We start from the raw sequence: 60948 nt of genomic DNA, 5'->3' as shown, positions 1-60948 counted from the left end.
AGGTTGTGATCGTTGATTTAAACTTGTAACCCCAGAATCATGAATAGGTTGTTTAGAAGTTACTCTTCCACCAGCAGTAGATGTTCCCAACCCACATCCATTCCAGATATCCCAGCAGACGTAGGAGTACTTAATTCAGAGTCTTTCGAGCTATCCGATCTAGACCTAGGCATAGGAGATTGGAATAAAAGGGTAAAACATGTGGGATTGAGCTGTTTTCCTTTTGGTAAACGATGCGAACTTCTTCTTCTTCTATTTATTTTTTAATATCTGAAAATGTCTTTTTCTATTTCATTGCAAGAAAACTAGTTTGAAAAAATATTGGTTATGTCTAGACACTGCCACAAGGTTACGGCATTCTTTGTTTATTTGGTTTTTAATATGGCACGTATCTTGCTCAAGTGTGATGTCGATTATATGTCATCCGGTTGGAATATGGCATGTATATGATGTCAATCCAATTATTCAATTAGGGTAACGTATTAGAGAGCTCTCAAGCCTACTAATTAAAAAAAACTGACCAGGCTTCTATATAATTAAAATAATTAGTTTTGAGTAACGTGTTAATGAAAGTTTATCTCCGCCCGCAAAAGTGAGAATTTTGTATATCAGAGACGTTATTTTTTAAGTCCTAAAAAGCTCTATAAAAGCCAACCTTCGATCCAAACATAAATACTGTCATACAACTCAATCCAATGGCTATTTTTTATTACATTGAGATATTTCTGCCGTCTCTTTGCTTTCTCTTTCTTTTCCATTGGAGTTGGAAGAGAGTATCAGCCATCACAAACTGGCCTATTGTTGGAATGTTGCCGGGGCTTCTTTGCAAGGCACCAAATATCCATGAGTATGCAACCCAAGTTCTAAAACAAAGTGGTGGCACATTTGAGTTCAAAGGACCATGGTTTGCAAATATGGATTTTTTGGTGACTTGTGATCCCATGAACGTGCGCTACATATCAAGTAAAAACTTCGCCAACTACCCAAAGGGGCCCGAATATAAAAAGCTTTTTGAGCCTTTTGGAGATGGGGTTCTCACTTCTGATTCAGCTTCATGGAAATCATTCAGGAAATTGATTCAGTCGCTGATTAAACACAGGAAGTTCCAGCTATTCCAAGAGAGATCTATGAGGCACAAAGTATCACAAGGTCTCTTCCCTGTTCTTGAGCATGTGTCGAGACTAGGAACTGAGTTGGACTTGCAAGATGTTTTTCAGAGGTTTACCTTTGATAATACATGCTTGCTGGTTCTAGCCTTTGATCCAAACTGCCTTTCTGTTGATTTACCAGAACTCGCGTATAGAATGGCATTCGATGAAGTTGAGGAGGCTGTGTTTTACCGGCATATAGTGCCGGAAATCCTTTGGAAGTTACAGAAATGGCTTGATATAGGAGAAGAGAAAAAGCTAAGCAGAGCCATGGAGATAATAGATCGTTTCTTGTACCAGTGCATATCATTGAAGCAAGAAGAATTTCGCACGCAGAGAACCCAAATAGAGCAAGTTGACCAGAAGAAGGATGAAGACTTTGAATTATTAACAGCTTGCATGGCACAAAAAGAAGAAGCAGAAATGGAAATGGAAGATAATGAAAAGATGGATGCTTATATAAAATCTGACAGATATCTGAGAGACATTGCATTCAATTTCATAGCAGCTGGGAAAGACACTGTGAGCGCAGCTCTCACATGGCTTTTCTGGCTTATCATCACACACCCTTCGGTTGAAAAAAGAATTCTAGAAGAGATCAAAGTGAATTTTCAAGCCAGAGAAGATGGAAATTGGAGATTTTTCGAGGTAGAAGAGCTAGGTAAATTAGTTTATCTCCATGCAGCGATTTGTGAGACCCTTCGGTTGTACCCGTCAGTACCTTTCAATCATAGAGTTTCTATTCAACCAGACACTCTTCCAAGCGGCCACCATATTGATGCAAATACGAAGGTAATGGTATCTCTGTATTCAATGGGAAGTATGGAAGAGGTTTGGGGCCATGATTGCTTAGAGTTCAAGCCTGAGAGATGGATCAGTGAACAAGGAGGAATCATTCATGTACCATCTCACAAGTTTATTGCGTTTAATACAGGACCTAGGAGTTGCTTGGGCCAAGACTTGACTTTCTTTCAAATGAAGACAATTGTGACAGCCATACTTTGGAATTATCATGTTCAAGTGGTTGAAGGTAATCCTATTTTTCCATGTCTTTCTGTTATGCTGCATATGAAACATGGTTTGAAGGTTAGGGTTTCCAAGAGAAGTGGTGTTTGAGAAGGAGTATTCAGTAAGGTAGGTTATTAGTAATAATAAAATTAAAGTATTGCTCTCTTTTGAGCAGTTCTTAACTTTCTAATGTATATTTGTGTGACATGCACATTAACAATATAGTTGAATGATGAATGATTAGTTCTACATAAGTGATACTTATTTTATAAGATTTTATATCTGTTATACTATTAGTAATAAGAGAGAGATCAACGAAAGAAAGTAATAAGAAAGAGAGAGAAAGAAAGGAATAAAAATAAATAGTAGCAACTTGCTACAGTTTCCGCGTTTAATAGTAGATTACTTAGCAAGTTGCTAAATTTTTTTTAACTTTGGCAGCACTAATAAAGGGAGTTTTGGGTATTTGAGGCTATTTTAACACCTTCAATTTGAATGCTCTAACAAGGTACTTCAGTTGTCTTTATAGCTAATTGTGTGTGTGTTTTTTTTTAATTATAAATTTTTCCCCTCTTTGTTTGAATTCTTAAGTGCTTTTTGAACAACAAATCATATTAATTATAATCTTCATTATCATAACAAAGTCTATACTAAGTCTTCATCCCACTTAGGCAGGATCTTAACACAATATATATAAAAGATAGGTTCAAGTTACACATTTTCTAAACCATTGGATTTAAGTAGATCCAACGGTAAAAAAAAAAACACTCATTAATACTAATATTCTGATTAAGATCTCATTAATTATCTCTTATTTATTGCATTTCATACCTATCTCTAAACCTAAAAACACACAAAAAAGTATACATCTCTCTATAATTTTTTTCCACCGTTTCTCAAAAAGTAAAATAAAATAAACTTCCCAAATTGAAGACTACTCATAATTTTTTTTTTGGGGCAGAAAAGCCAGCACTCAGCTGTAATTTCAATCACCAAGTGAATTTGTTTTTTTTTTTCTTTAAAATACATAACATGGTGAATTTTGAAAAATACTTGTATAATACCAGCATTGAACAACCACATTTCAATGGGAATTATTCATTAAATAACATTTTCTTCTGTGAAGTGTGTTTGATGAAAATGTGACATAGTGTTTAAGGAAAGAAGAAAAATGGATACTTCGGCAGGGGACTGTTTGGGCTTCGCAGAGTTCCATATAAACACAATATTAAATTCATGGTAGAACTATTACAGTTGAACAAAGCGTGTGGTTCCCAACTTTTAAAGGATTGTATAATGAATTATTGCAGCACCAAGGTGGCCTTTTTCTGCATCCTGCATGTGCCAATGGACTATTAACATAATTATTATTTTGGTATTCTATATATATATTTGGACTTTTTTTTTTTTTTTTTTTGAGAAACGGTGGAAAAAAAGTTATAGTGACGTATACTTTTTTATGTTTTTTTAAATTTAGAGATAGGTATGGAATGTAATAAATAATAGATAATTAATGAAATTTTAATCAGAATCTTAACATTAATGAGTATCTTTTTTGACCTTTTTTTTTATTTTTAAAATGATCTTTTTTACCGTTGGATCTACTTAAATCCAATAATTTAAAAATTGTGTAAATTGATAAAAAGTCCAAACAATTCAAAATTAATCAGAAGTCTTCAAAGGTGTATTCAAAAATTTTCTTTCTAGAAGAAATTTTTTAATACTAAGAGTTTTGTAAAATAATGGTATTGCTTATTCTCTTTTGCGAAAAAAACCAAGGTTTAAATCATTCATTCCAAGTATTATAGCTATTAAATTATAATAAAAAAGAAGAAAGAAATGTTCCAATTTGAAAACCAAGAATAACAACTAAATCGGGAAAATCAATATAACCAACGCCAAAAAAAAAAAAAAAAAAAAACGGGTGTGTTACCAATATTTTTCCATAAAAGTAAAAAATTCTCTCAAAATTGATCTTATTAATTAAATTGAAAGCATTCAATATACATAGATATTTTAACGTGCATGCATAGCCCATGACCCAACAGGTAGTCCAACAACTCACACTTTTTCTCTTTTAATGCTAGGCAAGGAAGCCGTGAATGCTACATTAATTACTCAGAAAATTTTTAAAATAATAATAATAATAAATGAAGTTTCAATCAATTAGGATTCTATTTTCAAAATACAATTTTTTTTTCTTGACTGAAGGTAGAAAATACAGTTATGTTTTACAAAAGAATAAATGGTAAAAATATTGAATACATCTTTATTTTCCTATAATAAAATAACAAAGAGTCACACACACCGTGTAAACCTTATCTACAAAAATAAAAAAATCAATAATCATTTATAAAATGAAAAAAAAAAATCTATCTCAATTATAATCCTATGCACTGAGTAATCCTGTAAATGGATTTAGATCTTCTAGATTTCTTAGGGTATTCTATCAATAGATTTTTTTAAATTCTAACCATTCTTTTATGATTTAAGAGTCTAAATTCTATCATATTAGCATTCTTTAGTGAAATGCTGACATGATAAAATCTAAATCATTAAATTATTAAAAAATTATTAGAATTTAAGAGAATTTATTTAGCAAAGCACCCTGAAAAATTTAGAAATTCTAAATCCCCTGTAAATTCCAGGAAAGTTACATATAACCATATAACGCGTAGTAGACTCTATCACAGAAATTACTAAGAAGCTACAGTGAAGCTTCTTAGCTTACACTATATAAACAAAGAAAATTGTCACACATAGTACATATTCACCATAAGCTCTTAGCATTGGCTCTCTCTTTGGAACCCTTTTATTATCCCAAGCTCTATTTGTATTTTCATTAAAAAAAAAAAAAAAAATCCTTTTTTGTTATTTTTGGACTACGATTACACAGTAACAAACTCACCCTCTAATCTCTATTAGGTTTCATTGATATGTCTACTTTGAGGTTTCGAAAGCCTAGCGACATAGGTCATGAGGGAGAAGAAGACTTGTGGTCAGTCTCCAAGACCCACAAACGGAGATGGAGGATGGCTTTCACGGCCATATCTTTCACCAGGCTCCTTTTTTCTTTGTCCAAGAAAGTCCTTGACAAGGATGGCTCTCTCTTGCGCACCCTTTCCTACGTTGCCATTGACGTGCAGCGTATCAACGAGGACTCTCCACGTGACAACAAACCCGTTTCTTTGCTTACTGTTGATCCAAAGAAGCTTCGTGATACGGTAAGGGACAAAAACTTTGAGTCTTTGAGTGAGTTTGGAGGGGTTAAAGAACTTGCTTTAATTCTTGAAACTGATGTAAAAAACGGTATCAATGGCTGTGAGGCTGATCTTATTCATAGACAGAATGTTTTTGGTGCCAACAAATACCAAAAACCACCACCAAAAAGGTTTCTAAGATTTGTGTTTGATGCATTTAAAGATACGACTATTTTAATATTATTGGCATGTGCTGTACTCTCTCTTGGTTTTGGTATCAAGCAACATGGTTGGGAAGATGGGTGGTATGATGGTGGGAGCATTATTCTTGCTGTCTTTTTGGTGGTTGCTGTGTCTGCATTGAGTGACTTTAAACAATCAAAGCAATTTCAGAAGCTTTCAACAAAGAGTAGTGATATAAGAGTGGAAGTTGTGAGAGGTGGGAGGCGCCAACCTATATCAATATTTGATATTGTTGTCGGTGATATTGTGTGCTTGAAGATTGGTGATCAAGTTCCCTCTGATGGGTTATTCTTGGAAGGGCATTCTTTGAAGGTGGATGAGTCTAGCATGACTGGTGAAAGTGACCACATCGAGATCAATCAAGGGAATCCCTTTATGTTATCAGGCACAAAGGTCACGGATGGCTATGGTTTCATGCTCGTCACTTCTGTGGGCATGAACACTGCATGGGGTGAGATGATGAGTTCTATAAATCGTGACTTGAATGAGGAGACGCCATTGCAAGCACGCCTCAACAAGCTAACTTCTTATATAGGGAAGATTGGTCTGTTGGTGGCTGCACTTGTTCTTGTTGTTATGTTGATTCGGTACTTCACAGGGAACACTAGAGATGACAAAGGAAACAAGGAATTCATTGGCAGCAAGACAAAGTTTAATGATGTGATGAATGTAGTAGTGAGTATTGTCTCTGCTGCTGTTACTATCATTGTGGTGGCTATTCCAGAAGGCCTACCTCTGGCTGTTACTCTAACTCTGGCTTATTCAATGAAATGCATGATGGCTGATAATGCCATGGTCAGAAAACTATCTTCTTGCGAGACAATGGGCTCGGCTACAATAATCTGCACAGACAAAACAGGCACTCTTACACTAAATGAAATGAAAGTTACAGAGTTTTGGCTTGGAAAGGAAGCAGTGAAAGATGACACTTCCTTGGGTTTGGCAAGTAATATTCTCAAACTACTACAAGAAGCAGTTAGCTTAAACACAACTGGTACAGTTTACAAACCACATTCTACATCAGTTCCTGAAATTTCTGGTAGTCCAACTGAGAAAGCAATTCTTTCTTGGGCTGTGTTTAATTTGGATACAAGTATTGAAGCAGTAAAGCAGAATTATAACATAATCCAGGTGGAGGCCTTCAATTCAGAGAAAAAGAGAAGTGGGGTTTTGGTGAAGAGGAACAATGAGAAGACCATTCATACTCATTGGAAGGGAGCTGCTGAAATGACACTAGCCATGTGTTCTACTTATTATGATAGAGAAGGGGTGCTGAAAGTAATGGATGAGGAAGAAAGGTTGCAGCTTGAGACTATTATTAAGAATATGGCACAAAAAAGCCTGAGATGCATTGCATTTGCCTACAAAGAAATTGAAGAAGAAAGCGGACAAGTACTTGAGAAGCTTGAAGAAAATGGGCTGACATTATTAGGGTTACTTGGCTTGAAGGATCCATGTCGGCCAGGAGTCAGTGCAGCTGTGGAGTCTTGCAAGGCTGCTGGAGTGAATATCAAAATGATCACTGGTGATAATGTGCATACAGCAAGGGCTATTGCCCTTGAATGCAAGATTCTCAATCCTCATGAGGATTTGGATGATGAAGCTGTAGTTGAAGGGGTGCAATTTAGAAATTACTCACCTGAAGAGAGAATGGAAAAAGTTGATAAAATCCTTGTAATGGCCAGGTCATCTCCTTTTGACAAGCTTCTTATGGTACAATGCTTGAAGCATAAAGGTCATGTGGTTGCAGTCACAGGTGATGGAACTAATGATGCACCTGCACTAAAGGAGGCAGACATTGGGCTTTCAATGGGGATCCAGGGAACTGAAGTGGCAAAAGAGAGCTCAGATATAGTTATCTTGGATGACAATTTTACCACTGTGGTGACAGTATTGAGGTGGGGAAGGTGTGTATACACTAATATTCAAAAATTTCTTCAGTTTCAGCTCACAGTGAATGTTGCTGCCCTTGTTATCAACTTTGTTGCAGCTGTTTTTTCTGGTAAGGTCCCTTTGACTGCAGTCCAACTATTATGGGTGAATCTGATAATGGATACATTGGGAGCTTTAGCCTTGGCTACTGAGAAACCCACTAATGATCTTATGGCAAAGCCACCTGTTGGTCGATCGGAGCCACTTATAACCAGAATCATGTGGAGGAATCTCATAGCACAGGCTGTGTATCAAGTAACCATCTTATTGGTTTTACAATTTAAGGGAAAATTCATCTTTGGTGTAAAGGAGAGCATTAATAGCACCCTCATTTTCAATACTTTTGTCCTCTGCCAAGTATTCAATGAATTTAACGCAAGGAAATTGGAGAAGAAGAATATATTCAAAGGGATACTTACAAACAAGCTGTTTATGGCAATTGTTGGGATCACCATAGTTCTTCAGCTGGTGATGGTGGAGTTTCTGAAGAGGTTTGCCAATACTGAGAGACTGGATTGGGGGCAATGGGGTGTTTGCATTGGACTTGCAGCTTTGTCATGGCCAATTAGTTGGCTTGTAAAGTGCATCCCAGTTTCAGGCAAACAGTTGGGACACCAAAGTGCTTCTGTATCCTGAAAGACCAGCCAATATCAGCCCTTAACCTATGACAGGAATGTTTTAAGTACTTAGCTTTCATTTGTTTTTCAAATCAAGTTTATGTAAATATTCAATTTGATTTCTAGCTATTTGCCTCATTGTGTCATGAATGAATTTTCTTGAATAGAAGATAAAAGATATTCATTCAATATGCCTATGGAGATTTGCTATTATTTTCAGTTTAGAATTCATACTTCTCTCAAGTTGATATATAAAGTAACTGCTTAAGATGCAACCAGTAAACTACCTTATGGATGAAGATTGACAAAAGTCATTTTCCAAGGTTGCGATATATATCATATAAGTAAATAACTAGTTCCCTTTTTGCACTAACAGAATTCTGTATAAGGTTTCTCAAACTAGGGTACACTTTGATGCAACCTATTTTCCCATATAAAAGTAATTAATAAACAGCTCCAGTATGTGGCCAACTAGGTAGGTATACAGGAGAGGGGGGAAATAAGGAAAAGATTCCAGAGGAATGTATTCACACATGTTATTTCTAAGAGTTACAGTTGAAGAAAGAAAGAAATTTTAGCAGTAACACAGGTCATTTAATAAAAAAAATAAAATAAAAAATGCAAGCACGTGCGCACACACACATATATGTAAGAAAACATTTGTAATAATATGGACCCAATGCCTTGCATGAAATTATGGGCACTTTAACCTCATGATAGATTTGCTCTTTGACATGTTTTGAGTAAACCTACATAATAAAGAACAAGTACTGGGTTTGCTTATTGAGGTGTGGTAAAAGAAATTTTAAGTCAATTTATTGTATTTATGCATTATGTGTATACAAAAGCATTTGCAAAGTTTCATAGGTGTAGCATTGCAAGCCAATAGAAAAGAGTCTCCCTAGATTTGGCAAAAGCAAAAAAGCTCCTAACTTAATTCTAATGGGGGCTTAACTGGATTTAAAATTTTAAATCGGTGCAATAGCCAATAACAAGGGCTATTGCACTGTGGAATAGCACTTAAACGTGAGAGAGAAGCTAAAAAGTTAAAAGATTAAAAAAAATTTGTGATCTAAGTATTGAGATTAAAAGTGAACTTTTTATTTTTTAATCCTAATCCAGGGCTAACCTGACTTGAGAAGGGTGGTAACAAACAAAGCTGTTTATAAACAACTCAAGCTTGACTTCAAAAAAGGCTAGTTTATGTTCGTTTGTTTAGCAAACATCCTAAGGTCAAGCCCAAGTATAAACTTGACTATTAAACAAGCCAATCTGAATCATAATAATGTGTTCTTGAACAAGCCCATGGACATGAGACTCAATTTAACTATATCTTTTACTTAAAAAAAAATTAACTATATCTAATATCATATTTTTATATGTATGTTTGTGTAAAAATATACCACTTGAAATTAGATTGTATAAATTTGTAAATAAGTTCATATGACATCAAAGTATTATTTGTAGTTTATTTGATTATAAAAGCGGTCCATTTGTAGTAAAAATTCATAAGTTTGTGAAAGAATAAAAAAAAATTTAGTCATTGTTTTACTATATATGAAAAAAAAAAAGTTAATCAAGTAACTCATAAAAAACCTTAAACTTGTTCAACAAGAAAATAAATCAAGGTTGAACATATAATCTTGTTTGGTAACAAGCTTAAGCTTGACTTGTGTTCAAAATAAAATAAAATTAACAAGTCTGAATTTTTTAATTTTGGCTTGACTCGGCTTGTTTACAGCCATACTACTGAGCCCACTCTGGCCTCATGGACCCCGTGGTAGTGTGTGCATGTCAATGTGTATACATACCTTTAAATTTTTATTTTGTTATTTTTTTGGTCTTTGGCTGAAATTCCAAAATAGGAAAACTAAGACAAAATACACTTGCAATTTTTTTTTTTTTATAAGTAATAAAGATATATATTCAAGAACACTACCTTATATAGAAAACATAAGGCAGAGAGAAAATATACACTTGCAATTTTACCTAAGGCATTCATCCAATCATACAAAAATCATAACAAAAACTGCTTGATAATGTGAAATGGGACCTCAACACCATCAAAAGTGGTTACTCACCTTGTGTATTCCAATATTTAGTCCTTCTTTTTAACTTTTAATAAATTATTTTATTGGCAATAATCATTCAGACTAAATATTGAAGCTCCACATAGATGTGACCTATGATATGGCCTTAAGATTCTCTGTATACTTGCCTAGAGATTTGAAAGGGCCTATTTTATTTAAGCCTTCTTAACCTTTGAATTATTTTATGGTCATAATAGGATAGTGGCTTCCTCATCAAAATTCCAGATTTCTGGGAAAACCGTCAAACATACTGAACTAGCTTTTGGGAAAGATCCATGATGCCATCCTCTTTTGCTTGGTTGTGTCAGCAATTTCCCATTATCATGTGAATTTATTATGTACGTTGTATATATTAAAAACTAAAATAATTATGTCAACATATGTCAATATATATTTGAAATTATGGGAAAAAAAATACATCAACATATACATACCATGCAATGCCTATTTCCTACAAAAGCTGTCCTTCCAGCTTAACTATAAAGACTGACAATGAGCAATGCCAAGCTGATAAAAATCTGCAATTCAATGGGTTTTTGAACCTCCAAGAACAACAAAAACAACAAGGATAATAATACGGTTTCAAGTGCCAGTATTAAAAAGGAACAGAATTCAAAACCTGGAAATCTTCATATGGTTGTATCTTATATGACAAATTTAAAGAGCCAATCTTCACCTTCTTTTACCTTATACTTTACACAGAGGATCAAATGACAACTATGTGGAGCTTCAAAAGGGAGGTTGAATGAACTCTGTGAGGAAAAGAGCAGAGTCATGATTACCTTGAAGAACATCATGTCTAATATGAATTTAGATGCTGAAGCAGAAATGGGCATTTTAAATTCAGAAATTGCTTGCCTGAAGAGCAGAGCAAAGACATTAATTCCTTGCCTTGACTTTGTACATGATATTAGAGAAAAATATGACTTCTATTCTTCCTTTTTGGCAAGCTTCTTCAGCAAGCACAATTTATTTGCTGACTTCTCAGCAGCTTGTCCAACAAGTTCATTTAATGAGCTAAGCAAAAGAGTGGGCTGGACCCACATGGTGTAATGCACCCAACAAAATCAAGGATCTAGAGTGGCAAAGGAGAGTTCATTTACAGTACTTAAATGACAAACCTACGTATGTCTTAAGATTTTGAAGATGTGTGTACAGTGTACTATGCCAGCAAAAAAAAACATTCAAAAGTTGTCCATTTTCATCTCATAGTCAATGTCCAATTTATTTTGATGAAGGCCAACCTAGCTAGAGCAGTTGAGAGAGACACTCATAATGGATTTCTTTGTAATGCTACATTGCTACTCAGGAACCTTCCAAACATGGCTAAAGTCAGAAGATATTTTGTATCTAATGTTAATTTTTCAAACATATATCATTGCAAGAAAATTTTCATTTACCCCAAGAGGTAGCATAACGTGTTATGGACCACCAGTGTTGATAAAAGAATCATGTGCAATTAAGTGCATATGCCTCTTGGATCTTAGACAAAAAGCACAAGAGCACACCCAATTGAAGTAAAACACACATTTTTCAAATATTATATAAATAACCTCTAATCAAGATATTAATAGCAATAATATATACCTATAAAAAAAATAGCAATAATATATAAAATTAAAAAACCAAAAATAGTATATATTTTCCTATGAGCTAATTTAGATAGTACGATTGTACAAAGTTTGTAAGTTCAAATTTTACATAAACTAGTTATAGAAAGTTTATATGTAACATTTTATATAATGGTCTGGTGCTTATGAAGACCAACTATGATAGCAATGATTAAAGGAAGTATATGGTTCAATTAAAAATTCCAAAAGGTGAAGGCCAAAAGGCACAAGAATAGTAAATTATTCTTCATATCTTTTTATATATAGACTTGTGTGTGTGTTCGTGCGTGTGTGAGTAATACAGTACCTTAAGAATAGTATTTTTCTAACAAGTCAATGGTCCATGACTCCATGTTATTTCCTTTTCTGAGAAATTAATTTAGTGGTTCATATATTTTTTTAGAATAATAATAATTAAATATCATGCCTTCATGCTTCTTTAAAAAGCATTAGAAAAGTTTGCCTGAGGTATGCTTTATTAAATGACTTTTCTTAGACCAAATGAAGCACTTAGACCTTGGGGCTTAGAACTTTGAGCTCTAAATAAGCACACATTTTTAACAACACTAGGGACTACTCCTCATGAAGCAAAGGGTTAATAGTTCGAATTTCTTCTTCCCATTCTCCATGAGATCATAATGCACTTATCATTAAATTCTAGGGGCCAAGAATTAAATATATTCCTTTAAAAAAGTAGTTTAAATTGGTTCCTCCAGTTATAAGTCTTGTCAATGGGTTCCTTCAAACTAATTCTCATGACTACCTACATGTCCATGCAAAGCTGCTTTTTCGTCATTGTCATGTTGACAAACCCCATTGACAAGGCTTATATCTGGTGACCATTTCATCAACCCCAAAGTTTAGAGGAGGTTTTGTTTTCGACATACAAGAATGTTAAGAATACCACTATTATCAATAGCTTTGACCATCACAAGTTTTCGTTAGCTTAATTGAAAAAAGAAAGCCAGAAAAAGGTAACATATATAAAGGAATATTAAGAAACATACCTCTGCCAATACTGAGTTGCTGAAGCAGGGCAAATGGAAGGCTTGTATTGCTATTGATGCTTTGTGTAAAGAATTTTCTTATTTGGAGCATTGCATTCCCTGCTAGCAGTTATGAATATTTCTTAAGCATAGTTAATTACAAAATAGGACCAGAATAAAATGTTCAGTTTTTTTTTTTACCATTTCATCCTTCAATTCTGTTAATATTTAATAATTTCATGATGAGTTCTCTGATTTTAGGTTCTTTTGAGAATAGCTAAGACATAAATCTTAGGTTCTTGAATTGAAGTATATGTCTTGATTCTTTTCATGTGTTTCAAAATAGGTGGGTGTTCACTATGTGGATGTGTAACGAAACTATTAGACACTGTGACTAAGAGAATGCAAGTCTAGACTGCTAGGAACCATTCTAGCTATATTAGAATCCACTCTTCTTAAAGGGTCACAACAAACGCTAACTCAAAGAAGTATTGATGTTTTTGTAAAGAAAATGAAACATATTATAGCCAAACTCCAATATTTTATATTCAGCAGATGTATTGTTCTAAGAATAAAAAGAAAATTGTACTGAACTACATATCATGAGAGCTCAATGCATCATTTTCCATATTTCACTTAGAAATCTGCTTTCCTAGAAACAATTTGTGACAGATGATCTTGATTTGCTGAGGACTAGTCTGGGACAGGACAATTCAAACAACTTTCTGTAGCCTTCCATGCATATTAATCTAAAAGGTCACGCATCAATCTGAGCCACAATCCAAGTAAAAAATCAAGTGAAAAGACCTTAAAGTACTAAAAAGTAATATGGCTTAGATCATTATTATGATGGTAAGCAGTTAAAACACAGAACTTGCACACATAATCTAGAAATATATATAATAAAAGCCTTTAAAAAAATTAAATCTTTTAGGAATGGAATACCCCAACAACGTAGACATAAGAATAATAGCATTCGTCAAAGAGAAAGATTCTCCTAAACAAACAATAGAGAAAATTGTGATGATTACACTTTCTTCCAAATAAACTCATGAGATGGAAAAATAAAAGAATTTGCACACGGGGCAGCCTCTAACATTATTATTATTATTATTATTTTTTTTTTGAGTAAAAGCCTCTTAACAACTTAGGTACCAACAGACCACAATGCAACAAGCTGCATAAGGAATGTAGCAACAAATGGAGAACTGGCTGCCCATCCTTGGCCTTAAAGCACTTATGATGCAGAGATCCAACAATCATCTTCAAACCAATCCTGCAATCAAACCATTGTCTTACATGGACTTAGGCAAACAAGTTTTTAGTAACTAGTACTGTCAATTTGTTAGTTTTTTTTTCCCCAGAATTTCAAGAAGAATAGATGTTCAACAATACTTTTTTGTCCCTTTGTCCCTTTTTCTTTTGGGATCAAGGTTTACAGAAGTACACAATTAGTTTGATAAGTAGCTGAATGACTCAAGGACAAGAAAAGAATACTATTGAAATTGTTGTGAAGCCAAAATTCTGATATGAAGAAGGGCCCAGACTAAGAGTTTATTGACACTACCTACATTGTAGCACTTTTTTCATTCTTTCTTTGCATTTTCTGAATAAAAGATGAGTAACATTACTTCATAGCCTATTTTCATAGAGGATCAAGGTATAAAAGCAGCTGGATGACTCGAGAACAAGGGAAAAAAGAAAAGCATACATAATGTTTGCTAAGTTTATTTGCTTAAATGTGAGACAAAATGTGAATTTAAGCAAATAAGTTATCTTTTCTTAATAAGTCAACTTATTTGCTTAAAGTTACTTTTTGTGTGAAAGCAAATAAGCTAACCAAATACACATTGGATCGAATAAAGGCCCGTACAAAGCGTTTTGCATTACTCATTCCTGGCAATACATCACAATAAATAAGTAACCAGCAAAGCACAAAGCAAACTTATGGTAGGTTCCACATCCCTTGCTTCATAAACATAATTCAACCATCACATTGTTCATAAAATTAACTATATCTCTACTAAAGCTCTCTTGTCAGAGAATTAGCCCATGACACTGATTAGTTATATATCTCACTTTGTTTTGATAGGTAAATACAAATCACATACCCACATAGGATTAAAGCTACATCTTCACCGTATATCCCTTGTTTATGGGAGGCAGGAAATGCTAAGTGGCTCACAAACCAATGACCATGTTGATTATTAATTTCAACAGACATATAAACCACAAATAGCTCAGGAAGAGATTAAACATTTTTTTTCTTTTTCTCCCAAGAAAACGACAAAGTTGGGGTTCGAGTGATAGCCTAGAATTATTGATGTCCTTTGTAGTGCCCAAAATCAAGGATTCGGAAGTCAAAACCCACCTCCCCCTCCTCCTCTATTTACCCATTAAAAAAAAAAAATTAAAGCTCTCTTCTTTATTTTCTTTTTTTCTTTCTTTTGTTGATTATTCGATACTTAGGGAAAGGAGGCAGGATTTAAATCCTAGATGTCTTTGTTAGAAACACCAGGAGGTACTGGTTGAGTTATAAACGTCTTGACATAACAACAAAGTTCTAAACATACAAAATATGGGTATTCCAAAGCCTGCTAATGTTTCTAGTTACCTATAATATGCACCTTAATCTTGTGGTTTTCATATTAATTTGTTTCCCAAGAAGTCTCAGTTGAGTGCTCATGATCTTATAGTTTCCAATTCATGAAAAAAAGAAAAAAAAGGGTTTGTTAACATTTTAACTGTTTCAAATGAAGAGTGCTACAAGTCTGCACATGGGTCCATAATAAAGGAAGATGAAAAGTCATTTTCAATGTGTTCTATAGTGACTTGAAATTAGTGGGTATTTCCTTTGAATTTCTCTTTGCAACAGAAACACAGAATTTAGCCAAATTGTTTTCTAAAGAAATGCGTATAAGCAGATTTGTATTTTCATTTACAGGGATGAATACAGAGAATGGAATTTAAACGTGGCTAACCTTAATGCCTTGAGCTCCCAATATAAAATGTCATGATAAATCACAACATCTATGTGAGATGAGATACAATTACTCCCACAGTACTCAATAATTTTGCTCAACTGTGTATTTGTACGGAGGGGAAGAGTGGAAAGGGGATTGTGGTATTTAAATAACCCTTTTTTTTTCTTTTTCTTTTTTTAAGGAGGGGGGAAAAGATTTTAGGGACCTTTTTTTAAAATTTAAATTTTTTTTTAAAATTCAATAATTACAATAGAGAAAAATGCCATGATACCTCCCTAAACTTTCGGGTAGTGGTTATTACATCCCTTAAACTTTTATTTTACCCAATTCACTTCATGAACTATTCACGTTTGCCAAATCGAGACTTCCTTTAGTCTACCTTTAGATTCACTAACTTGCTACGTGACCACACATGGATAAATAAAAAAAACAAAAAAAAGAAAAGAAATGCTAACGAATGCTCTTATTTAAGATAATGGTTAATAATTAATTTAAAAAAAGTTTTTATGGGAAAAGAAAAAAAAACAATTAATATTTTGACATTTTTTTCCATTTCTCATAAAAGTAGTGTCAAAAATTTCTTAAAATGAATTGTTGACTATTGTCCTAAGGACACCCGTTAGCATAACTAAAAAGAAAATATGTTTCATTGAATCAAAAAAAGAAAAAACTGGGTTTTAGTCTTTGGCTGTAGAAAGACTAGAGCTATGAACAAAGATAAACTGAAGACCATAGATTTCCAAATCCAAAAGCAAAAACCCCTGAATAGTTGAAGTATAAGAGCAATATACCCATTTTCTTAATTCTACCCTCAAAATTTTAAGTTATACCTAATCAATATTAGTGACCATGGCTCGTGGATGCCCAGAAGAATAAAACTTCGATTGCTACAAACATTTCAGGCTTTAGAAAATCTCAAGAACCATCTTCTGACTTCTTTCATATTAACAAAACAGACCAAAGAAGACCCGAGCAATTCATGTATTAAGAGGTGTTGGATATTTTTATAAAAATATCATATTTATTTTAATACTCATTATGTGAATTAAGAAAATCAGTTATCCATTACGCTCTGTTTGTTTTGCTGAAAAACTTTCTGTAAAGATAATTTTTCACATTTTCCAGTATTTGGTAGTACAAAGAAAAACTGGTTAAAAAAAACTATCTTTAGTCAATGGAAAATCCTAATAAAAATAAAGCTTGTTTTGTATAGGTTGTTTTTCAAAAAAAAATTTTGGAAAACAATCTCTCTCTCACAGTATGCTCTTTCACTCTTTCTCTCTTCCCTTTTCTTTTTCTTTCCTCACACCCTCACAATTGCTAACTCTGGTTTCTCCTCTTCCATAGATCTCTCTCTCTCACTCTCTCTCTATATTTCTCTTTCCCTTTACAACAAAGTTCTCTGAGTATATTTTTTTTCCCTCATTGCTCAATAATTATTTCATTCCTCTCTACCAACTTGCAAAAGAGAACATATTTGCAACGGTAACTATTTCATTTCTCTCTACCAAAATCACAATTCTTTACTCTGAATTTTAAACTTGATTTTATTTTTTTTCTAAGAAATTTTTGGTTTGATGGATTCCAGGTAGAAGTTTTTTTTGCACATAAAAGTGCTAAAAATATAAAAAAGAAGAAAGAATGAATGAATGAAGCAAAGACAAAATTTTTAACACAGTGCCTGTATGGCTCTAAATTGCTTTTACATAGGATAATATTTTTCGTTGATAGATATATTATGTAGATACTATACAGTAATGATATATTATGTAGATGCATTATATGAATTAATACATAATTTTGAGTAATATTAAAGACTTGTGGTTGACCATAGTAGACAATTAATATACCAGTAAAAAGAGTAGAAAATTAAAAGTTATTGTTATTTGTATTTATTAAAGACGTATTCTCTTATCAATTTTATGTATATAGACAAATGGTTGATATATATGTGTGTGTGTGTGTGCGCGCGCGCGTGTGCGTGTGTGTGTGGATATTTCTGTCCATATATATGAGCAAGATGAGTGGTAGAGATCATGAAAATTTGACAACTAATTTTGATTGTATCTATTGTCAAAATTTTAGTATGAAAACCAAATTCATTCTTGGTTTTTTATTATTATTTAGTTGGTTTACATAATACACATGTTTTAAATTACACAAGAAATATAAAAAATAAAAATTTGCATACCAAACACCGGAAAACATTCTCAAGCTCATTTTCAAGGTTGTTACCAAACACTGAAAAATGATATAGTTTTCCAGAAAATGCTGTTTGAAAAATGAATCATTTTTCAGAAAACGTTGATGCTGAAACAAACAGAGCATTAATATTAGATACGTTGATAGCTAAATTTTGAAATTCAAATATAATTCAAAATTTGAATAGCTATTGTCAATGGTTTTTAATTAGAAATTTTTTGAACGTTATCGTGATATTAATTAATACCATAATTGCCAACATATTTAATTTTATTACAAATATAAACTTTCCATTCTAAACGTTTTGTATTCAAACTTTCTTATTTGAATATGATATGATAACGTCATATATGGAAGGTTTTCAACCGTTAAATATATAGCTATTGCTGAATTATTTTATGTTATAATAAGTTACCGTATATGCATAAGTGTTTACTATTTGATTTAATTTGAAGTGGTCAAAAACAGCTAGCAATTTTTTGTAATATAATATTTTGAAACTTTCTAACGTATTGTAATAAAGTTCAGCCACATTAACTATGGGCCATTAATTTCATAGCATTATGATACCTTTCTTTTGTTCTCAATGTATAGATTTGGCAAAGACATTTTTTGATGTCCGGTTATATATATATAGAGGTTCAAGTTACACATTTGATAAATCGTTAGATTTTAGTAAATTCAACGATTAAAAAAAGACCATTATTATTACAAATATTATTATTAGGATCTCATTAATTACTTTCATTTATTACCTTCTAAACTCATCTCTAAACCCCAAAAACATTTGACGTTTGACTCTCTCTCTATGATTCTGTCTCTTTCTCCCCCACCATTGTTCTACCTTTACAGATTGCCAGCAGAAAAAAAAAACCAAGCCGAGCACCTTTTATTTTTTTCAGTTTCTCTCAAGAAATGAATTCGTGGGTTCTCTCATCGTCTCCTTTTCTTATTTCTTTATTTTTCATATTCTTCTTTTTCATCAAGATTCCTCTATCTTTATGCGATGAAGATATGTACGAGAGCTGTAGCAATATGTTTAACTGTGGAAAGTTGAATAACATTGGTTTTCTTTTTTGGGGAGATAACCGACCATATAGTTGTGGCTATCCTGGATTAAAGCTCAATTGCCAGGGAAGTGTTGCTACCATAAAGACTATGAACGTGACGTACCAAGTGTTAGGTGTCAATCCCGAGGCCCAAATACTCAAGATTACGAGAGAGGACTTCTCGACTGGGATTCGTTCACCAGAGTTCGTAAATTCCACCCTCGATCCTACACTATCGGATTTTGGCACTGGTTTACACTTTACAGAATCTTACAATAGTCTATGGCTGTGGTTTTTCTTTGATACCTTTCTTTGGACAATTCAATAGCCAAATAGTGTGTTCATTAGTTTTTCCATCCAAAAAGCTCTTTGGACTTTAGAGCATCAAAGTTCTGATAATTTGAAACAAGTTTGCTTGTTGAATTGGCTAGTTTGTTTTTTATATTATTATTTTTTAACCAAATCTGTGTACTCCTTCCACCACCATATGGGGATTAACCCATTATTGTTAGTGTTCGGCTTGGTTTTTTTTTTTTTTCTTCTGCTGGCAATCTGTTGAGGTGGAACAATGGTGGAGGAGAGAGAGAGAATCAGACGTCAAACGTTTTTGGATTTAGAGATAAGTATAAAAATATTTGTAATAATGATGGTCTTTTTTTAACCGTTGGATCTACTTAAATCTAACGGTTTAAAAAATGTGTAACTCTTGGTGTAACTTAAACTCATATATATATATATATATATATATATATATATATATATATATATATATATATATAATCTAATAGCTATAATGAGAATGAAAGATTACTATTATGGATATTTCCGTAAAAAAATCAAAATGTAACAACCAGTTTAGTACAAGGCTCTTGGTGAAACTATTATAACTTGGCACCCAAAAAAAATGTTATTATTGGATACTATCTTTTTCATTAAACGCTCCTACTTGATTGATAATTTAAAATTATTCTTACATCAAATCTTACAAAATAAGTATCACTTACGTATAAATATAAACTAATCATGCATCATGCTACTATTGTTGTTGTGCAAGCATGTCATACAGATATACAATAGAACTAGTCAAAAGAGAGCCATGCATGCTTTATTGTCATTATTACTACAATCTCCACCACCAAGTACTCGTCCTAAAAAAACCATACCCGTCCTCATACATCACTTCTCTTGGAGACCCTAACCTTCAAACCATGTTTCATATGCAGCATAACGGAAAGACATGGAGAAATAGGATGACCTTCAACCATTTGAAGACGATAATTCCAAAGTATAGCGGTTGCAATTGTCTTCATTTGAAAGAAAGTTAAGTCTTGACCCAGGCAACTCCTAGGTCCTGTATTAAACGCAATAAACTTGTAAGATGGTACGTGAATGATTCCTCCTTGCTCGTTGATCCATCTCTCAGGCCTGAACTCCAAGCAATCATCACCCCATACCTCCCATTGAATACAGAGACACCATTACCTTCGTATTTGCTTCAATACGGTGGCCACTTGGAAGAGTGTCTGGTTGAATAAAGACTCTTTGATTGAAAGGTACTGATGGGTATAACCGAAGGGTCTCACAAATGGCTGCATGGAGATAAACTAGTTTACCTAGCTCTTCTACATTGAAAAACCTCCAATCTCCACCTTCTTTGGCCTGTAAATTCTCTTTGATCTCTTCTAGAATCTTTTTTTCAACCGAAGGGTGTGTGATAATTAGCCAGAAAAGCCATGTAAGAGCTGCATTCACAGTGTCTTTCCCAGCTGCTGTGAAATTGAAAGCAATGTCTCTTAGATATCTCTCAGATTTTTTGTAAGCATCCATGTGTAAGTTTCCTCCAATTTCCTTTTCTTCTTCTTCTAATTTTTCTGCCATGCAAACTGTTAATAAGTCAAAATCCTCATCCTTCTCCTCATCAACTTGTTCTATTTGGTCTCTGTGCCTGCGAAATTCTTCTTGCTTCAATGATATGCACTGGTACAAGAAGCTATCTAAGGTCTCCATGGCTCCGCTTAGCTTTTTCTCTTCTCCTATATTCAGCCATTTCTGTATCCTCCAAATGAATTCCGGCACCATATGCAGGTAAAACACAGCCCCCTCTACTTTGTCGAATGCTCTTCTACTTGCCACTTCTGGTAAGTCGACAGAAAGGCAGTTTGGATCAAAGCCTAGAACCAGCAAGCATGTATTATCAAAGGTAAGAGCACTCACAGCAGTGGTGGTATATTAGTATATTGGTATTTTTTAGCTCTTCAAACACCAAAAAGCATACTCCAGCAGTGGAGCTAAATCTATTTTTTTTAGCTCTAATGAATAGTGCACATCTATAGATAGATGTGCATTGTTCATGAGAGTTAAACAAAAAAAATATTATTTTATTGTAGTTGGTGCTATGAATGAATTTTGAGTTGTGAGATATATTATTTTATTGTAGAAAATATATTATTTTATTGTGATGTTTATATTATTTTATTGTGTTGAAAACTAAAATAGATCTACTGCTGTAGCATGTGTGTAGATATATATAGGTAAAATAAATAAAGTAACTTTTGATAGAGATAAAAAGCTAATTTTTTAGCTCTACTGCTGTGGATGCTCTAAACCTCTGAGAAACATCTTGCAAGTCCAGCTCAGTTCCTAGTCTTGATACATGATCAAGAACAGGGAAAAGGCCTTGTGATACTTTTTGCCGCATAGATCTCTCTTGAAATAGCTGGAACTTTCTGTGTTTAATCAGCGAATGAATTAATTTCCTGAAGGATTTCCATGAATCTGAATCAGAAGTGAGAACCCCATCACCGAAAGGTTCAAAAAGCTTTTTAAACTCTGGACCCTTTCGATAGTTGGCGAAGTTTTTGCTTGATATGTAGCGCACATTCATGGGATCACAAGTGACCAAAAAGTCCATGTTTGCAAACCATGGTCCTTTGAACCAAAATGTCCCACCCCTTTGTTTCAGAACTTGGGTTGCATACTCATGGATATGTGGTGCCTTTGCAAAGAAGCCCAGGCAACATTCCAACAATTGGCCAGTTTGTAATGGGTGATATCCTCTTCCAACTCCAATGAAAGAGGAAGAGAAAGCAAAGAAATGGCATCAATATCATAATGTAATCAAATATAGCCATTGGGTTTGGTATCTAAACAATCTTTTGAGGTTGTTTCTACGTGGTCTTTAAGGTGGCTTTTATAAAGCTGGTTATTAAGAGTCCATTTAGATAGAACTTATTTGGTTGAAATTAAAAACTGAAAATACTGTAGTAAAATAATTTTTAAATGTGTGAATAGTGTTAAGACCCATTTTTAATGAAAAAGTTATAAGTAAAATTTGTGGGATCCGTGAACAGTACATTCGTGCACGAGCAAGACAAACGGGTAATTTCAACAATGACATATGCACGAGCAAGACCAAGATGGATACTATATAATTTGGTCAAAAATCCAACAATGACAAACGGGTACGTAATATCATTTGGTTGAAAATTTAGACTGGCCCACCTTTTTCTATGTATTCATTGAAAGAGCAAATAAAGATAGATTGGCCCGAGTCGAAATTTCCAACAATCTAGTGTCATTCAATATGTTTTATGTTTCAATTCAACGGGTACCTATATCATTTAGTGATAAATTTTGAATATACCTTATTCAACGTATTTATTTTGAATTTACCAGGTGGCACACAAAATGGCTAGCTAGATACGCAATTCAATTAGTTTAATAGTTTTAGTTGGAGCATTTAAAGAGATGGCAGCATTTGTTGAAATCCACATTCTCTAGGAGTGCATCAAAAATCTCAATGAAAATTCTAACTCATATATATTGGGAAATCACAATAAATTCCCTTAGACTCTAAATCACTTTGCCTATCGATGATTTGAAAAATGTCATTTTACTTACATGAGATAAGTTTTGTTACTCTCTCGTTACTCACCTCTGTTAAAAATATGAATAAATTTATATTTTTGCTATTATTTTATATCTCCCTCCTCTTAAAATATAAAAATCTAAAAAAATTAAGAAAAAAAAAAATTAAAAAGCTAGGTTTTATAAAATTTAAGGACAAATATAATATTTTTCTTGTAAAAATTAAAAATACTTTGTATTGGCCTTTCTTGAGAAAGTTTGGGTTATGTGGATATTTGATCTAAACTTTGATAGAGTATGGGACATGACTAATTATTTTTTTGAACTATTCATGAAAGGACGAAGAGTCGAGCCATACATGGTTCTAGGAGCGAAACAACCGAACAATGTGCAGGTTTTCAATTTCAGAAACAGTTGCCCTTAGTGCATGAAAAAACTATAGTTAAAAAATATCAAGAAGGAAAGGCAATTGTACAACGTATTATACTTAAAATCAGACCTCCATGTATCAGCATTCCCATTAGTTTCATTCACGTGAAATTTTCTATATGGATTGAAGAATTGCTTTCCAAATTTCACTGTTGTAAAGCAGCCACAACAATTAACAACGTGACAAGTACTCAGAATCTTAGATAGAGTCAATATAAACAATGGCATTGCAGAGGTGCACGTGTAGACATTTTTAATAAAGAAACTGAGTTTGGTGTGGTTTTGGGCTTCTAACAGTGCCTCCCAATCAACCATTACCCTCTCCTTTTCCTTTATTGAAAGAGATCTCATCTTACTTGCATTTGCACACACACAAATCAAAGAAATATCATTTGGTTGGATTATCTTTATTGTGCTAATGATGAGAAGAAAATAGAGTTATCAAGATTGATTGAGTGTTCTTAATTTTAGTTGGAGGATTGTTTTGGTTAAATGTTTTTAATTTTTACAAAACCTAACTTTTAGATCTTCTTTTCTTTTGATTTTTTTTAGTTTTTTATGTTTTGGGAGGAGAGAGACATAAAAGGGTAATAAAAATACAAATTTATCCTTGTTTTTAATAGAGGTGGGTAACTGGAGACAAACAAAACTTATCTCAGGTGGGTAGAGTGTCACTTTTTAAATCACAGATAGGCAAACTGACCACAGGTGAGTTTAATGCAATTTTCCCTATATTTTTTAAAATGAGATTATTATTTTTTACTTTCACCCTTTGTTATGGAAATATGTAAATGATGATGGGGTTATTTGTTGAATAAATCAAAACCTTAATTAAGGGTGCAGTGTTGTTTATAAAAATAAGAGGGGAGTTTATGACATTTCTCCAAACCTGGAGTGAGTAATTAATTACTGTTTACTCTAAAATTTTAAATAATAATAATTAGTAACTCCTAATTGAGTTGGAACACTTGGATCTGAGATGCCAGCATTTGTTGAAAACCAAATTCTTCTTGATAGAGGTATTAAAATTTTTGATTTGTCTACATTAATGTTGGATGATGTTGGAGAGCTTTTTTATAGAATCAAATCTTCTCTTTGTAGGTAATGGATTGTAGTTATTTCCAGCTAGTAGTAACTACCCCACAAATCAAGGGAGGGGCTTGTTTTTGTAGTAAATAACTATCATTTACAAATGTTATCTTTTTTTTCTTTTTCTTTTTTTGAGGAAAATGTCATCTCTTTGTCAAATACGTGCAAAATTGCATAAATAACTTAATTTTTATTTTCATATAAACACGTCTCCCGCATCCATTTGGATGAATGGCATTATTGGCATATATAACTTTTTTTTCATATAAACACACGTCTGATGTGATGTCTCCACATCCATTTGGATGGCGTTAAGGAATCCATATGAACGGTAAATAGCAAATGTTTATTTTTAAAACACAACCACATGGTATTCTTAAATCTTAAGGCAATGAGACAAAGCCACATACTTGGCCATCTAATTTTCATGCCACCTGAATACCAATAGACTTTTCTAATCTTGCAAGATGCGTCCAATATATACTAGACCCTCACTTGCAGTGGGTCTAACACTTCATTATTCATTAAAGAGAAATGTCATCTTTTAAGAATTCAAAATTAGAAGAAAAAATAAAACTATTCCAAATGATTCCTCCTCTAATAAACTGGTGTGTGTAGATAGGAAGTGTATATACCTCAAGTGAATAATCAAATGCTTAGGTCCATAGTTATCAAAACGTGAATCGTATCATGAATCAATTTTTTATTTTTCTGTATCGTATATTGTATTGTATCATATATTGTAAAATACACAAACACTTAATAAAATTTGTAAAAAAATTATGAATATACATATATAAAGGGTATATTCATTAGAAATTTATAATATATTCAACTAATGACTAATTTATTCATCACATATGTAATAATATTTAACAGGCTAACTAAGTAAATCAAACTAGCACGTGCTTAATTATGACATACACATTCAAGTTGCTTAAATTCAAGTGATAATATATTACAAATGACCCAATAATAATAATTTATTTTCATTATATTGGCTAATCAACCTTATTTAAGTCAATATCATTATCATGTTTATCATCGTCATTAACATTTACTATCTCTTCTTATTCTTTTTATTTTAATAATTTTTACAAAAGTTTCTTGGCATTCTAGTTTCTTGGACTTATAACAATATTGAAAAAAATTTTAAAATAATTTTATTATCAATTAATATCTTATTTATAGTATAGAAAATAAATTTGTAAATATTAAAGTGAAGTGCAAATGTATATTGTGTAGTCCATATTTTGCAAAAGAAAGAGAAGAGAAAAACACTTATGATTATATTTTTTTATTAGGTTAAATTAAGTAACTTAATAATTTTGTGTTTAAAACAAGTCTAACAACTTGTTAGATTCAAATAAAAATACAAATTTTAACAAAAAAATCTCATTTTAAAGCATTTGCTTTTGTATCATACAATATGTACAATTTTACAATATGATACACACATTGTATCGTACGATTCATGAGTACTTACGATACGGAACTTTTTACACATGATACGATATGTATTGCGTATCGTACGATACTGACAACTATGCTCATGTCTGGTTATTTTAAGGCCTTTTGTTGTTTGCTGATCACATTAAGGAGAAAGTATCTCTTGTCGGTCTCATGAGACTGATGAGTATAAGAATTTTTCCACTTTAACTCACATGTCAATGGGATATGGTTATGGGTCTCATGAGACTGGTGCATATAAGACTTTTCCCACTTTAAAGCTTGATGTAATTCTTCTAGATACATATTGATTGTTTAAATAATAGTTGTAGGGTCATGGGCTTCGGCCGAGAGCGTAGGGCTTTGGCCGAGATCGTGAGTAGTCCGAGTTCGAGTCCGAGTTCGAGGAGGAATATCTCCTAGGATAAGCTAAACGCAGATTAAGTATAGGTCCTAATGATCAAAGTGACCTTCCAAGAAGTTCTAATGATAGGGACGAGCATCATGAACGTACAAGAGGGATAAGGACTCAAGAATATTTAAGGGAAAGCTGCTACACCGCATTGAATGCCCTGTAACTAACTTTCTGACCGCATTTATGTGGAAAAGACCCCTAAACAATACTACCTTAGCAACCACAACTCACAGAAGGCCAGAAACAAGCACTCAAATGGTGGCTCAAAAGATCAACAAGTGTAGGATTAAGATCATCCAAAAAGAACTATATAATGGAAGAGACCCTTCATGAAAAGGGGATGGAAAAAGGAGAAGAGAAAGCACTGTAGCAATCTCAACAACTCCTGTAATCATTGTCATCCAATATATACTAGAACAAAGCTTCTCGAACTGTGCCAAGGACAAACTTTCTCGCACAAACCGGGTTCAATTCTTGTTGGCTCATCATCCAAAACCATATATAACTGTTATCCATGTATTAAAGCCTAACTCTTTAACCAATTCTCTACAAATTTATTGTACTGAGTTCACCGGGCCAAGATCCCTTACATTTTGGGCTTGGTCTGAAAATCGTGTCCCTACAATAGTAATAATAATAATAATAATAATTTATATTAGTCTCATTGCACGCATTACGTGTGTTCAGAGACCTTTATTTTTAAATGTCAATATTTTATGTTCATTCTAATTTGAAGTTTATGTGATTGTCTTGTGAGATTTATGCATTAATCACTCACGTAAATAGGCAAAAATGGAATTAGGCCTAGCAAAAAAAAAAAAAAAAATGCACGCAACCACATACTCAATAATGACACTTTTACTTTATTCATACAACATGGGTAAGTCAGCTATAATATTTTACTTTTTCAAACGAAAAAATTCAAATGATTCAATTGAAATATGATCTTTTTTAACACTCTTTAATTTATACATTGAAAAGAAAATTGCTATAACGTTTAGTACAAACTCAATTATATATGATTTGGAGATTATCATGCCGAATTCCAATTTGAAAGATAATTGAATTGTAAGTTATTAAGAAATAATTATTTTGTATTTTTCCATTTGTTGATACTTTGTCAATACTAAATGAATGCAAATTTGGATTATCATGGGATTAAAAAAGAGGGTTCAATTCACACACACACACACACAAAAAAAAAGAAAAAGAAAAAGAAAAAGAGGGTTCATATTTCAGCACACTTTAATTGAAATCCTAACTCTGAGCTGACGCAATTTTATTGTTTACTGATCCAGGGGGCTTTTAAGGCATTTGGTGTCTGAACAAGTGAACATGTGTCATCGCTTGTCTTTTGGTGGATATGGCATTTGGTGCGTTGTAAATTGTATTGCTCTCTGGCCTGATTCTTAATTAGTTTCGATATTTGCTGGTTTTTTAAAATTAATTAGGCATATTTTTAGGGAAGAAGATTAAGCCACCTCTTCGTATCATACTCTTCCCCCTCAACAAATCCTCCCCATATTCACATAAGAACGAAGACATTGTAGATACGTATCAATCTTGAGAAAAGCCAAGCTCTTAAACCTCTATCAGTTTTACATTGAAACCTATACTTCTTAGTTCTTAATGAGCTCCAATACAAATGATCTTCTTTCCCCAGAATAAAACGATGAATCATAATTTTAAAACCCAATACACACGTAACTCGCCAATTAAGAACCAAAAAATAAGAGTCTAGAATTAACTAGTTACCGAATGAGCCTCGAAATAACGCATAAGAAGTCTAGGACACAACAGGTGCATCTTTGTTTTAACTTTTAACAACCACAAACTACATGCACAAATGCTTTCAAGTGTTTTAACTCTAAAGCTCCCATGGTCACCCTTGCGTTTGAGTTTGCGATGGGGCTCTTGCTCCTAGGCATGAGCATAAACTACTTAGCTTTGTCAGAAGTGAAAGCCCTTGAATTACCTAGCAATTGATTATAGTAGTAGGCTCAATTGCCAATAGGTTTTACTGACTAGAGGAGAGAAGAGTCCAAATGACTCTTCTTTAGAAAGGTTCCGGGTTCCCTTGTCATTAAAAAAAAGGGTTTGTGACGGGGCTCTCTTCAAATAAAAAGGAAGACAAATTTATTCTTTGAAAAGGTTAAATTTAATGCAAACAATACATCAGGTGCTAGTCTCCACCAACTGACGAAGGCCCAAAACAGATTCGAAGAAACTCAATGAGATCAGTAATAACATTTATAACAGACCAGCAGCAACACCCAGCATTGCCTGATTATATATATTCTGTAGAAAGAAAGCAAACTGAAGGGATTACATGGAGAATTTCACGCCTTCATCATCAGCCGAGGTTCCCTTGAATATAGCAAGCTTCCCCTTTTGTTCTAGTACTCTCAAAGCTCGCATTAGTATTGTCCGGTCAATCCCGTGAAGCTCTGAAGTATTCACAGATGAAGAGAGAGATTCTAGTCACCAAGTGTATAAACTTTCATCCAAAATCATCCAAAATTAATACAAAATCACAAGTCAACAAAAGTATTTTTTTTAAGTGTGCATGCACAAATGAGAGAGGAAGAGAGAGAGTTCCAACATTTTAAGACCCACACCAAACCAGAAGCAATTAGACTCAAGCACTCAATGTTGTTCACAAGAAGCAAAACAGCACTTAACAGAAATGACAACAATGAGCATCCAAAATGACCATGTTAAATTGTTTGTTCATCTTAAATTACATAAATACTATAACAGGCAAAAGATATTATCAAGAATGCAGTGAAGAGCCACAGTCTGCCCTCGGTGAAATATACATAGGCCCTCAGTGTAAAAACCCCATCCATTTACCCATCTTTCTTTTATAAGGCCCATGCTATTTGCATTGAGGCAAAAGCATGTTGGTCACGGGTAAACATTTGGACCTTGCCCCTGGGGCAGACCTCAAAAAAACACTATCTAACAACTCATCCCAGGAAAATCAGATTTCATTTTTAATCTTCTGAAATGAAGGAAAACATCTTCCTTCGTCACTTTAAATTTTCTTCCATCTAAAACATTAATTAGAAAAATGGAAGTAACAAAATTATCTCCCTCACCCTCCCCCAAAAATCTCCTAATTTATGCAATACTTTAGTAGCAACAGCAATACAATCATGAAACAGTTAGTTTCTGCTATCATTTACAAAATTACTTGGTCTACACTATATGCAATTAAAGTTTACCTGTCCCTCGAGATTCAATCCCTGAACGTATTTCCTCGACTGTCATAACACTGTCCTCCAACCCATTATCTTTTACCTAATCAAATATGCATGAAAAATTAAATCAAAAGAATTGATAAGTAATTACTAACTAATGATGTGAAATTTTATCATCAAAATTACACTTATAACTCACAAAGCGGAAGATAATGTCAGCCCAATCTTGAACACGGTGCCAGAGAATTAGACATTTCCTATGTCCTTTATCCAACCACTCTGCACGTCCTGTAACATCAGAATGGCAATTGTTCAACAACATACACGAGTTATAAATGTAGCCGGGCAGGCTTTTACAGTGCACCCAAAAAAAAAAAAAAATGCCATCTAGACCATATCGAACCTTCTGAAACTAATGCTGAGAGGAATGCTGCCCTGGCTTCGTGACTTAGAGATCCTACACTATCACAATCGATTAGTAAATATAAATAAAGGATAAAACCATGCAAAACATACTGTAGAAATAATGCCACAGATTTTTGGGGGCCTGCACAGGGGTGCCAACTTTGTTAATAATTCTCTTCCCAATAACATGTAATTATTCATGGCATGAGTTCAGGAAAGTTTTTGCTATATACAACATGATAAACATTCAGAACCATTATTGTCCAAATAAATTTGAAAACTACTACCCACAACAAAATATAGTCAAAAGAGAGGAAACAGTTCAACTTGTATTCCAACATTTCAATTAATATCCCCTTTGATGCTTTGTCCCCAGCAATACCTATTTGGCTGGTCAAGAACAGATTATGGAGATAGCCAGTTAGCCACCTTGATTCCTTCTAAGTTTTACCTTCAAGCAAGGCCATACAAATTAAAAGTATATTTAAGATCTCCTAACTTTCCTTTTCATAATATTTTACGATAACTAGGAGGATTTTATTCTAGTCTCCCAATTCTTGAATAATTAAATACATATGTGTGCGTTTGGCATTAATTATTTTTGCTACTATTTATAGGTCCAATTGCACTTTTTAGTATTATTCATAGATTCCATTATACTATTTTAGCTAACTTTTACAATCAAAAGCCCCAGAAGAAGATATCCCCAAGTTCATGTCATCTTCAATTTGGAACACCCCTTACTAACTTATTAATTATTGCAGGGTGGGAAAAAAAAGAGTTAAGAAGAAAACCTCCAAGATGGAGAAGAACTGATCATCTCCAACCCCAAATACACCAGAACACCAAAAATTTTGAACTTTTATGAATGAAGTGAAATTTCTTGAGTAATAATGAACAATAATACAGTTGAAGCACAGCTACCAAGTCCATCCACTAGAATGAAGGGCATTCTGCCAATTTCAATGATCAAATTAGAAACTATACAAAAACAAAGGACTTACTTTCAATCACAGGATTTGAAAAAAGCGCAAAATCTTCTTCTTCCAGTCCAATCACAAATATCTTTTGTGTTCTACAGTAGTCAAGAATAAGATCCTTCCAAAGTTGTACCTGCTTCTCACGGGTGTCCCTTACAGGCTGCAAGCTGACAAACCATACACCCAGTTTTCCAAATGAAAAATAAGATTCAATAACACAATGTTGAAAAGATATGTCACAAAATAATTAGTATATATAGAAAGAGAGAGAGAGAGAGAGAGAGAGAGAGAGAGAGAGAGAGAAGAAGATTTACGTGAAGTATGGAGGGTAATTGAAGAAGTGGGGTAGCTTAAAATCACCCAATTTCTGCATATCTCAATTATAACAATAATAGCATCTCTGCAAAATTAAATGAGGACAGAATTTCAGCACATGAATAACAACATGTCATAGAAACAAGACCAATCTGATAGTTATTTTTGGCGACTTGGAGTTTCAGAGTTTGTTTTGGGTAAAAGGGTTTATCCGTAAAATGAAAAATGAAAAAGACTTTTTTGACATTGACGAAGATAAGATGATAACTGACTGGAAAGCACGGACACGGTAATTTGCCTGTCGTGCCCGTGTCGCTCGGGGGACACGGCTGCACGCGTGTCCTTCGCTTCTTCTTTTTTTTTAAATAATCGGACACGGCGACAGGAGAAAAAAAAAACAAATGTAAAAATTCAAACCTGAAACGCTGATCTCCTCTCGATCTCTCTCCTTCTCCAAGTCTCACTCTCTCACGCCGATCTTCTTCTTCTTCTTCTTCCGTGAGAGAGCCGATCTTCTTCCTTCTTTTTTTTCTTCTTTTTTTTTCTTCTTCTTCTTCCTCTTCCGAATTTACCCTTTGCCCCTGTTTGTTCCGTGCTTTTTCGAGGGGATATTGCTTGCCGCGATGTTAGATGGATTTTTTAAAAAATATCTTTAATTTGTAAACAATTTTGTTAGTTAGCATTATTGCTAAACTATTTAGGGGACTAATATTTCGAGCACTTGGGAGTCGAGTTCACTATAGCAAATTGATTATCACATGATTTTTATGAAAATGTCGTGGAAATCGAGTCTGTGAACTGTACGCAAACAAGCAAAAAAGAAATATCAATAAAGACATACAGAAACCCACGAAACCAACGAAGACAAAAAAGCAGAGAGATCAAACAAAAACCCAAAACACAAAGACAAAAAACAAAGAGATTTGGGTTTGTTGTTTTTGCTAAAGATTAGAGGGTGTGGGTTTGCTATAGATCATGTGGGATCTGGGTTTGTTGTTTTTGCTGAAGATTAGAGGGCGAACTCGAGTGTTTCACTCTCGAGTATGAAACTCGAGTGTGAAACACTCGATTTCCCACTGAAACTCGACTCCTCCTCGCTCGATTTCAAAGAGCAAAATTGACTTTAAGGGACTCGATTTGTTAGATTGCTAAATAGTTCCGAAACCTTACTAACTAACGAAATTGTTTAAGAGATTTTGGTTATTTAGAAGAAGAAAAATCCGATGTTAGATTAAGGGTCTGTTTGGCATCACTTATTTTGCTGAAACTGAAAATTTTTTGTTGAAAGTACTGTAGATAAAGGTAAAAGTTAGTTGAAATAGTATAGTGAGATTCATGAATAATACCAAAAAGTGCAGTAGTGCCCATAAATAGTAACAAAAATAAGCTGAATAGTAAAATAAGCTGGCTTTTTAATTTGAAGCCAAACTCACACTAAGCCGTAATATTACCTTATTATAATCTTACATTAAGGTAATCTTACAGTAATCTTAGAAAAAATAAAATAAATCAAAAATTTTAATGTGTATTACATTATGATGCTACATTATGATGCTAGGAGCATATCACAGCAAATCAAATGCCTTCTTTATATGTAAAAATAAATAAATAATTTTTTTTTTTTTTTTTTTTGTATTTAGGTTCCATTTGGATACCGCTTATTTTGCTGAAAATTGAAAACAATAAAAAAATTACCGTTCACATACCTAAAATCACTGTTCATGGACAATGAATAGTGCTAAGCGTGCTCAGCTGAAAAAAAAATGCGACGTAGGAAGCACAAAACGCACTTCCCAAACGCTCACTTAGCCTTAATTTTATAACAATTTTGTAAGTTGTCACCTTTCTAAAACTATTTGGAGAAATAGCATCTCGAGTTTTCAAGGCTCGAGTTCTAGTGTTGACACACGTAAATCAGAATCACGTGGAACTCAAGTTCCCTAGGGCGTGTACAGAAATAATAATAGTAGCTTAGTGATTACTGGGCTTGAAGGATCAAGTCCATCAAGTGGGTATTTGCAAAGTCAAGGCTCGTTGACTTTGCTAAGGACTTTGAGTTAGAAGATAGTGTAAGAAAAAGAAGACTCAAACAAAACCATTTGTAACCTCTCAGATTTCAGTCAATTTCATCTCTCTTAGCTTTTTCCATAAAATCATTCACATATTTATGAGTGTGTGTAATTGTTTTAGATCATGTGTGCGATGATGGAGATCATGAACTATACCATAGATAGACGATCGGGATGTGCTTGACGGAGACTAGGTTTGTGCATGTCATGGGTCTTCTTCTGGGTTCTTCTTTCTTTCTTTCTTTCTTCTCCTATACTTTTACGCTGTGTGGAACTCAAGCCCCTAAGACTCGAGTTCCACGTAGATTAGTTATTCACATCAACTTGGAACTTGAGTCTTTAAGGGTCGAATTTCTTCACTAAACTTGAGCCTCAAAGGCTTGAGATGTTATTTTCTTAAATAGTTTGAAAACCTTGCTTACTAACAAATTTGTTTCTATAATCATGCTAGAGGCCAAATATCCCCTAAAAAAATGCTATTTTTTCAAAATTTTGTCTTTTATGTATTAAAATCTACCGCGCCTAAATAACTTTTTACAATTATTTTTTCATTATCAAGTAAATAGTAGACAGTTTCTCCACCAAAAAAAAAAAAAAAAAGTAAACAGTAGACACATGTTTATATTATTAATGGATAGATTTTAATATTCTTCTAAAATAATTTTTAATAATTATTTAAAAACAATTATTTTTGCTATAAAAAATATTTTATAAGCTTTACAATATATATATATGATGATGCCAAGAAAATCAGTAGGTTGGATGCTTCGGACTTGAAAGGACTACTGGTTCTTTCTACGGCCTGAAAAAGAAAGAAAAGCGTATCAAAGGCGACCGGGGCTGCCGGCCAAAAATCCTCCGATGGTAAAGTTAGTTTTTCCTCTAAGTAATCTGAGTTCCAACTTTTTTGGAGTAATCAAATGAACATACCTTTGCCTTGTCTGAATCAGCCTTTATATAGTGCCTTCATAGACGGTTATCGAAATGGGAACCTCTCCTGGATTCGAGGCTCAAACGTAACTGCCATAACCGTCCAGGAGTTACATTTCTATTTCACAACGGATACATGACCGTTATGCGTGGGATAAGGGATTGTCACATTATATTCGGAGATTCTCCCAAGTGTGGTACCCTCGTCCTGAATTTCCTTCGTCGAGTGCACCTGCTGATTCCAAGTGTAAAATCCTAGTCCATGGATCTCCATGTGGACGAGTCCTCTTCAGGGTAAGCTGTGCGCACCCCACGGACGAGGGATGTAGCTTCGCTATCACCCTCTGGACGTCCTTGTTCGTTACCCTCGTCCTGAGGATAACTTCTGGACGGCTGCCGAGGTGATGACCGTCTACGGACGGTTTGGGTGGTTTGAGTGTTTTTCATCCCACATCAATATATATATATATATATATATATATATATATATATATAATTAATATATGTATCCTCATTATACCCGTGTCCTACTTTTTCAAAAATTGTTGTGTCGTTGTTTTGTATGCATACCCGTATTTGTGCATGTGCTACCTAGATGATAGATCTCAATGTGTTATGTGTTGTTTTCTCTCTTAAGTTAAGAAAATCTATTAATTTTCCCAACCAAAAAATAAAATTTGACATGGTGTTATTTTTTAAAATTTTCATTATGGATGATGTGGCAACATTTTATTAAAGAGAAAAAAGATTTCCAGTTAAAAATCAATAGGATGTAAGCCAACCCGTGGGTAAAAGCTAAAAGGATTAAGATTTTAGAGTTTCAACGAAGAATTTGTAAATATTACCATCAAATTTTTGTAATTAGCCAATTTTTTTTAGACTCCAAATTTATGTTACATATAAATGACATTTGTTTATATAAATTAGGTCATTTGGGTTGATTGTGGCTTAAGCATGTCATTTCACAAAAAATCTTGTTGTGTTTGCGGGTTGGGTCAAATATTGCCACCCCTACATGGAGCCTACGAGTAGGTTTAATATTATTTAAACCAAATTAAGGTTACCATTATTTCTCTCCATTGTTTGTCTTCTTCTCTTTTTAGTCATCTTACAAAGCTGGTAACGAGAGAGTCATAATTTAGATAGATTAGATTTCTAAATGCAAACATATATTGAACTGCTAGGCGTAAGAATGGTATGTACTGTGTTATGTGTAAATATCATATACTATATTAAACAAAATTAGGGTTATGAAGTCGTGATTGCACCAAATAATTTAAATAAATTACAGATTTTTTTATAAAGATTTTAAGAAAAAGATATACAATTTTTTTCTCTCATAATTTCTAAGTTAATAAAAATCTTAATTTGATTACAATCCAAATTCTTCATTTAATCTATCTAATCCTTATTTTTTACATGTAGTGTATTATAAAATAAAAAAGCAACTTTCTTATTGTAGTAATTTTTATATAAAAACAACATTGTATTTGCAAATAAATTTGCATCTTATGTCATCTTTTTCCTAATAATAAAGTTTTAAAAAAATTATTTGAGTTTCACCTAAACTCTGTCTTTTTGTTCATATCATTTTTTTCACAACCTAAAATTCTTTCTATATATACACACAGTTTTTGAGTGTATTATTCTTTCTACTACATACCTTACAATTATATGCTAGATTCTTCCCTTCTCCTCTCTACCCTACCTACAACCTTGCATGTCTTTTTTTTTTTCTTTCATCAAATTGAATAGATTTTGTGTATTTGTTGCCTTTTTATTATATATTATATGATTTTTATCAACAAGTTTTATAGATAGGCTAAAATTCTATGTTTGATCGCACCTTTTAGTGTTTTTTTTAGATGTCAATATAGCAAGCAATATATTTGTATTTTTCATTTTCTTATCACATGATTATTTGTTGTTGACATCAATATTTTATTGTGGATTTAATTTGTTATGGTTTTTTTTTTGTGCTTTGTTCCATGTAATCTATCTTCTTTAATTAAAAGCAAAATTTGCTATTAAACATTAAATTGGATTCGAGAGAAAAAGAATGATCTAAAAATGTTCTTATATCCGTCCATCCAAATTCCTATGTAAGTCTATCTTTACTTAATTCCTTTTTCATTTTTTTAAAAGTTCAGAAATTTGGATATTTTTTCATTAATGAATTGGGATTTCGGCTTAATTTTGTTTTCAACTGTTTCAATTATTGAATTCATTATTTTTTCATGTGTAATATTAATATCTATGTTTTTTTTATGAGAAAAAAATAATATATGTGTTCTTAAAGGCTAAAGCACAATACAATTACAAACATTACTTTAAGTTAGGGTGTTATATTTATTTATTAGTAAGTTAGAATGTTACATTAAGTTAGGGTATTATATTTTTATTTATTATTAAGATAGAATGTTACATATGGATACATATGTTGGTTTTACAGCTAAGTGGGTGATATAACTTGTAACCATTTGAATAAAATCAACACTAAAACAAATTATTTAAATATCAAAATAAGAAATAAAAATTAAATTTCTTTTAGGTGTACAAGTACAATATATTTTTTTTCTCAAAAAAAAAAAGTATAATTTATTTTTTAATCTTAAATTTTGAATTAATTCTTTTAGGATAATCCCCTCTTCATAAATAAACATGAATTATTAAAAAAAAATTATAAAAGTTTATATTGATCATTATAATTAGATATATTATATATATGGACCAATATACAAAATTCATTTATTTTTTAGATTTTAACAAAATAGATATTTTTTTGTTTTTATCTTATATACACACACACACACACACACACACATACATACATAGAGAGAGAGAGAGAGAGAGAGAGAGAGAGAGAGAGAGAGAGATTTCATTTATAATTGTTATACTATTTTTACAATTTGCCATAGTTTTTTAAATATTTTACAATATTCTTTTTTGAAAAAAAAAATACCAAACTTGAACTTACATAATATACATCTTCCATGTAACTTTTTTTTTTCCCATTTTATTTGTTATTCAATTTAATTATATTATCAAAATATTTTTATTAAGCTGTGCATCACACATGCATAATACTAGTTATTACTATATTAAACAAAATTATCATGATAGATGATCAAAATAATTTAAATAAGTTTAAGATTTTTAAAAAAAATTCTTGAATATTTTTTAAAATAGAATTTTAGTTTGAGTAGAATTTAAAGGATTTTTTTTTTCCATTTAGCATCATTTTAGCAACAATTTCGTTAGTTAGCATGTTTTTAGAACATTTTAGCAAACAAACATCTTGAGTTTTCAATGATGAAAATCGAGTCTAATACACTTGATTTATGCTATGGCAGAAGCTGATGTGGATATTTTGTATATGTGGATCTTGAGTCTAATACACTCAATTTATGCTTTGGAGAAGAAATATCAAATATTTTGATCTGGAGAACACGGAGAAGAAGAAGATTGTAGGTGGGTTTGGTTTTGCAGGTAGAGATGGCAACAGAGGGGTGGATTTGGTTTTGCCATGGGTGGGTTTGGTTTTGAAGGTGACTTCACGAAGTGGGTTTGATTTTGCCGTAGGTCTCTTCTTCTTCCTCTTCTTCTTTTCCTTCTTTCTTCTTCTTTTCCTTCTTTCTTCTTCTTCTCCTTCTTTCTACTTTGTTCTTCTTCTTCGTTTCTCAGATCAGTAAATCGAGTGCATGAGACTTGAGTTCTATGTGTATAAAAATTTCCACATTAGCATTCTAGAGCGTCAAAATCGAGTGAGTGAGACTCGGTTTTGTTCGTTGAAATCGAGTTTAACAAACTCGAGATGCTAGTTTGCTAAAATGTTTCTAAAACATGCTAACTAACAAAATTGTTGCCAAAAAAAATGATGCTAAATGGCAAAAAAATCCAGAATTTAAATTTCTTAAAACTTAGCTAATAGAATTTTACCTAAATTGAGAGTATAATTTTAAATTTCTTGAAACTTAGATACATAGACTTTGCCAAAGGCCTTGTAGCTGAATTGGCACCTCCCCATGTACAAAGTGCTTGGGGGTTTCGGGGAAAAAGGTTCGAGCTGCGAGGTTAGCAGCATATTGTAATTATCTCTAAAAAAAAAGATACATAGACTTTTACCTTAAGTGAACTATCCTAATTAATGAGAATTTAACCATTTATTGCATTAAAAAAAAAAAACCCACTTTGCACAACCATGACTTCTAGGCCCAAATTTTATTGATATTAGTTTAAAGTTGTGCGTTGCACAATTTTGGTCATGTCTTACCATAAGTAAATCATACCCCAAAAAAAAAATAATAATAAACAAAATACAAAGCTTTGCTTACATAATTTACCCACCCTATCATTTAATTCCAAATGTACTATACAATGCAAATCAGGGAAGTCAACACATACCATACTGGTACCAGTTGTACTGGAAAAATATATTATACTGGTTATTAAATTGATACTGGTACTCCTCCAAAATATATTGGAAAACCAAGTTATACAAGCCTGTACTGGAGATATTTCGGGTGTTTTAGTTGGTACAGTAAAAAATTAAAAATTTGAAAAAAAAAAGTTTTTTTAAGCTAATATATTGGTTAATGTACCTATACTAATATTTAGACTTATAAAATGTAGGTTTTTAATTTTATGTTGATAAACATAAAAATTAATAAATTCATACTTTCATATATTTGGGTATATTAAAAATAGCGGTAATCTTGAAACAGTACACTGATAATCAATAGGCGCCAAAAGGAAATAAATAAAGAAAACAAAAAAGAGATGACTTACTGTTTCTCCAACCATTGCTGGTGAAGGAGAAAGAAATTTATAAAATCAAATTTGTAGATATTCCTCATTGCAAATTTGCAATTTGAAATAACAATATTATTTATATATACTATCATTCATTTTGGTTGGATTAGTTTTAATTAAGGTGTTTGGATTCGATTTGGTTTTGACTAAGGTATTTTGAGTAAGAATTAGCAACTCTATAGTAAAGTAGAATTATTATCCTAATAATTCGATTGGATCCTAATTCAGTTGGCTTCACCCAATCTTTGTTCATATATCTATAGGATCATGATTGAATTGGACACACATTAGAGAATTGGGTGAATCGTTTTTACCATTCTGCAAGTCACATTGATATTTCCTCTACTTTTTTTTAAAGCCTTGTATTAAAAAGCAAAATATTCAAATGAATAAATGATAATTCATAACCATAAAAAAAAAAAAAAAAAATCTTGACCGTACTCTAGTTGAAGTGAAAAAGTTGATAAGAACAAATCCTTATAAAAACTATTTATATTTCATAAATATAAAAATAATAAAATAATCTTGATAGCATATTGTAGGGATGAAGGGCCCAAATAAGGATGTTGGGCCATGGGCCGCGTCTGAGGACGTCAGATAAACTGAGGACAGATAAGTATTGATGAAGACGGGAAGATTATTGAGTCAAAGAAGAGGACGAGTCACCGTGAACAAGTGATGTTGTTCGAGGAGCTACCCCTCCTCGGGCGGTAGATTAGCGGTCTGAAATCCAACCACCCATCAAGCCCTAGGTAATGGGCAACCATGCTTGGGAGGATAAACTTCAATGGGAGGTGAGTCACCAAAAATATGAGAAAGATCTGGGTATAAAGCTGCTATCACCGCATTAAATACTCTGCATCTAACCTCCTGGCTGCATTAATGTGGAAGTGATACCTAAATAGTAGTTTCAAGCCTTACAGCTACCACAGGGACTTTGGGAAGGTGCAGATGGGACAAGTATCAAGAAAATAAGCAATCTGATCTACATGTGGAGAGCTGAGATGAAAAAAGAGAAGGACGTATAAAAGGGAAGAACCCTATGACCAGGGGGACATCTGAGACTAAAGAAGGAAAAAGTATTGTGTAATTAAGGACTTGAACATTTGTATAAGTCAAATATATATATTTAAGAACAAACCTTCCTCGAACCTGACTGAGGAGCCTTTTTCTTTGTCCAAACTGTTTATGTCATTTATTCTGATATTAACTAACCCATCATCTAACTCATTGAATGTTCATTATCAAGCCCACTCTTTAACAAATTCATTGTTTTGGGTTTTTTGGGCCATTGTCCATTCTATTTAGGTTGTGGAGCGAATCATGTCCTTACACATATCTATGTGGACAACAAAGACTTCTAAAACCTAACTTTTATTGTATTGTAACTTGTAAGTATATGATATAAGCTATTTTATTTTTCTATTTTAATAATAAATTTGCAAAAAATTACAAACCATGCATTAGGACATTATTATCCACCAATTTGCATCAATGGAAACAGTGATTGACATGCACTAAATTTGCAAGAAATTGAAGCTTAAGATTCAAGCCTTTGTTAAAAAAAAAAAAATCAAACTTCATTTCAGTTTGAACTATACCTTAGATTCGTTTTCATGATATTGGCCAAAAATAAAATATAAAAAGAAGACCAAATCATATGTATACTATTTTTTTCCTTGCACAGGAAAAAAAAAAGGAAGAAAAATATCTACCTGTAATGTTGAATTGTTGATCACGTAGGGTAGATAGAGCTTGAAGGACCTAGAAATTAAAATATCAGGTAGGGTAAATAGAAGGACCTTCTGCTATTTTTATTATTTTTTCGGTTAACCTTGAGGATTGCATTCAATAAGAATAAAAAAGTCAATTACAACATAAAGTTGATTTGTCAAAAGCCCAAAGGTTTGCCACCACAGGCGGTGGGTTCAAAAAGACAACAAAAGAGGGGTAGAACTCGCTCCAAGTCTGGCAAACGCTTCCATGCATTGATTGGCTTCACAAAAGGTGTGGACTGTGGACTATTCGTTTGCTGAGGGAAGGCCATTAGTAGATTCCTGTAATTAATTAACAAAGGTTCCATATTAACAAGTTTACAATATTATTGTTCATGAGCATCACAACACTTAAGGCATCCATCTCAACAATTAAATTGCTCAAACCAAGCTCCTTAGCAATGACTAAACCATCCCTTAGGGCCCATAACTTTTTGTGTTTATCTCAAAAATTGATAAACCAATAGAAGAAAAATTGATAAGAACAATTAAGTTATTTATATTTAAAACATTTTTGCAATCACTTGACAATTAAATAAGATATTCACTTGGCACAACCACAATTTCTATAATTTTATTATATAGTATATGATTAGAGATTATGGTATAGATAAAATGGGTTATAATAGGGTTAATCTCATACGGTTGCTCTGCTTGTTTTGCCGTTAACATTTTTTAAAATTTAGTATTTTCAAAAGTATTTACTGGAAGACTATCTTATTTTCTTATGTTTAATAGCAACCTTAAAAATAAGTCGGAAAACTATTTCTTGACTTATTTCATCTAGCTTAATGCGTGATGAAGTTGTTTTCTAAAGAGTTTTAGCAAAAAATAACCTCTAAAAATTAATACATACTCTTAATAGGGTTCCATAGGGGTGTCAATTCAGGTTAGAGTGTCGGGTTCATGTTATATCAAGGTAGGGGTATTTGACTAAATGACTCAATCCTAACCTGACCCATTTAATAATCGTGTCATGATCCTTCAATCCTAACCCGACCTGTTAATAAGGTGGGTTGACCTGACCCAACTCATTTGACACGCTTAATAAACGAGTCGTGTTAGGTTGACACGAATGTAACACAACTCATTTCAATCTGCATAATATTTAATGTAACATCTATCGAGAATTTTTTTTTTTTACATCCCAAAAGCAATGCATACACTTTAAGTCTTCAACCCACATTCAAAATAACGTAGTTCAACAAAAATATAACATATATCTAGAAATATGTTCTTTACACTATAAAAGAAGTGCATACACTTCAACCCAAATTCAAAATAACATAATTTAACAAAAATAACATAGTTCAACAAAAATATAATATCCTTGGAACTCGCCAAATGCTAAGTATCAATATTGAAAGAATTTGAGCAAATAGTAGACTAATCCTAACTATGACTACGATTATCATCCAGAGAGAGAGAGAGAGAGAGAGCAATAACCGGTTGCAATAACTGGCTTAAGACTTTGAGTTTGAGAATTGGGCATGAGACTATAAGTGAGTAGTATGGCTGAAATTAAAAAATGAAATAAAATAAGATATTTATAAGAAGGTTTAGAGATTTAGAGTTTGTAGGGTTCAGAGATTTAGGGTTTGTAAAGTTTCAATTTCCAATTATATCATTTGTAAGTTTTTGTAATTACTCACTTTTCTTTTTAAATTTAAAATATATGTTGGATATAAAAGGTATTTGACAAATCTAAAGTAAAATGAATATTATTAGTTATACGAGTTAAATAGGTTGTGTTAAGTGTGTCATTTTGGGTTGACATAAATAAATTGGCGTGTCAAACGTGTCTATTGCGGGTTATGCGGATTGACCCACTTATGACACATTTCTTATCGTGTTGTTTTCGGGTCGACCCGTTTATGACCCAAACCCATTAAGACACAACTTTAACCCGCAAAATCGGTGACGAGTTCGTGTCGTGTTCGCAAGTTGGGTCGAACATTGACACCCCTAGTTTTCTATTAACCATCAATAGTTTCCTTTGATTAATTTTTATTTTTCTTGATACTACTAGGTTAAAAAAAAAAAATTAAAAAAATATATCTTTACATAAGGTTTCTCTTCAAAATAAATGGAGCATGTTGCAATGATTATTTATAGTATATAGTGTAATTGACTTTAGAGATTTTTTGGTCCACAATTTACGTGGACTAAAAACGTGGTTGATTAATACCTACCAAGAGAGAAGAAGTTCAATCTTTAAAGAAGTCTCGCCTTGCCAAGTTGTTATCAAAGGATAATTGTTATTATTTTATTATTATTATTATTATTATTATTTTGCTAAAAGGAAAATTGTCAATAAGCACATAAATAAAGTGATTTATTTCATAGTGAGCTTTGGTTGACTCGCCTTTTTTTGAATGGAAGATAGAGGCTGGTTGACTCGCTTTGGTAGCACATGAAACACAACCATCGATCCTTTTCTTTGACCTTGAATCCATGGACTTTATTAACATAACAGGGAAAACAAAGAGAGCATACAGTACTTTTATTCTTTTCCAACAACCATTAGGTTTATTATATTAGTTTTTTATTTTATTTTAATTTTGTGGATCATGAAATTTAAAAATGACCTAATATTATTATTTATATATCCATTGGTTCAATTCCTTGCCGATGATAGCAATATACCTTTTTAAAATAGTGGGTAGCTAGGTGTTCTACTCATTTAGAGTAATCGGTTGGGCTCGTGTCTAGTGATCAGTTCTACTGAACACGCTAAGATACGGATATGTGTTTGCATTTCAATGTGTCCAGTGGTCCAGTGGAACTAGCCATTAAACACGAGCCTCACCCTAGAGCAATAACTTATAACAGTATTTTGATTGTACCTCAATTACACATGGCCTTCCCAACAATTAGCTATATACCTTTTTAAAATAGCAGCTAGCTAGGTGCTCTACTCATTTAGAGTAATAAGTAATAACATTATTTTGATTGTACATCAATTACACATGGCCTTCCCAACAATTATAAAAAAAAATTGTAAAATTTGTTAAGTGTTTGACTAATTGTAAATTTTTCAGTTGCTGGGGATATATATACTTTGAAAAAGTTTAGGGGCACAACAAAATATTAAATGTCACAATATTCTTATTTTCAATTACGGAAAGTCCTAGTCTAATACAGGTATATATCACAATAATATTATAGATAGATACAATAAATTTGACACTTTTTTTCAACACGTTTTTTTTAGAGAGTTTCAACATATGACGTCCGCTCCTGATGGTAACTCTTTATTATTAGACCAAGATATTAATCAGTTTTTGGTGTAGGCGGGAATTGAACATTATTTTCACCATAATTACCATTAACAATATTTTTTATTAAACACCCATCACGAACCGTCTTTCCAACAATTACTAAAAATTATAAAATTTGTGTATATATATGTGAGTATTTTTTTTTTTTGTTGGTGAAGATATATATACTTCGAAAAAGTATTAAGTACACATATAAAAATGCTACAACATTTAAACAACAACCTAATATACTTGCTTTTGTTTGTTTAAATAAGTTACAAGTTTTCAACTGCTTGCAATATTGCGTATTGAACTTTGAAATTTGAAAATAGTCACAAAAAGTTTCTTATAGTGAGGGTGAGGGTAAAAACTTTGGCATTTTCTCGCCCAAATGTGAAAACCGAAGCTGCAGTAACTAACAACTGCCAATATTTTTGAACTATAAGAAACTTATTGTGACTTTGATCTCAGTTAATCAGAGTTGAATCTCAGCCTTCAAGATCAACAACAAAGAGACAGAGAGAGCAATGGCCGTGTGAGTTCCTCTATACAAACTTTCCATGATGATTCTCTGCCAATTGGGTCTCAATTTTTTTTTTCTGTCTGAGGAAGAGTAATAGAATTGAGAAAAGAAAATCATTGGGTTTTTATTTTTTATTTTTTTTGATTCATACTTCTTTTGTTTTTTTTGATTCATTAACTGCTGGGTTTAGTTCCAAATTACCAATAAAATAGCATGAGAATTGAGATTCTTAGGATTTGTGTTTGTTTACATATGTTTTTAGAGTAAAGAAATGGAGGGTGAGTGTTTGTTTTGTGATTCCCAATCTTAATGTTCGTGATAGGAAGTTGTATGTCCGTATGTATGTATGTATTTCTGATCTGGGTTTAATTCCAAATAACCAATAAAATAGCATTTGAACTTAGGATTTTGTCTCTGTTTACATTAGTTTTTAGAGCAAAGAAATGGAGGGTAAGTGTTTGTTTGGTGAATCTCAATCTTAATGTTAATAAAGAAAGTTGTATGTATGTATTTCTGATCTGGGTATATTTTGTGATGCGCACACAGTGTTGCTTCAGCTCCTGGGAAGGTCTTGATGACTGGGGGTTACCTTATTCTGGAGAGGCCTAATGCAGGACTCGTACTCAGTACCAATGCCCGGTTTTTCGCCATTGTAAAACCACTTTACGATGAGATCAAGCCCGACAGCTGGGCATGGGTGAGTAACTCTTGTGACTTTGTCCTTAATAAACTGATTTTGTTGTCATCTGATTCGTTTTCTTGTCGGTTTTCTTTACTGATGGTGGAGTTTACTTGTCGTGTAATCTTTCAAATGTTTGGCATTTTATTAATAGGGAAATAGTTGTGCTGTGTCAAGAGTATAAAGTGGGAAATGGGAGTGTGACGTTTCAAGGGCAATTAAATAATATTTAGCCGGAAATTAAGAATTTTCATTTAAGTTGTTTTGGAATTAATTTACTTTAATATGGTGCTTAGATTTTTGAGATACTGATCATAAGAAAGAAAATGTGAGATGGTTACATGTTATGGCCAAACTTGGTCAGATCTCCGAAAAAGGCTGTTCCATTATCCTTGATCACCTAGTTATGGACAGTATTTCTGTGAGTCTGTCCTTTTATATCATAATGAAAGAAATAATTGGGTTTTTAGAGTTTTTGGAGGCAGGCATACTGAACATGCATTGGGAGTTGTTGACATAATCAGCTTTACTTCAGCTTTGTCTCTGTTGGTTAAACGTGTTTCTTCTGGATTAGTTGTATAAATACACTCATGTGTTAATTATTAATAATAACTTTTTCTACCACAGTACGGTTATAAAAAAGGGGTTTTCTCAAACAGTATAATGACTGTAAAGATAATGATCCTTCGGAATTGATTTTCCAGCAAATAGCTTGTAATACATTGCCACCCTATCCCCTAGTGTATGCAAGTGAGAACTTAATGGAGTACATGCTATAACAATAGTTTTACTTGAGCCAGAAAGAAATTTGCTTGACCATAAGATACATGTCAAACACAAAGTTCATGTTTTGTTTTAATTTTGAATTGATGTCTATAGATGAGTTTGGAGGGCTGTATCAAACGTGGGGAGGGTCTCTGAGAAAGGGCATAAATTTGAGTTGAGAGATGGGCTGCAAGCAGTTTCTTGGCGGCCAACTATGAAGCTGATTGTTGTCTGGCTGTGAATGCCTTACGTATTTAGGGGTGAAACTTGTGCAAGTTTACATTAACATGGGGTGGTTCTTGAGCTTGAATTTCTTCTATATTATGATTAAAACCCGACAGGTGCTGGATAAGTTGCAGACCTTATAAATAAGGCCAAATGCAGGATATATGTGGTGTTTAGTAAAATGAGATGATGGTGTGAATACTTCTATAAGAGTTTCATTTTCTTAACATTGGACATCACCTGCATTTATTTCTTTAATAGCTTTATTTGATGCTGTCTGTCCACCAACATATTGTTGATTCATTAAGATGTACCTCCATAGTACTCAATTTGTGACTTTCCATATCACCTTTCAGGCATGGACAGATGTGAAATTAACATCTCCCCAGCTTTCCAGAGAAAGCTTGTATAAATTGGCATTGAAAAACTTGGCCCTGCAATGTTGTTCTTCAAGGCAAGTTTTTATTGCTTGTGTTACCTGTGTATTCTACAGTTCAAGATCATCATTTTTTTCTTAATATACTTTAAATTTTCTTGGATGTCATTGATAATCCTTAATTTTAGGTCTTGAAACCTATATCTTTGTCTCCATTTTCTCTTCTGTTTTTTCTTCTTGGGGGGTATCCTTTTGTATACTTTCTGTTTGCTTCACTTGTGCACCCTATTGATGCTTTCAGTAACATTTTCAAATATTTGAACAATGAAATGGCTTTCACGTGACTAAGTGCTTATAGTGTAAGCTGATGCTTAATCTAATTATTGTTTTTCATGATTTATAAATCATGTGCCAATGACAAGAGGGGGTGCATGGTCAAATGCATAGTTGAACTGGTGCTTACTGTATTGCTTAAAATTTCAGTGAGTCAAGAAACCCTTTTGTGGAACAAGCAGTGCAATACGCTGTGGCAACTGCGTTTGCAACGCTTGACAAGAATAAGAAAGAGTTCTTACACAAACTACTTTTACAAGGTAATGTTTGATACTTCCTATGTTTCTCTATCCATTTGATGATAAAGAAATTATACATCTTCAATAATCTAATGTTTTAACTGGATTAGTCATGCAGGTCTTGACATCACAATTTTAGGTTCCAACGAATTTTATTCATATCGGAATCAGGTTTTTCCCTATTCCGATAGTTCAATAATTTTTTTCATCATGTTCATGGAATATTTTTCTTTTAGTTATGATTATTTAAATTTCATACCTTTTTTGTAAAGTTTTCTCAGCAGTTTAATTTCTTGACACATGCATTTATAGACTGTATAATGTACCTGCACTTTACTTTGGTTCTCGTGAGAAATACATGCAATGACTTACAACTGTAAATGAGAACCACCTACTATAATTTCTTTTTGAGTTAAAAATGTTCTAACTAAGCTTGCACTTCTAGTCGAGTTTATCCTTCATCTTTAAGCATTTTAATCTATTCCAAGGTTTTGGTTCGAGATGTTTATGTGTGCACCCTCTTTTATAGATTGAAGCACGTGGACTACCTTTGACACCAGAGGCATTAGCTACTCTTCCACCTTTCACATCCATTACCTTTAACACAGGGGAATCAAATGGAGAAAATTGCAGGCCTGAAGTTGCAAAAACTGGATTGGGTTCATCAGCAGCAATGACAACTGCCGTGGTTGGTGCTTTACTTCATTACCTTGGAGTTGTAAATCTATCCTCATCTAAAGATCAACACCAAGAAATGAAGGATGCTACAGATCTTGATGTAGTGCACATGATAGCTCAAACTGCTCACTGTATTGCACAAGGGAAAGTTGGCAGTGGGTTTGATGTCAGTTCTGCTGTTTATGGCAGTCATCGTTATGTCCGTTTTTCACCAGAAGTGATTTCTTCTGCTCAGGTCTCTCTCTCTCTCTCTCTCTCTCTCTCTCTCTCTCTCTCTGTGTGCGTTTGTGTTCCATAACTGGTCGTGGTATGCATGGATGGACAACATCATGAACATTTTTCCAGAATTGACACTTGAACAGAGTTGTCAGAGCGATATGTAATTTAGGCTTTCACTAGTTTTACATGAGCATTTGGGAGAGTCAAAAGTCTTGTAGTTCAAGTGGCACTTCTCGGTGTTTCCAACAAAGACATTTAGGGTTCAAATCTTCCTTCCTCCAAATATCATATTAAAAAAAGAAGAGCATTTGGGAGATAAGCATATGCTGGCCTATGGTTTACCCCACTCCCCACCTTTCTTTCCCCAAATTTGTTTATTGTAATTTTGGCTATCATTTTGAGCTTAATACATTTGAATTTGTGTGGGACCTCATATGAGGACAATGTGCAATGTTTATGCATCAAAATGGCCCTAGGCTACACTATACATTATCCTCCCGGGTTGTATCTAAATTTTCCTATCATCTATTATGCCTGTGCATTTATACCATTAAGATTTCCTCTGACTTACACAAATTTCTGATTAGATACTGATAATTTTTTTAATATTTATAATGCCATGAAAGTCTCATCTGACTTACATTAAATATAATATTATTCATTATAATTATAATAATAAATAATAATTTCGAATAGCTAATAATAAATATAAAATAATAATAGGACAATTATTCATAATTCATAATAATATATATTTATTATTATTAGAATCTAAATTTAAATTATAATACAAATATAAAAAGAATATAATAAATTAATAAATAAACAAATGTTCCACTTTATAACTATAATTGCCATACTTACTATTATTCATTAAAATAATAACTTATTATCGTTAAATTATGAAATTGAATGATCAGGTTTGTTACTGTTATAGTATTAGGAGAAATATCACCAATATCTCTATTCCCCCTTCAAATTAGAATACTTTGGCTGGGATTTTATGAATATAGCCAAAGCCCCTTATCGGATTTGGACCGATGACTTACGCCTATTGATGCAAAAGAAGAAGTTTAATACCAACACAGATGTACAAAATTGTCTAAAGAAATTTGTAGGAAAAAACAAAACAGATGAATCAACACCTAGGGTTGCTTGAAATCAGTACCAAGCATGATAGGAAACCTAGGAATCAACACAGGCATTAGATAAATTCAAATTGAAATTTTGTTGCCATAAGCCTGTCCCTGTAGAAGTACAATCGACTACCAGAACTAAACCCTAATCTAATTGACTTGGGTTAGAGCCTAATTATTGAATTATGAAAAAAATATTGACATTAGGAAATAAAATAAAATAATAAGACCTAAAATAAAATTCAATAGCTTGATAGTAAAAATACAATTAACTTTTAAAATTAAAGAAATTTCTTTGTGTTGGGTGTTTCCTGGGTAATGCCAGCTTCCTTGTTGGGATGTTGGAGTGTTGGAGGGGGTGGTTTGGCAGGAGAAGTTTTGGAACAATTTGGAAAGCTTATTGTCTCATGTGATGTATTTGGTGGGAACATAATGCTCGCCGTTTTGATGACTGAGAAATTAACACTGCAAAGTTGAAGTTTTTATTCTTGAAGATGCTATATGAGTGGATTGCTCTGCTTGTATCCTTCTCGGCTGAGGGGTTGCAAGATTTTGTGAATTCTTTGTACATTAGCTAGTTTTATTTTCAATGCCTTATATTTTCTTCTTTTGTACTCCTTCGTGTCGTTTCAGTACACGCTGTGTATTGGAATTGCCTCTTTTATTTAATGAATTTTATTTAGCTATCAAAAAACAATAATAATAAAAAAATTGTCTTCGTGCTCCTGCATCACACTTGTGGAATCTTTTTAGTTTGATCATACTTTGGTCTCTTTCTATCTTCTTCCCTTTATTATAGGGTACAATATCCAAACTTTTAAGTTCCTTTTACTTTATGTTAGTGAATCTGGTAACAAAGTGACCTATTAAATTTTTTTTTTTGACAAGTAACCTATTAAAAATTTCTGGTAGCAAATTGATGTTCATATAATATCATTCATATTCTGAAAATTTCTATACTGCTGAGAATGACATGTAAATCCCTTAAGGAAAGGTTGAGGAACGTTGTATCTATGATATTACATTTGAGTTTCTCTTGGGGTTGTTAACTTCAAAAGATTTCTGGAAGACTATATTTACCCCTTATTTCCATCTAGTTCATTTACAAAGCTTTGTCGGCAAATATATCTTCAATTTTTTGATATGATCACCTTACATACCTGATATTGATAGATCATAGACAAACAAACATCTTAATGGTCACTCATGTGATCTGGTTTTAGTTAGGCAGCTGAGGGTTAGGTTTTCTATAGAATGGAGGCATGGAGCTTATTAGAATGTTTTAGTTTTCCCTACTTCTGTTTGAGGTGCCACTTCTTTTCAAGGGTTAAGGGTTAGTCATTTAGTGCTATCCCCAGGAAACTTGTCAGTTTCTAGCCCTTCTAGGCTTATCTACAAATCCAACACAATCTCGCCACCCCCCGTGCCCCCGCCCCCCTCCTCCCCCTCCCCCCTGCACCAAAAAAAGGGAAAATAATTAGAAAATAGAAGAAACTTTTAAAACCAGAAAAGATATCCAGAACGGCTTGCTTAGGCTGCCATAACTGAGTTTTGGATGAAAACATCTTACCATTAGATTAATTTATTCCCAACTTTAAGATGAAAAAATCCATAGAAGGTGCATATATGTTGTCTCTCTTCATGTACAAAACATTAAAAGTTAATTTTACTAAGTAGCTTTTGAAAACTGTCGTAACTTTATAATCCTTTCTATTGAAACATTGCAGGTTGCAGCAAAGGGATTGCCCTTGCAAGAAGTCATTATTGACATCCTAAAAGGGAAATGGGACCATGAGAGGACTAAGTTTTCCTTGCCACCATTAATGACCCTAGTAAGAATTTTAATATTTACAAGTTATTGCAACTTGTATGTGTGTAAATGTAATTTTCTTTCATGCTATGCTTGTGCCAGAGGACATTTATGTGTGTTTATGGTGTGCTTAGACTTTGGAGAATTTGAGGATCTATGGTAAATAACTTCAGAAAGAAGGATTAGGTTTTAAAGAATGGCTAAGGCTTTGGTAAGGCACAATACTTGATAAGAATGATAAACCTTTTTTAATGGCATGAAGATCAATATTTGTGGGAACATTGATTCTTCAGTTAAAGTCAACTTTTATATGATTATTGTTTGAATGATCCCATGTTTTGGGCTCTAATGACAATCATTCTCTTGTAGATTTCATTGATTCTCAATCTTTCAAATTGTAACTGTCATTCTTTGTAATTGCTTAGGATTACATCATGTATACATCCTTTATACATGAGGTAGTGCCTCTTCATCAATAAAATTTATAATTAAAAAGAAAAAAAGAAAACAGATCACTATGATACCAATGAAGCTATTCTACGGGCCTTATGATCTCTATTGGTAGGATGAAACAATATCATTTGTAATTTCTGCATTGCCAGAAAAAATATAGAAACTCTTTACCAGAAAACCTATGGATCATTTGGACATTCTTCATCATGTGTGGAGGGTTTAAATTTTGTAATTTGTGGCATGTGTATGTACAGTGAAGTTGTTCTCTGAGAACAGTTTCTGCTTCCATATCAAGTACAGCTGTAGGAATAAATATGTATAACATGATAATTGATACATCATCAGAATAGATTGGCAAACATATGTCATCAAGTAAGATAATGGAAAACTAGTCTGCAAGACAGCACTATAACCCAGTCTTCTTTGTCGTCTTCTTTTGTTCCCCCCTTTCACTTTCCTTAAAAATTTGTGTACTCTTAAGAAAACTTATCTTGGTTTTCAGAGGGACATTGAAGCACTTTCTGCTCCTACTGATGTGTCTTTTGCAGTTGCTAGGAGAACCAGGAACTGGAGGATCATCCACAATTTCAATGGTAGGTGCTGTGAAAAAGTGGCAGAAGTCTGACCCTCAAAAATCTCTAGAAACCTGGAGAAAGTTATCAGAGGCTAATTCTTCACTTGAAGTACAACTCAATATGTTAAGCAAACTTGCAGAGGAACACTGGGATGCATATAAATGCACAATAGAGAACTGCAGTAGGCTTAAGTCAGACAAGGTAAGTCTTGAGCTCATTTTCTTGCACCTGCAAAGGATATTATATAAATAATCACATTTCTTGGTGATTCTGTGACAATGGAAAAAATTTCTGGAAGTTTTTTTTGTTTGGTTGGGAGTTTGAGATGCATATGGAGACACTGTCATTCTGGTTTCTACATCAAGTAAAATTTCTTCATTTTTTGGGTCCATTATTTAACTTATATGGTCAATTTGTTGCGGACTACCTGAAATTTTGCTGATATCCATTGGTAAAGGAAAGATAAATATCTGAAACCTGAAATTATGTTATTTTCTTTTGTGCAGAATTGCATCTCTATTTTGTCCTTGTATATCTTAGAAAATATTCCCTGTCATGTGAAGCATCAAGTGTTATCTTAGTTTCTAAACTTTTCTCAAAAAAAGTGTTGTCTTAGTTATTAAGGCCTTTATTTGAGAAAAAAGGGGTCATTTCAAATTATTTAGCCTGTCAAAAAGCAGTCTTCTGGGAGTACTGTAGTAGCAGATCGTAGGATCAGACCAGCAGGCATGAAGTCCTTAAGTTCCTATATTTAGTTGTTTAACCATCTACCATGTTTGATTTTTGCTTATTTGTGGTAAATATTGAAAAGTTAAGAGAGAAAGATGAAGTGCTTCTGTTCATTACAGACATTTTACAAATAGAATATCTATAATTTTAAACCTAAGAGTTATGGGCTCCCAAATGCACTAAATGAATTTTCAAACTTCTGCATATGTGACCAAATCTGTAAGAGATACCACATTATCTCTAAATATCAAATATACCTTCCACAAATGGTTTGCTTGTTTTCTTCAATCATTGCAATTGACTGTCATGATCAAACTTCTCAGGTTGTACTCACCATGTGATTGGTAGATTTTTTTACTCAGGAATTTTAGCTGTGTTTTTTTTTTTTCCTTCTTTTTTTTATAATTAATTTTTGTGTGTGTGCATTTGGTCTCCCGGGGTGGGAGTTGGAGGGAGCAACTGCCTAATCTAGAACCTATTATCATGGGTTTTACGTGTCATAATGCAGAAAAAACAAATGTATGGTATGCTAAATCATACATATAACATAAAACTATGTTTTACACCATGCTTGTGCTTGTTTCTGAACAAACTGTAGCTTCAGCTTCACTATGAAATTGTCAACTTCAAAACTAGGTACAGTGTCTACTTTTGGTGAGTCATGAAAGTTGTTGAGATTGCCCAATCCTTTTAAAATGTAATTTGATGCTTTTACCATTCTCCTTTTTACTCCTTTTCCCCCCCTTTCCTATTCTTGAGTTTTGAGTCACAAATTTCCTGAATAGTGGCTGGAGCAAGCTTCTGAACCAAAGCAAGATGCAGTTGTTAAAGCATTGTTAGGAGCAAGAGATGCTATGCTTGGGATCAGATATCATATGCGCCTGATGGGTGAAGCTGCAGGTGTTCCGGTAGGTTCTTTTCTCTTTGATGGAATGCTTGTTTCTTCTTGTTCTTTTCGTATTGATTTTTAATATTTTTTTAAGATAGAGCATACAAATAATGAAATAAAAGAAAATGAGGGGCACCACCGCACACCCTTGGTACGATGGTCACTCCACAGGTATAAGTACTTGTGGGGTGTGAAGGGCAAGGGCTGGGGTTCAAGTCTCCGGGAGGGAGCCTCACACACATATACACTTAGATTAGGTTAGAGTATAATTTCTATCTTCTATAAAAAATAGAAAATGAGGGGCAGTAATTCTAAATTAATGATGATGACATGCAATACAGTAAAAAGAATGGCTGTAATTAATTGTTCAGTGTTCTAATCTTCCCAGCAAAAAGATGGTAATGTACTCATCTCCTTTTTGGGACTTTCAAATTGATGCATGCGCTTCAGTGTCTATTCATACAACGGTTTGAGGTGGTGATCTCCTTCTATATACCTAGAAATTCATTAACTCGTAAAAGCTGTCTTATTAATGTCACATTTCTTCAGATATTCAATCTATGGTTTGTTTACTCAGGAGAAAAACTCTTGGTATAAAATTTGTGAGTCTAAGATTGAATTTTCAAATTTCTCCTTAAGTTCAACATGCATTTTTCTTTCTCCATGTCCTCCCATTAGGAAGCATGAAGTTGGGTTCTTGATTATCTTCTATTTACCCTCCATTGTATTGTTGACAGATTAACGAACTTAAAAAAAAAAAAAAAGTGTTGTACACTGATAACACAACATGTATTGCCACAATATTTGGATACTCGATGAAAAATATCAGACTACAAAGAATTGAATATTGTGACGCCAGGCATGGATATTGTCATTTGAACATAATCCGAATCTGGTAACATCCTCTTGATATGCATCTGTTTCAGGATAAGTGATAAAATTCAACGTGAATTGTACAACTGCAGACAGGCCAAGTCCTGAGTCCTGAGTCCTGTGTCCTAGGTTCTTCAAGCTTGGTTTGTCAATATGCATACCTTGATTGAACACATTATCAAAATAATATTAAATCAAGCTAAAGTAGCTTGGGTTTTTCGACAAAGAGATTCAAGTCAATCCAAGTAACGGGTTGTTCAAGCCCAGGTTATTAATCTTTTGACTGGATAGTGAGTTGTTCTGAGAACCTTTACCAAGCCAAAGCTCAAGTAGCTTGAATTTCATGGCCCAAGTGAACTGTCTAAAGAAATTTCTATGTTAACCTCTAAAGTGCTGCTTGAAGAATTCTGTAGATGGTTAGTTTTTAACTTTCTGGTAAGAAAAAACCACTAAATACCCAACCTGCAGGTCAATTTAGCAAGGTAAACATTGTTAGGTTCCCCTATATTTTTTACCCTTAGCAAGTCTGCCGTGAGGTGTAATTCTGGAGCTTAGCATGGAATACTCAAAACTTGTTTCCCCAATGGATTCCAATTCTAGGTCTGGTTCTTTTTCATCTGGCTGGTCCATAAGTTCAACGTCTGACTAGTTTTCCAAAATTGCAGATTGAACCCGAATCACAAACTCAGCTTTTGGATGCTACAATGAACATGGAAGGGATTTTGTTGGCTGGAGTTCCTGGAGCAGGTGGCTTTGATGCAGTCTTTGCTGTTACCTTAGGGGATTCTGGCAGCAATGTCACCAAGATGTGGAGTTCACAAAATGTTTTGGCCTTGTTAGTTAGAGAAGATCCTTGTGGCGTTTCTCTAGAAAGTGGAGATCCACGAATTAGCGGAGTTACAGCCGCTGTGTCTTCAGTGCATATTGAATAAGCCCATATTCGTAAGCTAGCAGAAAAAGAACCTTTATTGAATGATGAAAGTTGGTTTAGAGCTGTTGTAATTCTTGTGAACACTGTACAATAAAATAATTTAATCATCAATAAGAAAACTATTTTCAAATCTTGGTTTATGCTCTCCATTCCGACTGGCCATAAACTTCTTGAACTTGGCATGCATCCATTGATAAAAGAACATAATGATATTCCTCTCTATCTAGTGGTTGAATAAAAAATGAAAATACTGTGAGACACATCGGTGCCATGAATTTGTGTGGCAATTCACACACATTTACGCGTGACTGTGACCCCCCTAAGGCCAAAAGAGTTTCCCCACAACAAAATCTCAGCACCTGTTTTGGTATGTTTTTAAAACACAGTTTTCTGAAACTTTGTTTATGAGAACAAGAACCAAAAACAATCTATTATTAAGAGAGAGGAACAAGTGCTTTCTTGCGCCAATGGTTCATGAAATTTTTTAAAAAAAAGTATTGGACCTAAATAAAAATTTCATCTAAACTTTGTTAAACTTGGCAACTGAGCTAATATTTTTCAATAGGCTACTCTCATTTGTCCAGGATGGTGAAAAAAAAAAATCCCTTGGTGTTTTACCGGAACTTGTACAAACAAGGTTTCAACTCAGGCCATTCAATTTCCTTCATCTCTGGTTTTTGCTTATCTTCAACAATGGCAAGTGTTAACCAGCACTGCATAGGTGATTGTTAAGGTTGTACTAAAGTGGATCCTATTTAATAAAAAAATTAAATAAATAAAAAAGGACATAAAACTAATCCTTTTGGTTATTTTAATATTTTTCCTCTCTATAAAGTTGGCTCCCACATTGGGGAAAAATGACATAAAGCTACAAAAAAAGACAAAAAAATGTACAAAAAAAAGTCAAAAGTTGCTGTTAACGGGCACCTTATGGTGCCTATTAATACAACCCAAAAGATAAATAAATTGGTAATGAGCATGACACTAAACACTGCTCCTCATCATATATTGTATGGTATAAAAAAAAAGAAGAAAGATATAATGGTATATATATCATTCAAGCCACAGTAGATCATGCACCTTTTTCTTGTAGTATGGCAACAAACCCCTTATTTGAGTAGCCCTGCAAATATAAAGTGTCCTTTAGAACAAAGAATTGGTTTTTTAACTTTCTATCAATCAGACAAATATATGAGAGGAACACGAATGAGATAAATAACTGAAAAACGAATCACATAATGTGAAAGTGTTTGACAAAATGGGGTGCAAACCAAGGCTTAAGGACTCTGTGCTTCCTTGAGATAGTTTGGGTAGTTAGTCCCTATGAGTGAACGGCGGTGTCTGCCAATAAGCACAAAGATTTCATTAAAAAATGAGGGCCTCCTGAAAATTGTTTATAAATCCTCTTGAACCCTACTTCAAATGAAAGCACATTCCTTGGACATGTCACAAACAATTACTGAGGGATCATTTGTGACAAGATCAAAGGAGAACACTTTATTCTGCACATTTTTAGCAAGGCGTGCGTCCCCTGATACAACGTAGCAAAATAACATATTAGCAAGGCGCTAGACACTAGATTACACTCTAAATGTTCAGTAAATTTTCCTTGCAATCGTTAGCAAAAGAAAAAGAGTTCAATAAACTCTCACCACAGCCAAAATCAGCTACATTCAAAGAAGGGTTGTGACCTGTTAGCCATTTCGTAATTATATTAACCACCTGTTCAGGCCAGTGAGACATTTGTTCTTGATACCTTGTAGGATACTGGCCAGGTAAGTAAAACATAAGTTTAGATACAGCTTCACTGGATAAACGAATAAGTCATCTGAATAGTCTTTACTCAGATTTGTTTTTATTTTTATGCTCAAGTAGTTTGTGGAACAAATAGGACAATAATAAGGTAATATAAAGGTTTGTGAGAGATTTACATATGAAGGATTAGACCACGCTTGATGTTGTATTACCTTAGGCCTACATGCATAATGAATGGTATTACAGCCATTGACCTCAAAACTTTGGGAACCTTTTTACTAAGCAAATTATCTTACACATCTAATATTCTATTCTTCATCTGGCAAGAAATTAAATTTCCAAGACCGAATCCAGAGTCAGTTTGGATGCTCATTATCTTAGTGTCATAGACTCATAGCTTCATGACTTCATCCAGATAGAATTTAATTTTCCAAGACCAAATCCAGATTCAATTTAGACGCCCATTAGCTTAAGAGTCATAGCTTCATTCAGATAGAATTTAAATTCCAAGACCGAATCTTAGACTCATAGTATACACATTTGAGCTACATCTCTAATCTCTAACCAGTAAAATACATTCACAAACAAACCATACTCTAATTATAAAGCAGTGCTCAATGTTCAAGGAACAATTGTATTGTATCACATGGCATTGAGCCAATGCATGTGATGTTTAAAAGGGTAAGGAAGTCATCACTTTTCAATCCATAATACGAATCATCTAAGCACAAAGACTACTTTTGGCATAATTTGCAATTCCATAGTCTTAATCATTTTTATAATTCAATGCAAACATATCTATCAGCCATCAAACTAATTTCATTATCCTCAACCAAATACAATTACAAGGTCAATTCAGTGAATGAAAAAAGTAATTTGTTGGGAACAAAGCTTACCACATCAAATAATGTTGGATCGTCTATAAAATAGTCAAGCGCCTCTTTTCCACTGAGAAAACACAACACATACCCAAGAAGAAAAGATATATAAAAAAATCAAATGGGCTTAAACAAAAATTGAAGTTAGTGAGTATAAAGAAATATTTACCTGCAAGTGTACAGCTTCTCGTTTATCATCCTGAAATGCCCTCCAAATAATCTTGTGCATTGCATATACTTTTTTCCCCTTTCTAACAGGTATGCATTTTCCTTACATGAGAGAAATGCCGTTATCATCAACAGGAGAAAAATGCTTAAGGAATTCCCAATATTGAATATTCAATCTCCTCTCTAACAATTGTGTTTTGTTAACATGGAATTATCATTCAAGATGGTGAGAAAGAAGTTTCTCCATGAATCATTATGCTAGGACAGAAATGTCAATCAATTTCACCAGTAATCCCTACAAGAGCATGTTCCATTTTTGAAATGATGGAACTGATAACGATCTCTTACAGTAATTTCTCGTTCATAGATGATTGAAATATATTTAGTGTATGTGTGACAGTCATTACACATCCTAAGGTTTCTAGCTATCCTTATGGGAGATCCCCCAGATGTATGTATAAGTGCAAAAGCAATTGCTAATTTTTGGCTATGAGCTTTCAATCTCTGCCTCTTCTCTTCTTCATCTACATCGAGCAACACATGTGATGTGTCTGGGGAATAGCCTTCAAACTTCAACTGCCATTCCATCTGGTGGATCATCTCATAAATGTCATCACATCGTGGGTGAGAAGTGTCCTGTGAAACAAATTTATAGACTTTTCTCTTCACCTCAACAAGGCTAAACCCCGGCGTTTGCTTGAAGCCCTTACGAACCATCTCCGTCCTAATCCTAGCGACATCCTCCCATCTTTGAGCTCGTGCATACATATTGGATAGCACCAAATAATCACTAGGATTACGTGAATTTGATTGGAATATGTTCTTAGCAACAATCTCCCCCAGTTCCAAGTTACTGTGAACTTTACAGGCGCTAAGAAGGCTTCGCCACACGACATCATTTGGCTCAATGGGCATGCTATTGATAAGCTTAAAGGCTTCATTAAGCAGCCCGGCTCGCCCCATGAGGTCTACCAGACAACCATAATGTCGAACAGTTGGTTTAATCCCATGCTCAAATTTCATGGTATTGAAACATTGGAGTCCCTCATTGACAAGACCAGCATGACTACAAGCACTCAACACACCAACATAGACAACATCATCTGGCACCAAACCTTCCTCAAGCATTTCTGAGAAAACTCTTAGAGCTTCCCTACCATGTCCATGCATGGCTAGCCCAGAAATCATTACAGTGTAGGACAATTGGTTTTTCTTGGCCATGTTTTGGAAGAGACGCCATCCTTTCTCTAGGCATCCACATTTGACATACATATCTATTAAAGAAGTTTGTACTATAACATTGAGTCCACTAATATTCCTCAATAAGGAACCATGTGTGCACCTTCCCAAATCAAGAGCACCCAAATGAGTGCAAGCAGAAAGCACACTAACTAATGTGCTTTCTTCAGCCCTCCAATTTTTCTCACTACTCATATCCCCAAAAAGCATCAAGCACTCACACCACAACCCCAAACTAGTATGAGCTCCAATAATAGCACTCCAAGAAGCAACAGTCTTTTGATCCATTTGCTCAAAAACAGCACAAGAATGTTTTACCTCTCCAAACTTTCCATACATGCTAATCAAGCTGTTCTGCACAAAGACATCATCTTCAAGTCCAAGCTTGAAGATATGTCCATGAATTTGCATCCCTTCCTCAAGTGCCAGTGACCGGGCACAAGCTTTGAGAAGAGCCGGGTAAGTGAAATTGTCAGCTTCAATTCCTCTCTCAATCATCTCATAATAAACAAGTAAAGCTTCCTCAAAGCTTACATCTTTGACATACCCTCTGATCATGGTGTTGAATACAAAAGTACTAGGTTCCTCGAGTTGCCGGAAAATCGAGCAGGCATAGTCCATGCTGCCCCAATCCGAGAGAGCACAAGAGGCCACAAGGTTGCCTGCACAGAAGGAATCCCAGAAGAGTCCAAACTTGAGGATTTGGACATGGACTTGCTTCAACTCTTCCATGCTCTTGCATCTCTTCAGCAGGGACAAACATTCCTGCTCCTTCAACCTCAAATCAAATTCTGTGAGTTTTGGATCTTTTGTGGATAACAAGAGATGGGTTTTGTTAAGGACTGGTGTCCTAATCATCCTGTCATCCACACCATAATATGAAAGGAAGGCTTGAGATCTATGATGAAAAAAAAAAAGAGATGGGTAATTGGGTATAGCTCAAATGGGCTAGAAAGTGACAAAAAGTGTGAATATGAGAAAACCCAACAAGGAATTAGAGTGCAATGGGAAGAGATGTGAATATTTGCACTAGTTTTGTTTGCTGGGGGAGGGAGTGCAATGGAATAATGTCATCCATGAGAATTTCCAGCCAGGATAACTGTGTCAGATTATTATGGGACAACTAGATTCTGGATAAGATAATGCTGGATATTTTTGGGCCCTTGGATCTGCTTGGTATCAATCTGATTCTTCGTTTTTTTTTTTTTTAAGTAAATTACAAATTACACCTTAAAGTTTTGAGGTGATTGAATTTTATATCACGAAGTTTCAAAATTTAAATTTTATCTTCTTGAAGATTGGGGTGTTTGAATTTTACATCCTAACGTTTCAAAATTTATATTTTACTCCTTAAAGTTTAGAGTTGTTTAGATTTTATACCTCTAAATTTTAAAACTTTAGAGTGTAA

At 33.5% G+C, this 60948-nt stretch overlaps 6 protein-coding genes and 1 pseudogene across 6 annotated transcripts; 3 read left to right on the top strand and 4 right to left on the bottom strand.

Annotated features, from left to right (window-relative positions):
* Positions 1 to 686: 686 nt before the first annotated feature.
* LOC142613864 (alkane hydroxylase MAH1-like) lies at positions 687 to 2405 on the top strand. Its single transcript, XM_075786379.1, has one exon. It carries the CDS (start codon positions 696 to 698, stop codon positions 2262 to 2264), a length of 1569 nt encoding a protein of 522 aa, XP_075642494.1. The 5' UTR covers positions 687 to 695; the 3' UTR covers positions 2265 to 2405.
* A 2655-nt stretch (positions 2406 to 5060) lies between these two features.
* Positions 5061 to 8277, top strand: LOC142613068 (putative calcium-transporting ATPase 13, plasma membrane-type). The gene has a single exon (XM_075785252.1). The coding sequence runs from the start codon at positions 5093 to 5095 to the stop codon at positions 8165 to 8167; it is 3075 nt and encodes a 1024-aa protein (XP_075641367.1). The 5' UTR covers positions 5061 to 5092; the 3' UTR covers positions 8168 to 8277.
* An 11961-nt stretch (positions 8278 to 20238) lies between these two features.
* LOC142613469 (alkane hydroxylase MAH1-like) lies at positions 20239 to 22200 on the bottom strand (annotated as a pseudogene).
* Positions 22201 to 28435: 6235 nt separating this feature from the next.
* LOC142612561 (vacuolar protein sorting-associated protein 25) lies at positions 28436 to 32141 on the bottom strand. The gene is made up of 7 exons (XM_075784651.1): positions 31639 to 32141; positions 31221 to 31306; positions 30931 to 31073; positions 29925 to 29978; positions 29721 to 29809; positions 29546 to 29621; positions 28436 to 28765 (listed from the first exon to the last, which is right to left on the bottom strand). The coding sequence occupies exons 2-7, from the start codon at positions 31277 to 31279 to the stop codon at positions 28644 to 28646; spliced, it is 543 nt and encodes a 180-aa protein (XP_075640766.1). The 5' UTR covers positions 31280 to 31306; positions 31639 to 32141; the 3' UTR covers positions 28436 to 28643.
* Positions 32142 to 44335: 12194 nt separating this feature from the next.
* Positions 44336 to 55630, top strand: LOC142612962 (phosphomevalonate kinase, peroxisomal). The gene is made up of 10 exons (XM_075785138.1): positions 44336 to 44602; positions 45137 to 45287; positions 46616 to 46713; positions 47119 to 47228; positions 47326 to 47378; positions 47737 to 48120; positions 50968 to 51072; positions 52052 to 52279; positions 53593 to 53715; positions 55235 to 55630. The coding sequence occupies exons 1-10, from the start codon at positions 44595 to 44597 to the stop codon at positions 55499 to 55501; spliced, it is 1527 nt and encodes a 508-aa protein (XP_075641253.1). The 5' UTR covers positions 44336 to 44594; the 3' UTR covers positions 55502 to 55630.
* On the bottom strand, positions 54401 to 58436 carry LOC142612964 (ribosomal RNA-processing protein 8-like). The gene is made up of 6 exons (XM_075785139.1): positions 58303 to 58436; positions 58152 to 58203; positions 57153 to 57267; positions 56772 to 57031; positions 56581 to 56623; positions 54401 to 55583 (listed from the first exon to the last, which is right to left on the bottom strand). Exons 1-4 carry the CDS (start codon positions 58428 to 58430, stop codon positions 56919 to 56921), a joined length of 408 nt encoding a protein of 135 aa, XP_075641254.1. The 5' UTR covers positions 58431 to 58436; the 3' UTR covers positions 54401 to 55583; positions 56581 to 56623; positions 56772 to 56918.
* A 124-nt stretch (positions 58437 to 58560) lies between these two features.
* On the bottom strand, positions 58561 to 60610 carry LOC142612961 (pentatricopeptide repeat-containing protein At1g31920). Its single transcript, XM_075785137.1, has one exon. The coding sequence runs from the start codon at positions 60396 to 60398 to the stop codon at positions 58584 to 58586; it is 1815 nt and encodes a 604-aa protein (XP_075641252.1). The 5' UTR covers positions 60399 to 60610; the 3' UTR covers positions 58561 to 58583.
* Between the last annotated feature and the right edge of the window lie 338 nt (positions 60611 to 60948).

This window comes from Castanea sativa, chromosome 10, assembly GCF_040712315.1.
Source record: "Castanea sativa cultivar Marrone di Chiusa Pesio chromosome 10, ASM4071231v1".
Taxonomy (NCBI): domain Eukaryota; kingdom Viridiplantae; phylum Streptophyta; class Magnoliopsida; order Fagales; family Fagaceae; genus Castanea; species Castanea sativa.
Note: the sequence above shows the minus strand (reverse complement) of the source record. Positions and strands in the feature narration are given on the sequence as shown.

What these genes read in the sequence shown, in the direction of transcription:
- LOC142613068 (XM_075785252.1), top strand. Translation starts at nt 5,093, where the DNA reads ATGTCTACTTTGAGGTTTCGAAAGCCTAGCGACATAGGTCATGAGGGA.
- LOC142612561 (XM_075784651.1), bottom strand. Translation starts at nt 31,279, where the DNA reads ATGCAGAAATTGGGTGATTTTAAGCTACCCCACTTCTTCAATTACCCT. An exon ending in TTCAAATCCTGTGATTGAAA is followed by an intron (nt 29,979 to 30,930) that starts GTAAGTCCTTTG and finishes GTGATAGTGTAG; the next exon opens with GATCTCTAAGTCACGAAGCC. An exon ending in CTCAGCATTAGTTTCAGAAG is followed by an intron (nt 29,810 to 29,924) that starts GTTCGATATGGT and finishes CTGATGTTACAG; the next exon opens with GACGTGCAGAGTGGTTGGAT.
- LOC142612961 (XM_075785137.1), bottom strand. Translation starts at nt 60,398, where the DNA reads ATGATTAGGACACCAGTCCTTAACAAAACCCATCTCTTGTTATCCACA.
- LOC142613864 (XM_075786379.1), top strand. Translation starts at nt 696, where the DNA reads ATGGCTATTTTTTATTACATTGAGATATTTCTGCCGTCTCTTTGCTTT.
- LOC142612962 (XM_075785138.1), top strand. An exon ending in AGCCCGACAGCTGGGCATGG is followed by an intron (nt 45,288 to 46,615) that starts GTGAGTAACTCT and finishes ATCACCTTTCAG; the next exon opens with GCATGGACAGATGTGAAATT. An exon ending in GTAGGCTTAAGTCAGACAAG is followed by an intron (nt 52,280 to 53,592) that starts GTAAGTCTTGAG and finishes TTTCCTGAATAG; the next exon opens with TGGCTGGAGCAAGCTTCTGA.
- LOC142612964 (XM_075785139.1), bottom strand. Translation starts at nt 58,430, where the DNA reads ATGATAACGGCATTTCTCTCATGTAAGGAAAATGCATACCTGTTAGAA. An exon ending in GAGAAGCTGTACACTTGCAG is followed by an intron (nt 58,204 to 58,302) that starts GTAAATATTTCT and finishes GTGTTTTCTCAG; the next exon opens with TGGAAAAGAGGCGCTTGACT. An exon ending in ATCCAACATTATTTGATGTG is followed by an intron (nt 57,268 to 58,151) that starts GTAAGCTTTGTT and finishes TTACCTGGCCAG; the next exon opens with TATCCTACAAGGTATCAAGA.